Consider the following 66,435-nt stretch of genomic DNA (forward strand, 5'->3'; position numbering starts at 1 on the left):
CAGAAGGCGTCTTACTGTTGTGTCCGTTGCTCTACGAGTTTCTATTCTTGAATTCAATTTGCAACCTTAATAGGTTGTAACAACGCGACCTTCATAATGCATCACAATGCAAGTGAAAAATATGTGCATGAACATTTTATTTCATTGGTATCAAATAAAATTGATATGCGGCACATAAAATCTACTGCGAGGTAAAAAATTTGCATCTATCTGATTTCTGCACATAAAATATAATGGAGATTTTATTTCAGTGTAGAACATGTCAGCGGCAGGCAAAGTGGCAGGAAAAACGAGCCTACCTGGAAATTACGCATGTTTCAAGATTATGATTAGTTTATCTGTATAATTGTGTTTAAGTTCACAACTTACCACTTCATTGTGTGTCTTCATTGGTGAACACATTGTATACAAAAAGTAAAACAAACTAACTACGTTTGTTTGCAATCGTTGACTGCGTCGTACAGCTGCTTTAAATTACTATAAAATTATCCCCAACTATTTTTCACCCATAAATGGGGTTTTAAACACCCATTTCTGAACTGCAGTTGCTTTACTGTAATGAATATTGATTTACCCTTTTTACATTTCTGAATTTACCCGCTTTCTGACAGATATTGATCCTATTCCGAAATGAGCATTTTTTTACCCATTAAAGGGTAACCGCAAACGACCGTGTATGCCTCTGCAAACTACACGAAACCCCATTCCCACTTTTGCTATTCACCTTAGGCAAAAATGACATATGCATGCGTGACGTCTGATTTGATTATTGTTTGTTTGCGCATCTTTCTACCAAAATACCAAACAAAAGCATGCAGGACAAGAAAATTTTCCTTTTTCTGCCTAAAATCTGTTAGAGTTACTGAAGATTATCAATCTTTTTAAACGATTCTTTCCGGCGCAAGATTGTAAAATGAATTTTAAACAGTGTGAAATATGCTTTTCAAACGGTGCCGCGCTATACATTGATATTTTCGGGGAAGTGAATTCGAATAAAAACGTCTCCGCCATAATCGAGAAACATCTTTGGCTAGAGGTATGTAAAAATTGAAATTGAAATAATCCAAAAATTTTAAGTATACTATTTCTATGGATAGTTCAAACCGTCAAATGACCAACAAGTGATCTGTAACGAATGCTGGAATTCGTTGTATGAATTCAACAACTTTTACGAAACGGTTAAGGAAATACACAGCAATAAAGACTCGGCAGCTAAACGGGACATTTTTGGGGGAGATCCGTTCGGGGATGGTCCTTTTGCGGATAACGATAATGGTCTGGATCAGAAGACACAAGACACGGAACTTCTGGTTGAGGTAAAAGATGAACCTCCAGAAAATCAGGAGAAAAATTCTTTGCATGTTCTTACTACTGGTGAGAAGGATGCTGGCGAAGCAATTTCAAAAGCCATCACAACGAGAAGGTCAACCAGACTGAAACGGAAATGTGCCTCTGGACCACCTGATGAAAAGGTCGATCCAGTAACAGATAGACTTAAAAGACCAAATACAAGAGCTATTTACAATGAGGATACATCTTCGGAAGACGATAAGTTGGGATTTTCGGCTTCGGACGAATCCGACGATGATGAGAATCACATAGAACTGAATAGTACTTTGAAGGATCTTAAAACCCACAGTTTCAGTGAATCTGAGAATGATACAAAGGCTGAAGACGGAGATACTAAGAACTCGAAAGGGCGTCGAGCGAAACGGAAGAAGGACAGTAAACTGTTCGAGCACATTGACGAGTTCATCTGCTATGTATGTCCAGAGCGAGTAGAATTCGAAAGGTTTTATCATGCCACAATGCACTACAAGGAGCACCACAAAGAGCCAGCTTACATTAAGTGTAAAGTTTGCGATAAGCGTTGTTACACTCCCGGGAACTTCATCAGTCACGTCGCAGTACATACTGATCCGGATAAATACAGGTGAGCAGGTGCAAGCAGGCGTATTGATAGAATAACTGCTTTGGCTGGTTTTGGCCTGTTTTGGGCTGGTGAATCATCAATATTAACTTCCTTTTAGAGATTGTTTCAATTGGCTAAGAATTAACACTTGCCTATTCCAGTTGGCGGGTATTTCTCCTTACAAGTGACCACTAATTTATGATGCTGGAGCTCCATGCTTACCGTGCATGAGGTGAACAGAAGACGCATACTGTATGCGGCATACATTACCCTTTGCCTTAGACCCTTTTCTGCCCGGAATCACATCATACGGTATCACTTCGGGGTAGGCTTACCAGATGGTATCCTTTGGGAGGACATGTCCTACTTTTTGACCATGTGTCCTCCCTTTGGGCTAAAAATGTCCTCCTTTTCAAATGAATCGTATATTCAATTTCATACCCATTAATTTTTTGATTACTTATTCTCGACCTTATTGGAAGGAATTCAATTTTGATCAAGGGTTGAGTTAAGTCAAGAAAAACTTCAAAGCCAAGATTTAAATTCGGGAGAGATAGATGTAGAGCTATTGCATTAGCATCAATCAACTATCAATCAATGTAAATCATTACCAAATTCTTTGATTAATGTTTTTTTTACAAAGTATAATAACCTTTAAACAAATTTTCTACTATTTTTTGTATTACAGTTAGTTACAGAGAGACGGAACCCAAAGGGATGCTTTAGGACCAAAATATCGAAAGACAAAACGTCGAAACCCAAAACGTCGAAAGAACAAAACATCGAAAGCATTCATTTTTAAACACCGATTTGGAAATGTTTTTCAGATAACTTTTCTCACATTGTGGTCGATTTGGCACATAGTGAATTATTTATTCTTCCGGAAGAAATCTTGTTTTCTTCCAATTTTCTCCTTTCAACGTTTTGTTCTTTCGACGTTTTGTCCTTTCGGCGTTTTGGCATTCGACGTTTTGTCTTACGACTTTTTGTCACCCAACCCAGAATCGAGTATGGAAAGTATTTTTGGTTTCCTTTGGTGATAACATTTCATTAGTCTTTAAAATCCTTCTTGAACTCTTATTTGTGATCTTGTTGTACATGTTCAGTCAATATCGTTCCTTTTTATGCTATATAGGGTTGAGATGGTTTTGGAGCTTCAATAAATTAATTCATGACTTGCAATGAATGTATTTTAATTATCTTATGTTGGGGTAAAGTTATCAATCAAGCTAACGCCCACTCTTGTAACTTAGGAAAAAATGATATGAAAAAATGAGTCACTCAAGTCCATTCATTTAATTATCTATTCAACAAAGAACTGAAAGTGGTTGGTTTGGTTTGACTTTATTAACGAGATTTTTAGCCCTGGGCTAGTTCATCTCGGGACCAACGGCTTTACTTCCCTTCCGAAGGAAGTCGTCACTATAACTTTTTATGTCATAAGTGACTATGTCGGAGATGGGATTCGATCCCAGGTCCTCGGCGTGAGAGGCGAGTGTTCTAACCACTACACCAGGTCCGTCCCCATAGAACAGAAAGTGATAAAAATCCGTTTTATATGATTCCTATGGATTCGATTTTTCGTTGGACCCGTTGGCGAAAGCTAGCGGTGGTAATCCTTCTTGGACACTGTCTTGGGATAAAACCGCTTAGGAGGTCTTGTCTGAGCGGTTCCACGCCAAATCGGTAAACGATGAAACTCGACTACCTTGGATTCAAATGGAATTTTGCACATAGTTTCGATATAATAGAATAAGTTTTTTTCCACTGGTGGAGAGACCATTTAAAATCAAGAGTAACTTCTGATAAGGGCGTAAGTATTTTTACCATCACCATTTAAAAAAAAAGTACCTCGGAAACCGTTTGTTATAGAGAAAAAGTGTCTGAGGAGGGATGGTAGACAATCAAATAGGCACTGATATACACTGAAAAAAAATAATACTTATATTCTCATGAAAAAAATCGAAATTAAACCTTAAAACACAAATTGTAAAAAATAGGTATCTTCGATTTTTTTCAAATTTTTTCTGTAAAATTTCAATGTAAAACCAGATGTTTTAGGCACAGTTTCAACATGGTGCAATCTAAAATAAAAAAAAGTTTTTCTAAGAGCAACTTTTGGTGCATTCCTGAAAATTCAATTTCTGGCCGTAGAAAAGACGTTTTGATGCTGTAATATGATTCTTCTTATATCAATATCATAAAACTTAAGAAAATACGCCCGTTTCTTACATTATTCCAGATGCTCCATCAACAATCTCTTCCCACATTAATATCCCATCTACTTTTTCTTTGACATTTGACGGTTGGATGAACTGTTCGAAAAATACAGATTGTTGGAATATTGTTGAGAATTAATATAAGTATTACCACAGACAAACAGACGTAACACTGGATAAATTTCCATCGCCCACGAATTTAACGATCAGTTTAAAATACCAGTGGATGAATTTGTGTCATATTTTAGTGAAAAATTAGAAAAATTAGTAACTCATAATTACATTAAAAAGCAACAATCTTCATTTCTTAAAGATAGAAAAGCAACATTGCAAGAAAACGAAGTTGTCGTCATATGTGACTTTTCTGAAAATTACACATTTGTTCTTCAGGATGAGGCTCAAAGCCATTACTGGAACAACGATCAAGCAACAATACATCCATTTGTTGTTTATTTTAATGATGGAGGAATAGTAAAGAATTTGAGCTTTGTTGTTGTGTCTGAAGTCATGAGTCACGATACAGTAGCAGTGCATGTTTTTATATCTAAACTAATAACATCTTTGAAACAACGAATGCATATCAAACGAATGTATTTATGTCAGATGCGGCTGCATCCCAATATAAAAAAAAAAAAAAATTGCGACCTTATGTCAATTTAAATCAAAGTACGATATTGACGTAGAATGGCATTTTTTTGCCACTGCACATGGTAAAGGGCCATGTGATGCCATTGGTGGCACATTGAAAAGGATGGCTACTAGAGCTAGTCTGGCAAGACAGCATGAGCATCCAATCACTAATGCAAAAGCTTTGTATGAGCGGGCTAGTAAGCGGAGAGAAGAATACCTGACAAAATTGTCATTTTGTTTTGTGTCACAGGAAGATTACGAACAAGGATCAGATGAACTAAGTAACATACATCAACAAGCAAAGCTAATTCCAGGAACACAGAAATTCCATTGCTTTGAACCCATTTCCGAAAACAAAATCGCAGCAAAACTGTATTCAAGTGATGAGGCAGTAAGCTATTATAATGTTTATAGAAAAGTAAAAACATAATCAAATAAGTTGACATTTAAAATCTGTTCTATACCAATATATATTAAAACAAATGAAAATATTAAAATTATGTACAATAATCGTGAGAATAAATAAATAAGGTTAAGAAGTTTAAAGGCGTCTTTCCTTCTTCCCCTCCTTAACATCATTCATATCATCTTCCATCGTAATACCACAGACAAACAGAAGTAACACCTAGAACATTTTTCACAAAATTCTCTCGACCACAAATACTACCACCATCTAGTGAGCTTATTGAACGAAATAACTTTTTGTGCCACATGTCCAACAGGTGGCGGTAGTGTGAAATGTCAAACACGAAGGAAAGCGACGCGCGCGCCTCTGGTTGTGAACTTGACAACTGTTGTATTTTAAACTGATCGTTAAATTCGTGGGCGATGGAAATTTATCCAGTGTTACGTCTGTTTGTCTGTAGTAATACTTATATTAATTCTCAACAATATTGCAACAATCATCCTGTATCTTTCGAACAGTTCATCCAACCGTCTAAATGTCAAAGAAAAAGTAGATGGGATATTAATGTGGGAAGAGATTAACGTAACATCACAGACAAACAGACGTCACACTCTCATCGCTGTCCATCGACCAACTTTTTAACGATCGATTCAAATATTGGGTAGGTGGTCGACCACCCGCAGCGCTCGCGTCGTTTTTGTTCGTGTTTGACGTTTACACACTACCGCCACCTGTTGGTCCATCGGCCAACTACAGTGTTTTTAGCATTGGGCGTACATGATTTAGCGACTATGATTTTGATCGAGATTTGTTCTAAGTGTTACGTCTGTTTCTCTGTGGTAACATTGTTGATGGAGCATCTGGAATAATGTAAGAAACGGGCGTATTTTCTTAAGTTTTATGATATATCAATTCAATCCCAAATATCTTGAAGCGGTAACTTATAGGAAGATCATTGATATTAGAATTTTGAATTGTTTTTGGATAAAGAATCATATTGCAGCATCAAAACGCCTTTTCTATAACCAGAAATTGTATTTTCAGAAATACACCAAAAGTTGCCCTTAGAAAAAAAATTTTATTTTAAATTGCACCATGTTGAAACTGCCCTTAAAACATGGGATATTAATGTGGAATAAGAGATAAACGTAACATTGTTGGTGGAGCATCTGGAGTAACTTATGAAACGGGCGTATTTTCTTAAGTTTTATGATATTGATATAATTGAATCCTAAATATCTAGAAAACGGCTAGTTTTAGGGAGATCATTGTTATAAGCATTTTGAATTGTTTTTGGATGAAGAATCATATTACAGCATCAAAACGTTTTCTCTACGGCCAGAAATTGAATTTTCAGAAATGCACCAAAAGTTGCTCTTAGAAAAACTTTATTATTTTAGATTGCACCATGTTGAAACTGTGCTTAAAACATCTGGTTTTACATTGAAATTTTACAGAAAAAAATTTGAAAAAAATCGAAGATACCTATTTTTTGCAATTTGTGTTTTAAGGTTTAATTTCGATTTTTTTCATGAAAATAAAAGTATTTTTTTTTCAGTGTATATTTTTTTTTTGATTGTCTACCATCCCTCCTCAGACACTATTTCTCTATAACAAACGGTTTCCGAGGTACAATTTTTTTCTAAATGGTGGTGCCAAAAATACATACGCCCTTATCAGAAGTTACTCTCGATTCTAAACGATCCCCAATTATATGAGATAATTTTCGTCTCATATCCTACTTAATACATCTGCGCAATTTCATCCAAATCGGAATGGTACATGTCAGATTTCAGCATTTTATGGACGATTTCGCGTGGAACCGCTCTGTCTTTTGTTGTTCATTCACTAAACATGGTTGCAACTAGAAATCCTTTATAAGATTTCTATAGGTATATTCTATATTCTATAAAGGATCACTAGTTGCAACTACAAACAAAAGGAAGGGTGAATTTAATTAGCATTGAGTGTTGCAAGTCACCCCGAACAAGGGCTTTTAAAAAATTTCACATTTTTTATAATGTTTAATATGATAAAATATTTCAATACAATTTTCTGTCATCTCATTCAGTAGGAGGGTCGGGCATTAAAAGTTCAAAAAGGAATTTAGATTTTTAGATGACGTTTAAATCATGGTTTCGCCTGGTTGAAGTTGAAAAGTGTTGCAAGTCACCCCGTTTGGCGGTATATTCTATATTCTATAAAGGATCACTAGTTGCAACTACAAACAAAAGGAAGGGTGAATCTCTGAATTCACAACTTCCTTCCAAAAAAGTGGGATTTGAAACTGTCATTAAACGTGACAAGAATGGAAGAAAAGACGTTTCTCCGGAATGCGAGCTTTCTTCTGAGGGTGAAATGAACAATGTTGATAATTGCATCGAAATGAGCAAGTGAGGAAGCAAAGAGTGCCGCCTATCGTGGTCTGTTGTTCCGAATTTGGGGGATTTAGCAGGAGATCTTGAACTCCATTAGGGGAAACAAGGCGTCATTCCAAATCGCAAAGAAAGGTGACTGTCGCGTTTTGCCGGAAACTCTTAAAGATCGCGAAATTCTTCTCAAACTTCTTGAAGAGAAGAAGCACAACTTTTTTTTTACTTATGACGACAAAACTGAACGTTTGTTCAAAGTCGTCTTGAAAGGTCTCTCAAGTGACTATAAGTCACCTGAAGAGATCAAAAATTAAATTATTGATTTACTTGGATTTTTCCCAGTCCAAGTATAATCATTATGAAAAAGAGAACCCAATCTGGCATTGTTCGGAAAGGGCTTTCTCAAGAATATTATTTAGTTCACTTTAACAAAAAAGATCTAAGATGAAAATAATATTAAAGCTTTAGAAAAAGCAAAACTTATGTTCGATGACCGTGTGACATGGGAAAATTTCCAGAAACCTGGAGGAAATTACCAGAACCCCACTCAGTGTCGTCGGTGCCAAAAGTGGGGTCACGGAACAAAAAATTGTCGCATGGATGCTAAATACATGATTTGCGGAGGTTCTTCTCACGCCTGTTGAAGTAGAGTAGTGACAGCCCCCTGGTAACATTGAAGGTAAAACAGGAGTGGATGTTTGGTAGATGAGGACAGTTGTGAGAGTATGCGGGAGAGACGAAGTATAAATCAAGCGTGTGCTAGAATAAGGGCGTAAGTCGCATGATCGATTTCTCTTCATCGATTCTCTCTTCTAATAAAGGTGACAAGTAGTGGGTTTGTTAGCATGTTTTCACTTCAGAACGCTAGACAGCGATGCAATCTTGCGTCCTAAGGTGAAAAAATGCTGACAAACTCCCATCTTGTCACCTTTATTCGCAGAAGAGAGGATCGATGAAGAGAAATCGATCATGCGACTTACGCCCTTATTCTAGCACACGCTTGAAATGCAGATAAGTTGGATGATGTTTGTTTGTTATTGTTTTGTATAGGCCTTTTCATGTGACAGATCCGTCTATGCATTTGTTTACATCGGTGGAGGACCGGTGCTAACACGGGCCTGTCATTTTCATAGAAGAAATGTCAAATTGCTTCCCGATCAGCTGATTTGAGACGTCATTTGAATAGGCCTATTGTTAGTCCGTACCACGGTGTACTATATTTAAGAAGGTGATATATTACGAAAACTGACAGTTACTTGACGACGTCATTCCTATCCACCTCGAACAAATTTTCGAAAAAATTGATCTAGTGGTCCGGATGGTATATGGTACGATAGGAGTGACGTCACATGTTTTCAACCAAACTTGATGTTTACATCAGTCAAGAGCCTGCCTTGTTAATTTTTTATGCCGTGGTCCGTACTACTCCGCTGACGAGAATAAACGTAGTTCGAGAAACGCAATCAACCAATGTTTTCTTCGCCTATCACACGGATTCCGGGACGAGTGTTATTATTGTTCGGTCGAACGATTTGTATCGTGTCTACTGCGCCTTGGTTTCCAACAACGCCAAGGACGACTGTCCAGTGAAGGAAGATACCGATAAGTTAATAATATTAATAATAATATTATGCGCCAATTGCAAGGGCAATTGTAACGTTGGGACGTTTTTTTCTTTTTAAGCAAAATAATTTTGCTTTGAATTCGTTGATTTTAAGATAATATTTTGAGTTTTAGTTTAAATTGAATTAACAGGAAAACGGGTTGACGTTTTTCTCTTTTTAAGTAAAATTATAGTTTGAATTGTTAAAAAACATTTGTAAAATTAAATAACTATTTGTAAATATCGACGAAAAGTATCTTGGATTTAGTTTTGAATGCTCATTTTGACTTTGCCTCATGGGAACTTGCAATAGAAACTGCATGTAATTGGTTTGTGTCTAGGCTAAATGTATGCCATAAAAAGACGTAGTGAGTGCAGTAATGGCTCCTGAATATATGTAACTCATTTACACCATCTTGACGAACCTGAAGAAGCGCTAAGATCGCCATCGAAAGAGTCGTTGGCGCGATTTATAGACAAAAAGGGGATTGTTCAATGTAGATTTCTTTAAGCAAAAAAGACTTAAGCTCGGTCATTTCGTTCTTAACAAGGCTGGAGTATAGAAGTTATCGCGGTTTTTAAGTTTCGAGTTAGATTTTTCTGTGCCCTTCGTTAACGTACCGAAGGTAGTTTGTGTAAAGAGGTGAATTTTAAGTGAAGTGTCTAAAACGGTTTTTTGTTTTTTGTAGTAAATTGTACGTGTTTCCGGTCGTTTTGACCGTGGCCCCACGTTGGGCGCCAAATGTAACCGTTCAAATTCCACGAGGTTTGCGTAAACTCGGTGGCTTAGGCGCCACTCCCGGAAACCGAGAGACCACCGGTCGTTTTCAACTTTTCCCGACTACTTTGAGACTTTTTCCTCAGGGGACTCGTGAACGGCTTTACTATCTTCTCTCTCACCTTGACGAACCTTCTAACTTCACGCCCAAAAGTTTACCTTCGACCCACAAAAAGTTTTACCCCAAGACCTTAAACTCGTTCAACCCGATCGTAACCTAAATGGAGTTTGGAAGTCTGAAATGCCAACCTACCAGAAAACGAAAAACTAAATATCTGTAAAAGGGTGAATTCTTCGATTTGCCCAAAACGGAAAATCAATCGGCTTTCAAAACTTCAACTACTCTTTATTGACGGAAACTCATTCGGGTTGGACCTATTTATTGACGGGTATTAAGGGAAACTATCATGGCCATGAAAAAGGTTTCCACGTACCTGCGCAGGTTTTTCGGTGACTCGATGACGGTTGACGTATCCGGCGGTTGCCGGCGAAGGACGGTGATCGTTTGATCGCTCCTCGGAGCAATGGCGGGAACGTTGCTTGTCCGCTGACGCTGCTGTAATGGCGGCAGCGACGAAGGGTCTGAGCTCGGGGAGTATGGCCGAATTAACGTTGCGGAGGAGGTGGAGGCTGGACGGAAGGCTTCCGATTTGGTCTTCTTCGAGAGCTGCAACGACGGATTGTCGTGCTTCCCGGGATTTGACCGCCTCTTCAGGGACAAGGCCAACCAAATACCACTAAAAGAAAGTTCGCGAAATTATACAGCGTTCCGCACACCGAAAGGACTTTTTAGGTTCAAGGTTGTGCCATTTGGTCTCAAAAATGCACCTTTTACAATGACGAGATTAATGAATCGAGCAATTGGTTTTGACTTAGAGCCAAAAGTATTTATTTATCTCGACGATATTATAATAATTAGTGAAACTTTTGAGGAACATTTATATCTCCTGAAGGAAGTCGCTGCTAGGCTCAGGAAGGCAGGACTGACAATTTCAGTAGAGAAAAGTCGATTTTGCAGGAAACAGGTTCGGTATCTGGGGTATTTGCTTACTGAAAACGGTCTAAGTATTGAGAGTTCCAAATTGGAACCAATTTTGAACTACCCTAGACCAAAAACTGTAAGGGAAGTCCGGAGATTAATGGGACTTATGGGATTTTACCAAAAATTTATCCCACGATACAGTCACCTTACTGCACCAATAACCGATTTATTGAAGAAGTCGAAGAAGTTCAGATGGTCGGATGAAGCAGAAGAGGCACTGACGCAATTAAAAGCAGTCCTCACTTCAGCGCCAGTTTTAGGAAACCCGGATTATACACGTCCATTCATTATAGAAACGGACGCATCGCAGCTAGCAGTTGGCGCAGCTTTATTACAGGAATTTGACGAAGGAAAACGGATTATAGGTTATTTTAGCAAGAAACTATCTAGCACACAACGCAAGTATTCAGCAACTGAACGAGAGTGCTTAGGAGTACTTCTAGCAGTGGAGAACTTCAGACACTACATTGAAGGTTCCACATTTACCGTCATAACCGATGCTAAAAGTATCACATGGCTATTCTCGCTCTCAGCTGCCAACGCTAATTCAAGGTTATTGCGTTGGGCACTGAAGCTTCAATCATATGATTTCACACTACAATATCGGAAAGGCAAGGACAACATTCTAGCCGATTGTTTGTCCAGGATAGAAACAGTTACCTGTGTAGACCAAGAATATGAGAAACTTGTGGACCAAATCACAAAGGATCCGATTAACTTTAAGCAGTTTATGGTCAAAGGAGATCGCATCTATAAGTACGTGGTTGATACTAACAAGTTCACCGATCGACGCTATGAGTGGAAATATTATCCACCCACGCAAGAGCGGGATGGATTAATGCGTACCATACATGAACCAGCGCATCTTGGGTACGACAAGACGCTAAATTCTCTAAAAGAGAAGTTTTATTGGCCTCGAATGGCCACAGACACAAAAGAGTTTTGTAGGTCTTGCTTACCGTGCAAAACGTCAAAAGCAACGAACGTTAACCCTACCCCACCCATGGGATCACAGAAAAAGTTTTGCGATCATCCTTGGCAACTAATTACATTGGATTATGTTGGACCATTTCCGCCGTCTGGAAAGGGCAGAAGCACCTGTCTGTTAGTTTTGACAGATGTGTTCACAAAATTCGTTTTGGTGCAACCTTTTCGTCAAGCAACAGCATCGACTTTGGTGCAATTTTTGGAGCAGGCAGTATTTTTGTTGTTCGGTGTACCGGAAATGATTTTGACCGACAATGGTACCCAATTCACTTCCAAGGAATTCGCTAATTTATTACAGCACTATGGAGTGAAGCACTGGTTGACTCCATCGTATCACCCTCAGGTGAACAACACCGAAAGAGTTAACAGGGTAATCACTACTGCCATAAGGGCAACCATAAAAGGCAATCATCGAAACTGGTCGGATAATTTGCAGCAAATTGCTAATGCGATTCGTACATCGGTTCACGAATCTACAAAATATACTCCGTATTTTTTAACATTCGGGAGAAATCAGGTATCGAATGGTAAGGAGTATGAAAGAATGCGAACAACAAACACTAAAGATGTTACAAGCAATTTAACCAATACTGATAGGGAAAAACTTTACCAACAGGTTCGGAAGAACTTAGCAGAGGCGTATCAAAAGCAAAGCAAATACTATAATTTAAGGTCAAACACTAAAGCTCCATCGTATCAAGTAGGAGAGAAGGTACTTAAGCGTAATACGCTGCTTTCGGACAAAGCCAAAGGCTATTGTGCCAAATTAGGGGCAAAATTTGTACCAGCAATTATAAAGAAAGTATTAGGAGATAGTTATGAATTGGAAGACCTAAACGGTAATCCATTTGGCATATTTCATGCCAATTTTCTTAAGAAATTTTAGAATTGATAGCTAATCAAGCTATGACATAATCCCGGAGGAAAATGTACCAAGTGAAACTTTCGTTCCACACAAAAAACACATCAATGATGGCAATTAGCGAAAAGAACTAAAGCTAGAGTTAGTTTACATAAATTTCCTAGCCTTACAATAATTCAAATCTACTTACTGACTATGTAAATGTTAAATCTATATTAGTAATAAAAGAGGGATAGTTCGAAAGTTATAAGTTTAAAAAAAGCACTCACCAGTTTTTTTTCCGGTTGTCATCATTCGACATTCGGGTCGCCGGGATGATTTTATTGCGCCGTAGTGTTTCCGCTTCCGCGTCCGGTACGGACAGGAGTGTGAGAGTGGGAACACGGAGTGGTACGTCGCGACGTCCACTCCCACACTACCTGGGTACATTCCCGGGGAAGAAGTTCCGCACTTCCGTTCTCGTCGCGCGTTGAGGTTATGGTTGGAGATCCGTCGGACATCAGCTCCGTCGTGGATGCGTTGGACATCAGCTCCGTCGTCGCGTTGATGCTGGTGGCTCAATTGCTGGGTGACGTCCCGCTATCCTGGGAACGCTCCTGGGTGGACACATGGTGCCTTCTTCAGTGGAAGATGTCACCCGCGTGGTGACTGCTTTCGCGTTTTTTACGAGCGCAAACGTCTGCGCCGATTTTTTTTCCCTCGCTGACGATCTGTGAAAGAGACCACAAAGCAATTAATTACTTACATAAGAGAGAGAAATACTGAATACTCCCCCCGTTTTCGAGAATTTCGGCTTGAATTTCACTTTTTTCACTGCACTCGCGCCGCGTTACATTCACTCGAGTCGGATTGGAAGTAAACATTGAATCGCAGTCTTTCCGTTCCGTTTTTTATGCGTTCCGACAGGTGACAGATGATAGTGCGATGTTTTCGCATGTCGCGCGTTGACAGTGCGATGAATTTGTTAACCTGTCAGTTCGATTTTGCTGCATGGGTCGATGTTCAGTTTGATGGAAATAGAGTTGTGCGATTCTTTTAGTAGCAAATTCTGGTGTCGGAAAGAGATCCGAATTTTGAATTTGTTTAAGTTTTCGGTTTTGTTTAGGAGAAACAGGTGTTAGGTCAGACAATGGTTTCTGATGAATCCTGTTGATTCTATTTTGAGCAGTTTGATTGCAAAAGTGTCAAATAATGATTTGATGAGGCAATCGACTGTGATTTTTCGTAATGATTAGCAATGTTGACGAACGTGGTTCGTTGTGCTGATCGTTAGTTTCGTCGTGGTAACACAAACTCTATTACCATCTACTGAAAATTGAACCGTCGTATTGAGTTTTGGTTTAGATTGTTTCAACTGCAGAAGATGTTTTACTTTTGGTATTTGAAGATTATGTATTTTATGAGTTATGAAAATTTGATCAGTCTTCCTGATCAAATTTTCATAAAACCAGGTGGTGTGATGTAACGTTGGGACGTTTTTTTCTTTTTAAGCAAAATAATTTTGCTTTGAATTCGTTGATTTTAAGATAATATTTTGAGTTTTAGTTTAAATTGAATTAACAGGAAAACGGGTTGACGTTTTTCTCTTTTTAAGTAAAATTATAGTTTGAATTGTTAAAAAACATTTGTAAAATTAAATAACTATTTGTAAATATCGACGAAAAGTATCTTGGATTTAGTTTTGAATGCTCATTTTGACTTTGCCTCATGGGAACTTGCAATAGAAACTGCATGTAATTGGTTTGTGTCTAGGCTAAATGTATGCCATAAAAAGACGTAGTGAGTGCAGTAATGGCTCCTGAATATATGTAACTCATTTACACCATCTTGACGAACCTGAAGAAGCGCTAAGATCGCCATCGAAAGAGTCGTTGGCGCGATTTATAGACAAAAAGGGGATTGTTCAATGTAGATTTCTTTAAGCAAAAAAGACTTAAGCTCGGTCATTTCGTTCTTAACAAGGCTGGAGTATAGAAGTTATCGCGGTTTTTAAGTTTCGAGTTAGATTTTTCTGTGCCCTTCGTTAACGTACCGAAGGTAGTTTGTGTAAAGAGGTGAATTTTAAGTGAAGTGTCTAAAACGGTTTTTTGTTTTTTGTAGTAAATTGTACGTGTTTCCGGTCGTTTTGACCGTGGTCCCGCGAATCTTCTATTCGTGCTTGAGATTATTCGTACAAAAAGGTAATTTTTAGATTTTAAATTTGTGTTTTGACAAAATATTAATTTGTGCCATTCGCGTTGGACTTTCCAGCGCTTAGGCGCTTTTTGTATTACGGGCTGGTTTGAGAGTTTCGACAAGTGGAGTCAGTTTGGGGTTTACCCGTGGCGTCTTCGGCGCCATCATCGTCAAGCATTCGAGCTCGGGATCCACTAAGGCCCGCCGTAAAGGTAGCTAAACGGAGGGAGGTGAAGTTCGTCAACCCTTCGAACGAAGTTCTCCGACGGTCGCCAAAAACCGTCGTTAGTTCACCTTACGCTACAACCCCGGTGAACGGAGTCCGAGAGCGCGATCCCCGTACGTCGCCAATTATCGTACGCCGGATCGGACCAAATCTGAAGGTGAGGGGTTTCATTTCATCGCGTGCGGTCAGAGCCCCCAAGGCAAAGCCGTGCGTCGGTACGTTGGCCTTGACCCTGAAGAGGCGGTCAAATCCCGGGAAGCACGACAATCCGTCGTTGCGGCTCTCGAAGAAGACCAAATCGGAAGCCTTCCGTCCAGCCTCCACCTCCTCCGCAACGTTAATTCGGCCATACTCCCCGAGCTCAGACCCTTCGTCGCTGCCGCCATTACAGCAGCGTCAGCGGACAAGCAACGTTCCCGCCATTGCTCCGAGGAGCGATCAAACGATCACCGTCCTTCGCCGGCAACCGCCGGATACGTCAACCGTCATCGAGTCACCGAAAAACCTGCGCAGGTACGTGGAAACCTTTTTCATGGCCATGATAGTTTCCCTTAATACCCGTCAATAAATAGGTCCAACCCGAATGAGTTTCCGTCAATAAAGAGTAGTTGAAGTTTTGAAAGCCGATTGATTTTCCGTTTTGGGCAATTCGAAGAATTCACCCTTTTACAGATATTTAGTTTTTCGTTTTCTGGTAGGTTGGCATTTCAGACTTCCAAACTCCATTTAGGTTACGATCGGGTTGAACGAGTTTAAGGTCTTGGGGTAAAACTTTTTGTGGGTCGAAGGTAAACTTTTGGGCGTGAAGTTAGAAGGTTCGTCAAGGTGAGAGAGAAGATAGTAAAGCCGTTCACGAGTCCCCTGAGGAAAAAGTCTCAAAGTAGTCGGGCAAAGTTGAAAACGACCGGTGGTCTCTCGGTTTCCGGGAGTGGCGCCTAAGCCACCGAGTTTACGCAAACCTCGTGGAATTTGAACGGTTACACAATCATAAGTCCAATTTTTGGGCTTGCCCTTCGCGTGGGCGAGTCGTCGAGGCTCGTGCCAGGCAGATGAAAGATAATATCCGTTACGATAACGGTCGTTTCCAGAATTTGCCTGGTAGATTATCAAACAATGCTATTTTTTCAGTAAACGATCGCTTGATTAGGAATCATACCCATCAGGAAGATTGTAATCATTTTTTTTTCTCTGTTCGGATGCGCCACTGCGACCAGTATTTAGATCTATTGTGGCATTACCCGTATCCTTAGTGTATAGTGCATGTCGCATTACTCCATTTCCATTGATAGGTAATGAAGCATCGATTTCTGTACAGTTTTTGTTTTGATTCCTCAGAAATTGATAAAAATCGACTATGATAAAAAGGTCCCGCTATTTACACCCTTCATAGAAATTTACATCTCAGCGAAGGCGCGCCCCTTAGCAAACATAATCGATTAAATTTCTGAGGAACCAAATCGGTACTACTGATATTTGACCATGCAACGGAACTCTAGTCACATCCTTGTTTCGCTTTTAGTTTAGTCCCAGAAAAATACTAGAAAAAAAGGGGCTTTATGCTAGCAGCAAAACCGAATCAAGCTAGAAAATTTGTTTAGTAATCAGAATTCACGTGAGTCCTTGAATTACCAGTACTTACAGTCCTTGTTGAGTTAATACTCATGATTGTTATCCTGGCTTCAAGTGTAGTCTCGGGACTGACCAACTCCGAGTCTTTAACCATCTGCTAGGTAAAATAGATTAATTTTCAGAAACTGTTGCCAGTAACAAGGACTTTGTACCGCGAATCCTTGAATTACCAGAACATATTACCCTAGCCCGACAAACAAGATGAGACTAGAGTTCAAATGGGTAGATCTTACCCCGCAACGCACCACGAAAAGGTGATCTACCCGCGTTACGGGTAAATTGTAATCATGCTCATTCACAAACTAATTTTAATCCGTCGGGTAGCCGGTCGAATCTTTTAATTTGAACCCACTTCAAGTGATATGTCCCTCTGATTTTATTTTTATAATTGAACAATTGAAGCAAATGATTGATGCAATGTTCAAAGCCACCACTATGACTGAAGCAGTCCAAGTTGGTGTAAAATTTACTAATCAAATTGTATTGGATTACGTTTTTCTAATAGATCCAATAAATAATAATTTAAATATTTTAAATTGGAATGCTAGTTCTTTGAATGGTAAAGAGGACGAGCTGTTTAATTTTCTTACAGCTAATAACGTGCATATAGCAGTTATTACTGAAACGTATTTAAAACCTGAATCTAAACTCAAAAGAGATCCTAACTTTTTTGTTTATCGTAATGATCGACTTGATGGGGCATGAGGGGGAGTTGCAATCATCATTCATAGGCGTATAAAACATCAACTGTTTTCATCATTTGAAACTAAAGTTTTTGAAACTTTAGGTGTTTCAGTTGAAACACAACTTGGTAAATATACTTTCATAGCTGCCTATTTGCCTTTTCAATGCTCTGGACAGCAAGTTAATTTGCTCCAAACTGACTTGCGAAAATTGACTCGCAACAAGTTCAATTTTTTTGTCATTGGTGATTTTAATGCCAAACATCGGTCATGGAATAATTCTCAAAGTAATACCAACGGCAGAATTTTATTTGATGAGTGCTCTTCAGGATATTTCTCAATTCAATACCCTGATAGCCCTACATGTTTTCCTCTTCTAGAAATCCATATACGATTGATTTGGTCTTAACCGACTCTAGTCATCTTTGTAGCCAACTGATTACTCATGCTGATTCTGATCATGTCCCTGTTACATTTCAAATATCCCATGAAGCAGTTCTCAATCCTATCAGCTCCACTTTCAATTATTTTCGAGCCGACTGGAATATATATGAAACATGTATTGACTCTAATCTTAATGTTAAAATTCCTTTATAAACAGAACTTGATATTGACAATGCTCTTGAAACTATAACAAATTCCATTTTTGAAGCCAAGAGCATTGCAATTCCAAAATGTGAAGTAAAAATTGAATCCGTGTTTATAATCTTAAACTCTTGATCCGTCTTAAAAATGTGAGGAGAAGGCAATTTAAATGCACTCGCGATCCTGCTATGAAAATGATATGGCAGGATTTGCAGAAAGAAATCAAGAAACGTTTTGCACAATTAAGAAACAAAAAAATTGAAAATAAGATTTCTCAATTGGAACCTGGCTCTAAGCCCTTTTGGAAATTATCTAAAATTTTTAAAAAAACCTCAGAAGTCAATACCGGCATTGAAAGAGGAAAACAAATTATTACTAACTAATTGCGAAAAAGCTCAAAAACTTGCTATGCAGTTTGAAAGCGCGCCCAATTTTAATTTAGGACTTACTAGTCCAATTGGAAATCAAGTTACTCAGGACTTTGAAAATATTCTAAATCAAGAGAACGTTTTCGAAAATGCCTGGGAGACTGATTTGGAAGAAGTGAGAACTATTATTAAAAAAATCAAAAATATGAAAGCTCCTGGCGATGATGGAATTTCCTACATCCTCATCAAGAAACTTCCAGAAAGTAGCTTATCATTTTTAGTTGATAAATTTAACAGATGTTTTCAATTAGCATATTTTCCTGACAAATGGAAAAATGCTAATGTTGTTCCAATTTTAAAACCAGACAAAAATCCTGCAGAAGCTTCTAGCTATCGTCCAATCAGTTTGCTTTCCTCCATCAGTAAACTTTTTGAAAAGGTCATTTTGAACAGAATGATGGCCCACATCAACGAAAATTCAATTTTTGCCAATGAACAGTTTGGATTCCGCCATGGACATTCGATCACTCATCAACTCTTACGTGTAACAAATTTGATCCATTCCAACAAATCTGAAGGCTATTCTACTGGTCTTGCTCTTCTAGGCATAGAAAAAGCATTCGACAGTGTTTGGCATGAAGGTTTGATTGTAAAATTAAAAAACTTTAATTTTCAAACATACATTGTTAGAATAATTCAAAGTTATCTGTCAAATCGTACACTTCAGCTTAATTATCAGAACTCCAGATCTCAAAGACTTCCTGTAAGAGCTGATGTTCCCCAAGGCAGCATTTTGGGACCAATATTATATAATATTTTCACATCTGACTTACCTGAGTTACCTCAGGGATGTCAAAAATCCTTGTTTGCGGATGACACAGGCCTCTCCACCAAAGGACGAAGCCTGCGTGTCATCTGTAGTCGATTGCAAAAAAGTTTGGATATTTTTTCTTTATACTTACAAAAATTGAAGATTTCTTCTAATGCTTCCAAAACTTAACTAATAATATTCCCACATAAACCAAAAGCTCTTTGTTTGAAACCTTCAAGTAGACATGCTGTCACGATGAGAGGGGTTCCAATAAATTGGTCAGATGAAGTTAAGTATCTAGGGCTCATGCTAGATAAGAATTTAACTTTCAAAAATCACATTGAGGGCATTCAAGCCAAATGTAACAAATATGCAAAATGTCTCTATCCCCTTATTAATAGAAAATCAAAACTTTCTCTTAAGAACAAGCTTTTGATATTCAAACACATTTTCAGGCCAGCCATGTTGTACCAATATGGACTAGTTGTTGTAATACCAGGAAGAAAGCTCTGCAGAGAATTCAAAATAAAATTTTGAAAACGATTCTGAAGCTTTCTCCTTGGTATAGTACTAATGAGTTACATAGAATATCCAATGTTGAAACATTGGAACAAATGTCAAATAAAATAATTAATAGTTTCAGGCAAAAATCGTTACAATCTTCTATTGCTACGATTAATGCGTTATATGTTTAGGTTAAGTTAGGTTAAGTATATTCAAAGCGTTTTTTTCTCTCTTATAAGCAGGTGAAATCAACTCACCTGTAAAAAATCTGAACTGCTACAGCAAATGAAATGTAATATGCAGGGTTCTGAATTTTCGTATCAGTGATGCGAAATCTACGATTTTTCGCACGTAAGGAGAATGCTTTTTTCGCTTCCTCACGTGAACATCTTTTATCGCTCCCTTTTTCCCTGGAGCTACGATGGTGGATAACCGAAAATCACTCCACTCCGGGGATAATATACTTTTCACTCCATCATATTTTCGCTCACCAACTGCTCCCGAGAATTATCACTATGTGGATAAACAAAAACTAGTGCCTGCGACGGGATTCGAACTTGAACATTGCTAAAAACAACCGCGATGCATGCACGCTAACCATACCACCACACCAAATTGACGAAAGGAGTGGTTAATTTGGTGCATAAAAGCAACTGCTGCTTGTGGATCGGAGAAAGAGAAAACAAACTTCTCACAGCTGCGGAAATGTGCAATTATCTATTTTCGCTTTGTTTTGTGGATGGATAAAATCGCAAGGCAGCTAATCGCTGAAAATTGCTGTGAGGGATAAATCCATTATCGTGAGAGTGAGTGAGAATTCGGAAGCCTGGTAATATGTTGTTAACAAAATGTTAATACAATCTTAAATTTGTTTTACCAAATTAGGATGATAGTGTTGTCTAATAACACAGAACACCTAGATATAAGAAATGAATGTAATGTTTGGAATGATACTAATAAGGAAATAAAAAAAAACGAAATTTGCAGCAAGGCCAGTAAACGTCAAAATCCCATACAAAATCAAAACAATGCAGAGGCCTGTAGTCTATGGTTTATTATGATCTGGGGGGTGCGAGCTGGATATCAACAAGCAGCCAGGCTGCTGTCAAGCTAAATTTTTCATGAAAATGATCCGAGTATGCCTAGGAGTATGCGGTCACTACTTAGTCACGCTAAAAACTGTTACTTATTCCTATTTTTGAAAAGACGTTATACTTGGTCTTATTTATGCATAAGTTTATCAAAAGTCTGGTAAAATATATTTCTTACTCAAGCGATCACATCTGCACTGGCTCATGCGCCGTCTCATGAGAAAATCTCAATATGACAGTGCATTTGAGCCTCGCAGGCGAAGGAAGGTTTCAGAAGCAAGAAAAAGGGAATAAAACTACACTCAGAAACACGGATGACTAAATTTTAGTAATTTATGACTATTTTCATCCTGCAGGGAATTTTATTCCTATTAGTCAATTCACCTGGGTTGAAGCATCGCTAAGCTTCAACCCAGTCGAAATGACAGTTAGGCTAAAAAATCACAGCAGAATGAAAGAGTGGCAGATAGAAAATAGTCATTAATGCATAAACTTTAGTAATTCTGTGACTATTTTTATTTCTGAGTGTACGAATTAAACTGCCCGTAGGCAGTTTGAAAGGACTGACGTGGTTCAACGCGGTTGAGGTTCTAGCATTTGAATTGAAAAGCTTGCGCTGGCCACCGAAAAAGCATAGGCATAGACCGAAGTCGTATGCTTCCGTGGAGTTATTGTACTAGGCAAACATAACTGCATAAAAGTACTCCTAGTAAGCGCATCTGACGAGCCTCACGAGATGTCTCATGAGACTCGCTCACTAAGATATATTTTGTACGTATCCGCATCTCGTGTCTTACATAATTTGTGAGCTGTAATCATTATGAAAAAGAAAACCCAATCTGACATTCTTCGGAAAGGGTTTTCTCAAGAATATTATTTAGTTCACTTTAACAGTATCGTAATCCGGGATAACATTGATCATTTTCGTTTTCTTCCTTCTTTCTTTTTGGCGTTACGTCCCCACTGGGACAGAGCCTGCGCTTCTCAGCTTAGTGTTCTTATGATCACTTAAACAGTTATTAACTGAGAGCTTACTATGTCAATGACCATTTTTGCATGCGTATATCGTGTGGCAGGTACGATGATACTTTATGCCCTGCGAAGTCGAGAAAATTTCCAATCCGAAAAGATCCTCGACCGGTGGGATTCGAACCCATGACCCTCAGCTTGGTCTTGCTGAATAGCTGCGCGTTTACCGCTACGGCTATCTGGGCCCCAATAATTAAAAATTTTCTTTGAAAATGCATATGTTGCTAGTTTTATTTTTTTAAAACAAGTACTCACACCCAATGCTCGTGTCTTTATACTGTATTTTGTTTTCTTAAAGTTTAAAGCATGTTAAAAAAAATGTTTTAAGTGATTTTTTTATTTAGCTGATGTGGGGTAACATTGATCACCTAGGAAGACAACGTACGTTAATATTGAAAATATCATTACTTACTAAAATCATGGTCCCTGAATTTGAATATGAAGGCCAAACTCCTACAAGTCATTTACTTTTTGAGTTATTTCAAAATTAAAAACTCCTTGAATTGTGGAATACGCCTAAAGGTAGGCAACTTCCTTAGGAAATTCTGCATTCTTTATAGTAATTTGTGAAATATGCTTAATTGACCATATTTGTAAAAGTTTTGACAACGTAATCGTTTTCAGCGATGTTATTTTTAGTAACAACAGCATTTCTCTTGCTCATATCGTTTTCGGAACTCATGTGAGACATGATTCTTTGATCGTGTCATCCATAATCATAAAAATCATTATTTGCAAATGTTGAAAAATTTACGCAACTAAATTTTTGCAATAACCTTAATGTTTATTAGCTCATGAATAGAAGGAAGGGAATCAGCATTCATGCATTGAAAATATTTCATCAATAAGTGTTGATATGAACTTTTTACAAGGATGTTGCCCCGCTGATCAATGTTACCCCGGATTACGGTAATCTAAATAATATTGAAGTTTCAGAAAGAGCAAAACTTATGTTCGATGTCCGTGTGACATGAGAACCATTCCAAAAACCTGGAGGAAATATGAAATATTTTCCTGGAAAAATGCCAAGGTTGTACCAATTTTAAAACTGGACAAAAATCCTGTAGAAGCTTCTAGCTTCGTCCTTTAGCTTTAATTTTCCAACATACATTGTTAGAATAATCCAAAGTTATCTGTCAAATCGTACACTTCAGGTTAATTATCAGAACTCCAGATCTGAAAGACTTCCTGTAAGAGCTGGTGTTCCCCAAGGCAGCATTTTGGGACCAATATTATACAATATTTTCACATCTGACTTACCTGAGTTACCTCAGGGATGTCAAAAATCCTTGTTTGCGGATGACACAGGCCTCTCCGCCAAAGGACGAAGCCTGCGTGTCATCTGTAGTCGATTGCAAAAAAGTTTGGATATTTTTTCTTCATACTTGCAAAAATGGAAGATTTCTCCTAATGCTTCCAAAACTCAACTAATAATATTCCCACATAAACCAAAAGCTCTTTATTTGAAACCTTCAAGTATAAATGTTGTCACGTTGAGAGGGGTTCCAGTAAATTGGTCAGATCTAGGGCATGCTAACAGGGCCAAATGTAACAAATATGTAAAATGTAACAACTACCGAAAAGCTAAACATTACATATACTTTGCAATTGGATTAGATGGACAAATTGATGTGAAGATTTGCGAAAAAGTTACACGTCTTCTCAGTGAGAATCGAACTCACGACTCCCCGATCTCTAGTTGGGGCGCGTTACCACTACGCCATGAGAGGACTCATGAACGCAGAAGTTAACCTGAATTCGATTTCAGCTCAATAATCACTTGGTCCTTTTTCGCAAAGTGCACCTCTTTCGGAAGAATTAGATGCCCATCCAAACACAACGCTTTCTATATATATCCAATGCCTAGCCCGAGAGCGCATTGTTTTTTTAGGTATAGGAATAGCACACTACACTAGCCAGCAACTGCGCAGGCTGAGGTTTCTATTGTGTGGGGGTCCTATAACACTTCCCCGAATACCATTACCCCGAATACCATCTCCCCGAAAACCAGTACCCCGAATGCAACGTTACCCCGAATGACACATTACCCCGAAAACCATTACCCTGAATGGTAAATTACCCCGAAAACCAGTTCCCCTAATACGACACTTCCCCGAAAATCAGTGATGCACTTCAAGAAATTCTTCAAGGAAGCTCGCGAATTTGAGCCTGAAAATTTTCGGCTTAGTAACTACTATTATTCCTAATTAGTGATTTTTTATTCTTTCAACCATCGGCTGTTCTTTCGAGGTTGTATAATGGCAGTGTAAAAATTTTAATCAATGATTTTCTCTTCATTGAGTTATAGGCTGTTCTTTCGAGTTGTACCGTTTGAGTTGAAGTTTGAGCGATAGCGGTAAAAAAATCGACTGACAAAATTGTCTTGAGCGAAATTCAAAGTTGACAGTGACTTCAAAAAATAAATGAAAATAAGCCCCTGCATTACTTGTCTGTATTACATCTTGTCAGTATTACAAATTCCAACAAGAGATTTGTCCTTCTTTTAGTTATCGGCTATTCTTTCGGAAGTTGCACTAGCAAAGTGATTGTTGGCATCATAATTATTGACGCTTTCAACAGTGATTTTTTCTTCTTTTATCATAGGCTGTTCTTTAGCGATGTACTTTTGAAATAGTGGTCAGTTTAATATCAGTTAACATTTTTATCTGACATTTTTCAAACCATAACCAAACCCAATGACATTTTAGAATATGTTGAACTCGCATTGTCTCCAGCAATATAAAAATACAGTCATCTCTCCCTTACTCGATATTGAAGGGACCATCGAGTTAGGGAGGTATCGAGTTACAGAACACAAAACCAGTGCAACTGCGATCCAAGGGACCATCGAGTTAGCCATGAAAACCAACTTTTACTATGGACCTATGCACGGATTCATTATTTGACGTTTGAGCGGTGCCAAATTCACTAGTTTCCATGGTAATTTAAATAACACGGCACCGCTAAAACGTCAAATAGTGAACTCGTGCATTCATCCATGGTTCTCTAACTCGATATCGAGATACGGAATATCGAGTAAGGGAGAGTTAACTGTATAATTATGCATTACCAAATAATATAACGCTTTTGAAAGAGGGCGGGAAAGGTCTCTAATATTAACATGGCAGCATTATCATCAGTTCGAAAAATGATTTATTGCTGTGAACACAATCATTCTCACAAAATCAAGTACACGCCTGTGAGTAAAATTTGGGTTCTCACTTGGCTCATGAAGAATAGCTGTTGATTAAAAGAATAATAAATCTTTGATAACATGAAGAACATGGATTCAAATGAAAATCAAAAATCTATGAAATAGGTATATGGGATTCATTTGTCGGATCTTCAATTTTTCGTGCCAAGAAAATTCGGGGTTATGGTCCATTCGGGGAAATGGTATTCGGGGTAACGGACTATTCGGGGTAATGTTTTTCGGGGTATTGGTTTTCGGGGCACTTTATCATTCGGGGTATTGACTTTCGGGGTGATGGTTTTCGGGGTAATGGTATTCGGGGAAATGTTATAGGATCAAAGGACCACGCGATTATTGAGCTGAAATCGAATTCAGGTTAACTTCTGCGTTCATGAGTCCTCTCATGGCGTAGTGGTAACGCGCCCCAACTAGAGATCGGGGAGTCGTGAGTTCGATTCTCACTGAGAAGACGTGTAACTTTTTCGCAAATCTTCACATCAATTTGTCCATCTAATCCAATTGCAAATTATATGTAATGTTTAGCTTTTCGGTAGTTGTTAAACTTCCACTCGGCTGGTTAGCCGTAAACCACGATTTATAATTAAAAACAAGTATGTAAAATGTATTTATCCCCTTATTAATAGAAAATCAAAACTTTGTCTTGAGAACAAACTTTTGATAAGCAAACAAATTTTCAGGCCAGCTATCCTGTATGCTGTAGCAATATGAACTAGCTGTTGTAATACCAGAAAGAAAGCTCTTCAGCGGATACAAAATAAAATTTTTTAAATGATTCTGAAGCCTCCGCGCCTTACATAGAATATCCAATGTAGAAACATTGGAACAAATGTCAAATAAAATAATTAATAATTTCAGGCAAAAATCGTTGCAATCTTCTATTGCCACGATTAATGCGTTATATATTTAGTTTAAGTTAGGTTAAGTAAATTGAAAGCGTTTTTTTCTCTTATACACAGGTGAAATCAACTCACCAATAAACATTCTGAACTGCTTCGGCAAATGAAATGTAGGTGATATGTTGTTAACAAAATATTGATAAATGCATAATTTAATTTTACCAAATTAGGATGATAGTGTTTTCTAACACAGAACACCTAGATATCAGAAATGAATGTAATGTTTGGAATGACACTAATGAATAATGAAAAAAGGAACTGAATATAGTCAACTCCATAAACTTTATATGAGTAAGGGAAGCCGTGAAATCCGAGAAATTTGGTCTTCAACGAGTTTACAAAATCCGTCGATTGTTTTTTATTTGGGGAATCGCAGTAAAATTCAGATTTTGCTTATTCCTTTCGGATCAAAGCAGCACAATTGTGTTGGATATATATTTTTTAAATTACATTGTTATCTTCTGATACCTGATACTACTATTTACAGGTGCAATATTTGCGGCAAGCAAAACGATCAACAGGTAGCCCTTGCTAAGCACATGCGAATACACCGTCGAGAAATGGAGGAAAAGCTGTTCATCACATGTAGACTATGTCCTCGGCGATTCGCAACCGAGAAGAAACGCGATCGCCATGAGAAGCATCATAATCGCAAGCCAATGGAGAAGCCGCCGCGAATCGTAGGTAGGGATGAGGACATACTGGAGTTCTACAAGCGAATTAGCTGCGAAATTTGCGACCAGCAACGTATGGTTGATGTCCGCGTTCCAGATGTGGAGTACGAAAACCTGCAAGATTTGAAGAAACATATGCGGGATGCTCACAACGACAAAGGATACTTGAAATGCCACATATGCGAAAAAAAGTGTAACATCCGATCGATGTTGCTGATACACAAAGATTTCCATGTAAATCCGGAGAAATACAGGTGGGAAAGAGTTGGATATGATTGAATAAATGGAGTTATTCAGAACATTCATAAATCTATCTACAGGTGCGATATATGCGGTAACGTCTATCAGAATTTGCCGAAGCACAAGGAAGGGACACACGCAACACCCGGTGAGGCGTCATTCTGCTGCGAACATTGTGGCAAAGCTTTGACGAGCGAGAAAAGCTTGAAGTCTCACATGGAGAGAAAGCATGCCGTTAAAGACGTAACCTGTGATATCTGCAATAAACCGTATATTAAGTCGACATTTCACATTCCACTACATATTCTCACTGCTTCTTTTCAACCGTAGATTCAGCAAAACCACTTTGGAGAGCCACAAGAGGGTAGTTCACGAAAGTGCGTCATATATGTGTACGCATTGCCCTCGAATGTTCAAAAGTAAATTTTCCCTCAACCGGCACCAGGAAGAACACGAGGACAAAGTGCGAGAACGAGTGAAATGCCAGATATGTGGTGTTACATTCAAGCACAAATATATTTTGACGAAGCATATCGATTCCGTGCATACGACGGAGGCCCCGGTGGCTTGCGATGTCTGTGGTAATTATTGCTTGATCTTATCTGATATGACATTGGTGATAAATTTACTTCTTCTATCGTAGGCAAAAAGTTCAAATCCAAACATCATTTGTGGAGTCATAAATCGGATACTTGCAACAATCGTAGGTTCGATTGTACTATTTGTGGACGAGTTTTCAAGGTATGTTGTATAAATTTAGTTTGTTTGATCTGAGGTGATCCATTTTTGTCGGAAGCGAAATTTTTGCGCTTGTATTTTCACAAATATAAGTATCTTTGAAAGATCTACTAGAGTAACTACTAGAAATATCGATGAAAATCTAGAATTGGTGGGAAAATCTCTGGAGGAAATCAACAGCCATGTTGATGAAGAATTTGTCATAGCAATCTCTATGAAAATACCGGGTTAGATAGATTGAATCATAAATCACTGAAAAGAGAATGCAAATAGTGACTTTACAGACCATTTTCGTAAAAAAAAAAAACATTAGAGACCTTCTATCGAAAATAGAGACATTTTAGAGACTTGTATTAAAATAAAGACCAAGTCTCTAAAAGGAGACCTTTTTTCCTTTCTTCCTTTGTTATTGAAATTTCTAGCGCAAGGCTGGTTCATCTGATACAAAGAGACCTGTTACCAGCCCTGCAATTTTTTTTCGATAAAAAAGAAGGTATCGTACCCTATAATAGTAGTTCTTCCAAGATGATCCCCAAGGGTTCAATCCAAAGTTCCTAAACGATTTCTCAGTTATTTCTACAGCCATTTTAATATGAATTCTTTCGCGAATTCATTTACGGATTAGCTCAGGAATTGCTTTAAAAACTCTTCCAAAGATTATTACTGTGAATCTCTTAATTTTTTTTTTGGGGATTCCACAAATTTGATCAATGATTGGTGGGGATTGCTCATCAAACCTTCCGGTCCGCCTCATAGTTACGTACTATTTGGTGCTGGGTGTAGTTCTTGTTTTTCCAGCTGTATTGAAAAGCATGAGCCATAGTCTTTGGCATACAATCGGATCTATCTTTAGCAGAAAAGAACCGAAATGTCTATCGACGACCGGTGATTGCTAGCAGATATAGTGGAGAGCTTGTCTTGAAACGTTCATCGCTTCAAGCTAGTTGAAAAACTGAATACACTGATTGCCTGTCGATCAGAGCCGAACTAGGCATAGATCGTATACATACATCTGAATCTACATGTCTCCGATGGGTCCTATAACACTTCCCCGAATATCATTACCCCGAAAACCATCTCCCCGAAGGCCAGTACCCCGAAAGCCATTACCCCGAATGCAACGTTACCCCGAATGACACATTACCCCGAAAATCATTACCCCGAATGGTAAATTACCCCGAAAACCAGTTCCCCGAATACGACACTTCCCCGAAAATCAGTGATGCACTTCAAGAAATTCTTCAAGGAAGCTCGCGAATTTGAGCCTGAAAGTTTTCGGCTTAATAACTACTACTATTCCTATTAGTGATTTTTTATTCTTTCAATCATCGACTGTTCTTTCGAGGTTGTATAATGGCAGTGTAAAAATGTTAATCAATGATTTTCTCTTCATTGAGTTATAGGCTGTTCTTTCGAGTTGTACCGTTTGAGTTGAAGGTTGAGCGATAGCGGTAAAGAAAATCGACTGACATAATTGTCTTGAGCGAAACTCAAAGTTGACAGTGACTTCAAAAAATTAATGAAAATAAGCCCCTGCATTACTTGTCTGTATTACATCTTGTCAGTATTACAATTTCCAGCAAGAGATTTGTCCTTCTTTTAGTTATCGGCTATTCTTTCGGAAGTTGCACTAGCAAAGTGATTGTTGGCATCATAATTATTGACGCTTTCAACAGTGATTTTTTTTTCTTCTTTTATCATAGGCTGTTCTTTAGCGATGTACTTTTGAAATAGTGGTCAGTTTAATATTAGTTAACATTTTCATCTGACATTTTTCAAACCATAGTCTAATGACATTTTAGAATATGTTAAACTCGCATTGCTTCCAGCAATATAAAAATATAATTATGCATTACCAAATAACATAATGCTTTTGAAAGAGGGCGGGAAAGGTCTCTAATATTAACATGTCAGCATTATCATCAGTTCGAAAAATGATTTATTGCTGTGAACACAATCATTCTCACAAAATCAAGTACACGCCTGTAAGTAAAATTTGGGTTCTCACTTGGCTCATGAAGAATAGCTGTTGATTAAAAGAATAATAAATCTTTGATAACATGAAGAACATGGATTCAAATGAAAATCAAAATTCTATGAAATAGGTATATGGGATTCATTTGTCGGATCTTCAATTTTCAATTTTTCGTGTCAAGAAAATTCGGGGTTATGATCCATTCGGGGAAATGGTATTCGGGGTAACGGACTATTCGGGGTAATGGTTTTCGGGGTATTGGTTTTCGGGGTACTTGACCATTCGGGGTATTGACTTTCGGGGTGATGGTTTTCGGGGTAATGGTATTCGGGGAAATGTTATAGGATCCTCCGATGTATTACATCGTTCCAGGTGGGAGTTATCTGATATGTGAATATGGTACCATAACAGAATTTTCCATCTGAACGAAGTGATAAATCATAATATTCCGCAAACTGTATCACACATCTACAGAATGTATTGCGTGAAGTTAAGACACAGCAGAGTATTGGGTACATAGGACCAAGTCCCTGCCGGGTGGCGCGAAACTGATGAGCGATAGACAATAGAATCAACAACACTGCCATAAGGGATAGTAAGCATGTGACTATTGTCGAAACTATGATTAGGAGGCAAATCAACATCCCAAGATCAAATTTTTGTTACAACTAAATGTAGGTATTATTAAATTAGGCTGTAGAAAATGATAAATATCTGATCACTTAGGAACCTTGCAACAGGTAATAAATGCTCGTAGTCTGTTTTCTTCGAATACACATGTATAAATTGTTAAAATTGCCGAATCATACGCGGAATTTATTAAACGGATCATGAAATTAGGACTGAAATCATAATGATGATAGATTATCAACTTCCTTTCGTCTTGCTATTTGTTACCGTTAGAATCACCAAACTGATTGGTTTCCCACTACTTACACCAATACAACAGCACGAAAACTGAAGTATTATAATCGCGCGTTGGAACTTTCAATATCCATATATTACATCAATAGTGAATTCTTGTATGTAGCCAGTATAAATAACAGAATCATCAACTTGAACATTCTTTAACTGAAAACAGGATGCGTGTTTTATCAAACATGCTCAATCTGCACCTAAAATCTTGGATCCAAATAGTTTTCTAAATAAAATTGTGTCTAAATAAAACGTGTAGGCCAACAAAACATAATTGAGTAGGAGTTTACAAGTTACTTAGCACATGAAAAGCAGTTTAAATTAATCTATTACTATATCAACACTAATGCTCACATTTTTATATTCTCATTTCATCATGGTCCTCATTGCTCGAGCGGAGACGAACACCCTACGATAAGGAAACGTAACAGATGAGAAACTATCGATACATTTATCAATTATAAAACCCCGTTTTAATGTTAACACTTTGTTTCTGTTTTTTCTGTTTTTTTCGTTTCAGCAATCAAATAACCGAACCAACTCTACTATCTTTTCATTTCTTCTTCGTTATACTTATAGTCCTTCTGGCACTGAACCGAGTGGTGCGCCTTCCGCTTTCTTACTGGTACTGTTTTTCCTGTACATTTGGCATAGTGTCGGAGGTGGTGTACTGTATTTGCTATACAACGCGCTACTTTCGATATTGTGCTTGGCGTGTGGGGAAGCAGTACTAGTGTTGAAGCGGAGGGCGCCATTCGGTTTAGTGCCAGAGGGACTATATCTATTTAATGTATCTGAAGCTTGTGGGACCGCTTTAATTCCGGCGCCTGCTTGTGGAAGATCCCGGTGTGCTAAACGGTATAGGACATGTTAACGGGGGAGGCTTGGTAGGTCCTCACCCAGCCCGTGTCTAGATGGGCGGATAATTGTCTGCCAGGGTGTGGATTGAGCAATTACAATTCCACAAATTTGATCAATGATTAACCCCTCTACCGGCAGCTTCATTTTTTACCGCAGGAAAAAAATTCAAATCGCGATAACTTTTTTGTTTCTCGGTATTTTTGCACCATTTTTTCACAAGTTCTCAAAAAACTCTTTTAGTTTGAGGATCCGTGTCGATATTGATAATTGGTCATCTGGATCCAGAGATATTCCAAAATTCCTTGGGGGACCGACGCTTAATCATAACCCACTCATATATCTTAGGCTACAGATTTTTTAACGTATTCAGATGTTCTTTCTTTGAAACAATACATTAATGAGAGCATGTTGTGAAAAAATGAAGCAATTTGGAGCAGCCGTCTTTCAGAAATGAGCATTTCCCGGGTAGAGGAGAATAGCAAAAGAATAACAAAATTTACTATTAAAATAGAATGTTTGAATAGCAAAATTTGTTCTTTGTTTGTTTGAAATAAAAGATAAAATAACAAAAATAATAACTAAGTTTGTATGGCATGAAAACTAAAAAATAACATATTTTGCCATTGTAATAACAAAATAATAGCAAAAATATAGGCAACCGTAAATAACAAAATATGTTATTATTTAGATATTGATAACAAAATAATAACTAAATAAGCTATTCACAAGTAGATCAAAATAATGGTAATTTTAGTTCTTTGACTTTAACATCTTAATTTAGCATGATTGAAAAATAAACTTTTTGCTTTCCTGCTAAAAAACTTTTCTTTTCGAATCTTCAATGAATATCATACGAATAGTAAAATGAGCTTTTATGGTAAAATTTGATATTGGTTTGTTTTCATGAATTATTTTAATAAAGTTTTCAAATACAGTCATCTCTCCCTTACTCGATATTGAAGGGACCATCGAGTTAAGGAGGTATCGACTTACAGAACACAAAAGCAGTGCAACTGCGTTCCAAGGGACCATCGAGTTAGCCATGAAAACTAACTTTTACTATGGTTCTCTAACTCGATATCGAGATACGGAATATCGAGTAAGGGAGAGTTCTTCTTCTTCTTTCTGGCGTTACGTCCCCACTGGGACAGAGCCTGCTTCTCAGCTTAGTGTTCTTATGAGCACTTCCACAGTTATTAACTGAGAGCTTACTATGCCAATGACCATTTTTGCATGTGTATATCGTGTGGCAGGTACGATGATACTTTATGCCCTGGGAATCGAGAAAATTTCCTTTACGAAAAGATCCTCGACCAGTGGGATTCGAACCCACGACCCTCAGCATGGTCATGCTGAATAGCTGCGCGTTTACCGCTACGGCTATCTGGGCCCAGTTAACTGTATCAAAATAATGACATATTTTACTGTGATGGCGATGTTTGTTATTCTTTAGATATTTAATGTTTTTTAGTATTTTTTGCACAAATAACAAATTTTACCATGGTAGTATATTTTGTTATTAGTTAGCTATTACATGACATTCAAGAATAACATATCAATGATAAATTTTGCTATGATTGTATGTTTTGCTATTGATGAGATATTTTATGTCATACATTAATAACATAATAATGGTTAAAGTAGATATGATTGCATAATTTGTTCTTATTTTACCATTATTTTGTTATTCACCTCTACCCGGGTTATGTTGCTGGTACCAAGCTGACCAAATAAAGATCTTGAAAACTTCAAAAAACCTCATATCGTAATTTTCAGATATCTCTAAGAATTCTTAACCAATTTGTATGATTTTTTCAGAGTAGCTCCTTATTACATGGCATTGTATAGCCCACATTTTACTTTTTCGATAAGTTGACGTAAAACAAAATGGCCGCCTAAGACATTTTGTATGGAAAATGTCGGTCCCCCAAGGAACATTGGAATATCTTTAAAACCAGATCACCACTCATCAATATCGACACGGATCCTCAAACTAGAAGAGTTTTTTGAGAACTTGTGAAAAAATGGTGCAAAAATACCGAGAAACAAAAAAGTTATCGCGATTTGAATTTTTTTCTTGCGGTAAAAAATGAAGCTGCCGGTAGAGGGGTTAATCATTAAGTTTTTCTAGAACGAATTTAAGGCACGAATTTTTCCTGTAGTTCTTCTAAACAATTCCATGGATTCAATATAGCATTTGTGGTTTCATATTTGTGCTTATCCTGCGCGGCATATGAAGTGGGGCGAGTCGATAATTGTCGGCACCTCACTCGAAGTTAGAGCGGTTTAAGTTGTCTCACCTAACACGCCGAGCAGAATAAGCACGACTAGCAAATACTACAACAATTATTTCTACACAGGATTCTCCAGGGACTCTATGTAATGTTTACAAGGAATGCTTCTAAAAAATCCTGCAGGTCTTTATCCAGGTATTCAATTGTTTTTTTGTTCTTTAACTTTTTTAGAAGATCATCTAAAGAAACCTCCCACACTTTTTGTCAGGAAAATCCTCGCAAGTGCTCATTAAAAGTTTCTGCAGAAGTTTCATCAGATATTACTATAGGAGTTGTTTTAGCGATATGTTCCAGATTTGTCAGGAATTTCTTTAACACTTCAGTCGTCGCGCTGTTGTATTTCGTACAACAATGGTGAAACAACCTCGCTTATCATACAACACATCAGCGTGGTGGTTCTGACGGCGGCAAACCGCGCGACGACTGAAAGGTTGATAGGATTATATTCAACCCTTGGTTCAACCTAAAAAATGTCTTCACGATTCCCTGAAAAAAAACTGGATAAATTCTTTGAGAACTTCCTGGGGAAATTTCTCAACAAAAAAAAACTCAAGAAATCATAGAAGGAATCTCTGGAGTAATTTCTAAAATTATTCTTAGATATATTCTTGGTTGACATCTTGCAAAATTGAATGACAATTCTAGAGGAAATCCTCAGAAATCAGTGGTGGCATCTCTGAAGAAAATATGGTTTGAGTTCTAGAAAATGTTCTAAACGGATATTTTGGATGAAATCCTGGCGAAATCGATTGAAGAATCACAGTATGAACTCCAAGATTTTATTGGGACATTTATGAAACAATCTTTGGAAGCACTCCTGGTGAAATTCATGGTGAAGTGTATGGAGTAATTTCTGGGGTATCCTTAAAAATCCAGGTTGTTTTTTAAAGGTATTTTGAACTAGTTTCATGGACTAATTGTTTGATTGTGTATTTACGACACTTTACACCTGAGTGCATTCGTGTCGTACAGTTTTTCTTTCAAGAGGTTGTTAAAGAATAAAAACAATCAAATACCCGCATTAGCTTCTGATAAAATTACTGGAAAAAATCTTCAAAAAAATGCAAACAGTACGACGAAAAACATGAAATTTCCAAAAAAAATATATTCATGTCTGCTTTGGATTATTTTTTATCCATAGACCATTTTTAGTTTCTGTACGGTAATGGTGTGATGTGAAAAGTGATATAATGGAAAGTATACCTAAAGTGTATTACGAAAGTTGATGAGTGATAATCGGTGATAAACGTGATAGTGTCGAAAGTAAAAGTGACGATAGTGAGTGATGAAATGAAATGGGGAATGAGGACTTTTTAATAAAACTATTTCGTTCTTCACTTAAACCACTCTAGTAGCATTTCAGGCCTTATCATAGTTTGATAGTAGTCTAAACTACTAGACTGCAAAACTACGGTAAGGGCTGATTGCTGCTAGGGTACACAGTGACCATTTGAGCAACATTGCTTAGGAACGTCTGTGTGATGAACGCAATAGAGGCTTATAAAAGCAAATGCTGGGAAGGAGCTTAGGGCAGATTAAGAGTGCCAGTACTATCCCTATCGCTACCGACAAAAAAAAACTTCAATAACTTTTGAACTAAAATAGATATCATCAATATTTTTGCATGAAAATTTACGTTTTGTTAAGTTCTAAAAGTCGTTTATGGACCGCTTTGACGAGAAATCTGAAATAAAAAAAGATACGGCTCTAAAACTATTTTGAAGATTTTCATTGTATGTATTTCTTTATTATTTTGCATTTTGAGCATGAAAATAAAATTTTAGACAAAATTGATCTTCTACAAAATTGTTTCTAAAAATGTAAGCTTTCATACTGTGTCATTTATAACTAGGGTGGTCCACAATATCACATAAATATCAACTCTAGTTTTTTAATATTAGTTTATCGTCAAAGTCATCTATGAACGACTTTTAGAACTCAACAAAACTCAACAAAATTTTTATTCAAAAAGATTGTTGGTATCTATTTTAGTTCAAAAATCATTAAAGTTTTTGTGATAAAAAATATTTGTTTTTCAAGACATTTTATTAGAGTTACAAATATTACACATCTGTAAATTTTTGATAAAACATACAATTTCATTTTGTCTTTTGAATGCCGTCAAAAGATATTTTTATGATAATAAATTTTCGAGCTGTTTAGTAGAATACCTATAAGTAGATGAAAATACCGAATTTAGACTATACCATTTAATTCCTCTAGAGTTTGTATCCTTTGACAGATACGCGTATTTCGACCTCAACTGTAAGGCCGTCTTCAGTGTCGTGTACTAGACTCGACTTCGGATTTTTCAACTACTTATATTTTTTATGTTTGCTCCAATCAGAGATATTCACAATCAAAGTAGGCATGTTTTCGAGAGAAAAACAACAATAACTCCCAAACAGCAGGAGATAGCGAGTTTCTTTACTCACCAAATTACGCATTTTCAAAGCTCTAAAAGTGTTTCATAGACTACTTTGATGTGAAATTTGAATTGAAAACTCTAGAGCCAGAAAACCAGTTTTGTTTGGACCACCCAATGTCACCGTAGGAAAAAAAGCTCTAAATCGGTCAATTTATTTATTATTTATTATATATTATTTCAATTTAAGAGATACAAAAAACTTTTTTTGGCAAAGTTGCTTGAAATTGAATGATCTACAACTTTGCTGAACCATGTATAGGGTCAGTGTTCCCTTAGTGGACAGTCCCCTATAGTCGCACTAGTGGCTTTTTACGGCCGTTTTGTTATGAATCTTTTCAAAATATTTTGTGACATGAAGGTCAGGAGCTATTTATCTAAGTACCATTGATACACAGCTTGATTATGTTCAAAAAATGATCGAAATAATTAGTTTTGCTTAAAATTTGAGCTCCCTTGCGCCTATAGTTAACCTATTGTTCCTATAGTAGCACTACTGAGAGAAACTATTTTTTATTATACGAAATAATTAATGAATTAAGTACTTTTTTTACATCAAACGAAAGCTTTTGATCCACACTTTCAAGGAAAAATATAAAAGCTTTGTAAAAATACGGTTTTGATTAGTATTTTGCCAACGCCGTGATGCTAGTGCTACTATAGGAACAGAAATTAGAAATAGTGCTACTATAGGCACATGTATTCCTATAGTGGCACAAGCGATAATAAATGCAAACATATGAGTTTTCGCAGTTTTCATATTTTTCCCACAAAACCAAAATAAAAAGCTTTCAGATGATGTAAAAATAATGACGCTAGCGTTATTTTTCGATTTTATACGAATATTTGTTCTTAGCTATGCGGCTATTGGTACATCGACCCTAATATAATTTCTACAAATAAGAAAGTTAGTTACACAATTTCTATGAAAATGTGGTCCACCCTAATTTTCAATAATACAAACAACTTTGTAAAGGACTGTTTTCGTCTAATGTTTCATTCTAAAGGCCGGTTTGCTACTGACAAGAAAGGAATCGCCTATCTCGATGCGTGGAAAATTTCTCCCAAGAGATGGTGAAGAAAATCACTTTTTTCTGATCGCAGTACGCAGTTGAAAAGAAATGTCACTTCAAAGGGGGCTCTGTGTAGGAAATTTCTTGACCCTTTCAGTCAAGGAATTTCTTTACTTTTCTTGAGCGAAACAGCATACTTAGCTTAAAGGCCGGTTTGCTACTGACAAGAAAAGGAATTGCCTATCTCGATGCGTGGAAAATTTCTCCCAAGAAATGGTCAAGAAAATCACTTTTTTCTGATCGCAGTACGCAGTTGAGAAGAAATGTCACTTCAAAGGGGGCTCTCTGTAGGAAATTTCTTAACCTTTTCAGTCAAGGAATTTCTTTACTTTTCTTGAGCGAAACAGCATACTTAGCTTAAAGCTCAAAATGCATCTTTCAGCGTAAAACTGATTCCTGGACCATAGTGCAATGGTATTTATGCATATTTATTTTAGTATTTTAGTATATTGAGCTTAATTTTATTTAGCAAGCGTTCGTCGAAAATAGGTTAAAACAAAATCTGTGCTCCACTTGAGAAAGAAAGGTTTAAACATTTCTAATCTGAATTTCATTCTTTGTTTTAGGTGAAAGTACGTCTAACGGAGCACATGACCACCCATACTGGAAAAAGTCTCTACCAGTGCACTTTCTGTCCCATGACGTTCAGTTTCCAGTCCATTCTCTACACGCACAGAAAGAAGGCCCACTATGACCAGTGGCTAGAACTACAGGCTAAGCGCGAAGAAGGTATCAAGTTTAAGGTTCAAGAAGCTCCGGCTTAATGGTTTTTTATAGAAGAATCCTTGAAAATCATATATTTGAAGCTTATGTATTCTGAGATATCACCATGTTTCCAGTGCTTTCCCAGCTGGGGCAGCAGTACCTTCATGATCCATGGGGTTGAATAGATCATTAAAATAACCAAAACGGCCGCTATGGAAAGCATAGATAGCGCCACCGTAGCCTTGTGTGTTTGACAGAACAGCAATGCTGTCACATTGTTAACCCTCTAAAACCCAAATTTTTATTTTCGATTCAAGTATTATTTTTCGTTATCTAAAATCGTTCTAAACACGTTTTGGGCATTTATTTATTTTTATTCGCAAATTTTTAAATTTTGGTTTTTGATTTTTATAATTTTTATTTTTGAACATCCCTAGCTTTTTTCATTTTTTTTGAAGCCTTTTCTAGTTGTTGATTTTTTTTTTTTTGTTCTTTATTAAGGTGATTTTTAGCGCATACGGCTAGTTCATCACCATTTGTCAGAAAAGCGCCAGAAAGGCTGCTTTCAATAAGGAGTTTTACAGGCTTTCAAGCAGCATATCAAAATACAAATAAACTATCACAAAATTTGAAAAACACGTTTACGGTGAGATAAAATTAGTCGCCAGCAACAGGTTCAAACTAAACATAATTGTTTCACACTAAACCGGGAATGGAGGGGAGGCAAGAACAAGGTAGAGCTCTCCCGGAGGAAGGTCGAAACCCTCCACCGGCAGAGATACCCCGACTGCGGGAAAAAGTAGAGGTAAGGTTATATTTGGGAGTATAGTCCTGAATCTTTCAGGAAACAGATGACAGTGTTGAGTGTTGTCGTATCGTTGCATAGGTTTTCCCGAATGCTCCCCGTTAGTCCATGGTTTCTACGATGAAATTCGTACTGAGGGCAGACGCATAGGAAATGTTCCACCTTGTTGTGTGTATTGCAAGTGGTGCAAATTCTGTGGAAAGGCAAGCCTTCCATGTTGTGCGATAAACGGGTGTATCCAGTCCGCAGTCGGGAGATGATCCGCTGTTCTTTTAATGAAATAACGTCGGTCCATGGTTGGGTATCTTGTTTGATCTTGCGTAAATGACAAGTGCTCTGCTGGGACCATTCGGTTGCCCACTGCGCGTTGACGGACTTGGTTATCCATCTTTTGATGTCCTGAAGAGGAACCTTGTTTGTATACCTTGTTGACGCGTATCCTGCACCAGCGAGGCGATCAGCAGCTGTGTTTCCAGGTACACCACAATGTCCAGGGATCCACGCAAAGGTGGTGTCAGGTGGGGCAAACCGTAAAATACCTTGAAGCCATGTATGGGCGGGGGACTCGGACTGAAGAGCTGATACTACACTAGCTGAGTCAGTAAGTATTAGGATGGGTTGTTCAGCAGGAGTAGTAGCCGCGATAAAAACGGCTGCGGCTTCGGCGGAAAAGATGGAACATAGTGGGGCGAGACTAAGGCTTCTCGAAACGTCAAGTCCATAGATGCCGATTCCCACGCCACGGTTCGATAGGAAGCCATCAGTGTATCTGTGGAGGTGGTTTGGGTAGTTATTACGGAGCCATTCAATGACAGACGCTCGAAGTGTGATGGAGTTGTCACCTGCACGAAAACGGTCCTTGATTGTACTATCGATTTTTGGTTTTCCTGACTGCCAACTCTTGTCTCCGTACCAATGAATCTTGGCCACTGGAGGGAGATCCACGTTGGCTACCGTACGAAGGATTCTGCACCCCTCGGAGAGGAGGAAGATCCTTTCATTTCCGGAGGTTTTCTCGGCGAAAGCAGCGGCCTTCTTGCAGATAGTTGCGGATATAACATGGCGGAAAGGAAGTATACCAGCTTCAGTACATGCGGCGTCCGCCGGAGTACACGATAACTGTCCCGAGATGATGCGAACGTAGGTATTGTACACTGGCGCGAGGGTTTGGAGGAGCCTTCCAGTAGCGATACACGTTAATTCCAGACCGTAGACTAGACGGCTGTCGATTATTGCGTGAGCAACTCGAAAACGTATGGCCCGATTGTTAGATCGATGTGGACGAGAGATTGTACGCACTAGGTTTAACCGAGCACGACAATTTGTTTTCACAGACTCAAAATGTTGTTTGAATGTAAGCCCTCTATCTATTATGATTCCAAGGGTTTTGACGGTCTTTTTCAGCGGAATGGGTTGACCTTGAATGGTGATGGGGGAACCGGTAATTCGATGTCCAGTGTTGCAAATATGACAGCGAATGCTTTTGGGTGCCGACAGAGTAAACCCCACCGACGAGGTCCATTTGACGACGGCGTTGACTGCAGCTTGAGCTTTTATTCTGGTGCGAACGGGTGTGCGGCCTGAAATTACCAGCAAGATATCATCCGCGTATACGAAAATGTAAATCCCACTTGGGAGATTTCGGAAAACACCATTCATCGCCACAAGAAAAAGGGTGACTGCAATAACGGATCCTTGGGGTACGCCGGTTTCTTCGGCGAAAAGCTTGGATGTGCTGTCACCAATCAGTACACGGAAAGTGCGATTGGATAAAAAGTTTTTGATGAAGTGGATAACGTGCCCGGACATCCCCCATTCTACTAGCTGTTTGAGTACCAGAGGAGTCCAGGTGCGGTTGAAGGCTTTGGAAAGGTCCAAGGAGATCAGCTCAGTGTGCAGCCCTTCGGAATGTGCGTTATGAAGGATATCACCCAGAGAAGCAAAGTAGCTGTTAGTCCCGTATCCAGCCCTAAAGGCGTGTTGTCGGCGGTCAAGATGGCCTGCAGCCTCCAGTTGTTGTTTGAGCCGTCTATTGACCATTCGTTCCATAATCTTAGAGAGACAGCTAGTGAGCGCAATCGGCCGGAAGCTTGATGGTCCACGAGTTGGATTGTTGGCTTTGGGTATAGGGACGACGAGGCTTTCTTGCCATTCGGCTGGAAAAGTGTCGGACAGCCAAATTTGGTTGAGAATTTCCAGGAGTTTGATTTTTCCGGAGAACGGCAGATTTTTTAGCAGCGGATATCCAATGCCATCAGATCCAGTTGATTTGCCTTTACTGCGGCCAAGAGCGAATTTTAATTCTTGGAGTGAGAAGGGTTCGTTGATGGCTGCACCTCTTAAATCGTATGGAACGGGGAAATTGAGAACAGAGTCTATCGATGGATTGTAACGGCGCTTAAAGAGGTCGTCGTAGCTATCAATAGCCGAGAGACTTGAGAAATATTGCCCAAGGGTATCGGCGACTGCAACGGGATCGGTGACTAATTTATCCGGCAATTGTATTGATAGTGGAGCTAAGTTTCTTTTGCCACTCAGTGCGTTTACCCGGTTCCAAAGTTCCGCGGAAGTTTGTGAGGCGTTCATACCTTCCAGAAACTCTTCCCAACTAGTGCGTTTAGCGTTCCTGATAGTTTGTCTGCACTGGATGTGCAACATTCGATAGCGATTAAGCATGTTTTCTTTCTCAGGGTGGCCTTGTGGCAGCCGCTTTGCAGCACGAAGCGCTTTTCTTCTAGCTTTCACAGCTTTTTGCGTGTCATCCGTCCACCAACGAAGCGCTTTTCGTCCGGGCTTGTTACTCGATCTGGGTACTGCAGCCTCAGCTGCTTTGTGGATGAGTTCGTTAAAGTCCGGGATACTGGTGGGATCGGTAGCCCGAAGTGCTTCACGAACAGAAGCATTATATATCTCCCAGTCAGCACGTTCATACAACCATCTAGGACGACGAGTAGTGATCGGAGAGCTAGCAGCTATGGTGATCTGTATCGGATGATGATCACTTCCGTGAAGATCAGTAATGGTGTGCCACTGGAGCTTAGGCAGAGTTGAGCGACTAACTGCGGTGACGTCGATGGCGCTAGAGTAGTGACCATTGTAGAAAGTGTCGGAGCCATCGTTGAGTACTACTAAGTCGAGTTCTTCGAAAAGATCGAGGAGAGTAGTCCCTCTACGGTCTGCACGATTTCCTCCCCAAGCAGGGTGATGAGCGTTCATATCCCCCAGGCATATCACGGGCCCGGGAGCGGCTTCTAACAGGCTTTTGACTTGTTCGTGGAGATTCGGGAGCGCCCCACATGGAAAATATACGTTTATTACGGATATGTTCAGCTGATTTTGCAGTCGAACACCCACGGCAGGGACTACGCTTCTGAGATGTAGGAATTCAAATGGGATGGTACGTAGGACCCCAATGGCGACTGAGTGTCGAAAATTGTTTCCTTTTTTGATTGTCCATTCGTATTGACCTCGCAGGGTCCGATTTAATTGCTCTGCAGTGACTTTGTTAACTTCTTGGAGGGCCAGACACCAGGGCGGACTGGTCTGCGTGAGAAGTTCGAGGTCACCCAAGTTGTTTAGGAAACCATTGATGTTCCATTGAAGGATGAAGTTGGTGGGCATTGGAAGAGACGGTGTGGGAAAATTGGTGTTGCCGGTGAAAGAAGAAGACACGTTACTCTGTGTACAAAAACGGTTGGCCTCACTGGTTTGCGTACTAGAAGCTGGGGGACTTGATGAATGAGCCGAACAAGACAGAGCCAGACCAGTGGCAGGTGGAGTTCGTCCACCCACCAAGGGCAAGGATGTCCCGACGGTAGGAAAAAAGGTGTTTATTTCGTCCGTTATTGTACTATGCTCGGGTAAAGTTGGCTGATGGTTCTTGACTCCCACGCTGTCCTTCGGGGGACAGGGGTTGCCCCCTTTGTGCGTCCCGAGATCTGACGGCATAACGGTCTTGATTCCCTCGACGTCCTGAGGGGAATAGGTGTTCTCACCCTTGTCCGTCCCTCCTTCAGCTTCCCCCCGGCAATGAGGGTTGCCCGCCAATACCGGTGTGGGAAGAACGTCCGCATTGTCGGTGCCCCAGCTACCAGGGGCTATCGCTGGATCTTCGTCCGTCGAGTGTCGGAGTCGACCCGGCTGTTCCGATTGGGTCCGGGCTTTCGGTCTGCCGGCGCCCCGACTGCTCGAGGCGCTGTTTTTCTTCAGATTTTCTTCATCTAACTTACTGTACGAGTGCAGGAGTCGACCCGAAGGTTCCGGTAGGGGTTTAGCTTCCGGTCCAACGGCGCCCCGACTACTCGAGGTAGAGTCTAGACAATTGTCTTCGTTGGTTGGTTGTGGAGTCATGTTGAGGGTGGAGGGTGTTTCGCCTGGTTGATGGTGTTTTGATGGGAAGGCTATTTAGAGTTTTTGCTAACGTTTTTCCGAGTAAGAGAGGACTGCCTTTGTACCTTCGACGCGTTCACGCTGTCCTGCAGCTTATCGGGAGAATTTGCTTTACTGTAAGGTCGTTTAGGAGTGAGAGGATGGCTTTTTGTAAGGCTTGACGTTTCCTTCTTGCGGATCATGGGAGAAACAGGGGGTCTTGGTGTTCCCATGTGTTTGGAAGAGCTCGGAATGTTGTCGAGAGGATGAGAATCGTCGCTATAAATGTCTAGCGGATCATCATTAGGCTGTTGTTTCTCGGGTGTGAGGGTTTTGGAAAGAGCGCTTTCGATTGGGGTTGCAAACTCGATAACAGAATCTTCTTGCGTGAGCGCGTTGTGTGCAATGCTGGTAGACGTATTAATAGAGCTTTTTAAGTGTTGTACTTCTTTTTGCATTTCTATGTTGGCTGCTATCAAATTCTTAATAACTCGATTAAACATCGCTTCTTGTTTATCTAACATTGCTTGGAAGCTGGAGGGGATACAATCGACTGCTGGGGGATTTCCGTCCAGGTTTGAAGTTGATGTATTTTGGCCATTAAGAGCGCTCTCAAGCTGTTCAATGCGTCGGTCGCGCATTTTTTACCATCTCCATAAGCTCGTCGATCTTCTGATTGAGGTTTAGAAAGTCACTGCTAGTTCCTGTTGCTGTTATTTTTGCGTACGTTTTTGGATCATTTGACTCCTCGTAGATACGCCTAGCTTCGGGGTAGGGCACATCTTGATCGATTTTGATACGCTGGATGTCGTTTTCTTTTCTATAAGCAGGACAGGACCGCTCTCTGATTGCGTGCTGGGTAGTATCACATTTACTGCAGTATTTCGCTTTGGTGCAGGGCTTATCGGCGATAAAAGGGTGATCTCCAGAGCATGTACCACAGATTCCCTTTTCAATTTTACAGCGTGACTTCGTATGCCCGAAAGCCCAGCAATTAAAACACTGCATGGGCGACGGGTAATAGGGACGTGTTCTACAGCGAATGTAGCCGAAGTCTAAAAACTCCGGTCTGTTGGTTCCCCTCAAAGAGATAATAAGGGTCGATGTGTTGATCCGAGTTTCACCGGATTTTCGGGTGATTCGCCTCACTTCCTTTACTCCTTGGTCTTTAAGTTCCTCTGCGATTTTTTGCTCTGATTCATCGACCACATCACGACAACTGACCACACAACGCGTTGTGTTCAGTGCAGGGTGCTCGATAATCTCAATGGGAGTACCGTCAGAGAGTTTGGTCATCATTAGCAGCTTTTCGAAGTGGCGGACATTCCTCACCTTTAGCGCGTAGCTGTTTCCGTTGGCCTCAGGATAGGCTCCTTCAATGTTTGCACCAAGATGAGCTTGTATAGACTTTCGAATCATGAAAGGTGCGTGTGGCAGAACATTTTTATTCACGCCTTGAAGTCGGAGGACGTGTAGATCTCCGTACATCCCATCTCTGTCCATGAAGGCTGGCAGTGTAGCTCGTGAAAAGCTACCAGCGACTCGTCTTGAAATCGCACCATCCAGTTGGGGAGCCTCCCCCCAAGGTGGGAGACCCCCCGGCCCCGTTACCATAAAGGCAATTCACTAATTGTTCACTAAATAAACTGCTGTAACAATTTCGCAATAGCAGTTTCACTGTTCACTCGGTTTCTTCTCAGCTCTTCTGCCACTAAAGCTTTCTTCAAAAACGCGTCTGTGGTACGATGTCAGGAAAGGTTGCGAACGCCTGTCGAATAACAGCTTCACAATATCACAACCAGATGGCTAAAGCCACAACTCAAGCTTTCACTTCTACTACACACCACCACAGTACACAAATCGAGCTTGCTTTATTTGTACCCTCGCGTTTCAACCTCCCCTTTGGGGAGGGATCGTAATAGTCTCACAAAATCACTCCCACGACCCGGATTACGACCTCACAATTGCACTGTGAGCAGAGAGATGGATTTGTTCGCCACCAATAATCTTTCACGTGTTGAAATTTGGCAGCACCACTATCTTCGAAAGCGAGAAAATCGCCACAGATTAAAAACCACACTACCCCCTTGCCCAGAAGTTGCTTTGGGACAAAGGGGCTTGGAATAAAACTGAATGTCAATCGCTTGTTAAACCGCGCGAAAACGAACAAATGGTATAGAAAAAAAACAGGAACATAGCCGCGATTGATTACGGTTATTCCGTATGTACGAAGAGACGAATATAACAACGGAAAACAAAGTAAAAACAATTTAAAACTGTTTGTTGATCGACCGGTTTTGGTTAATAAAAGGATAAACAACTTCACAGTTGGAGATAGCGATCAACGCAGCTACATTCAACCATAGCAAGTTGCAAACTGAAGTTGTTGATTTTTGGCAATAATAAAAATTTCAATTGTTACGGTATTTTGAAAAATATTAAATTTTTAATTTTTTTTCTGAGCGTATTTTATTTTCCGTGTAACTAACGGAAAAACAGGTTTGACATGATTTTAATACCACCAGGCTCTTCGTTTGTGATAGGTTAATCGTAGAAAAATATAAAAGGTACGATTTTTTATATTACACGTTAAATGAAGCCCAGGCATTTGTAGGTTATATAAGAATGCAATTTTTCAAACAATTTCTAAAAATACAAAAAAGTTTCAAAAGTCATAAAAAACTTTTCTTATCTGCGTGTTATGAGTCAAGGTATAATTCAAAAATAAAATCATTTTGATTTCCGAGCTACGAAAAAATACACAAAATTCCAAAGTGTACCCCGTTTAAAGGCGGGGTTGGGTATTAGAGGGTTAAATCAATAGAAATAATAAACCATAGAAGACTAATGTCGCTGGTGTCCCCTTTGTTCTCGCTCAGAAACATGCTGGGTACATAAGTGTCAAACTGCATACATTTTCGCGTTGACATTTATAGCCCCGCCTATCTCCGCCAGCAAAAGATGTTCCGACAGCGACGCCAGCGACATTCTTCTTCTATGGTTTATTACTTCTATTGTTAAATCCCATATACAGTGGCGATTCTACCCCATTACCCCGAATGCCATTTCCCCGAATCCCATCACCCCGAATTCCATTACCCCGAATGTACCATTACCCCGAATTCCATCACCCCGAATGCTTTTTCCCCGAATTCACAATTATCTGGACATGATGATATTGATGACATTTTCCCATGATTTTGGAATTCGGGGTAATGCCATTCGGGGTGATGGGTCTTTCGGGGTTTTGGAATTCGGGGTAATGGCGTTCGGGTTAATGGCATTCGGAGTAATGGGATTCAGGGTAATGGGGTAGAATCACAGTGGCGCCTTTGTTTTGTTGCGGTGAGCACTGACAAAAACTAGTGATTCTTTATAGAGAGATAAGCGGAAGTAAAATGGAATGATTTGGCAACAGAGCAGCAGTGCTGATTATGCTAGGCGTCGAGAATAATATTGTAACACGGACATGACTTCCTCATTGCTAAAAAGTGTATTTTGTTTCGTTATAGATCTTTGAGATAAATATCCAAACTAATAAACAGCCGAAAAAATAGTTGTTGAAAATCGCATTGACAAAAATTTAACAAAGAAAAATATTTCATTATTTTGCTTCATGCAAAATTACTTTCACCGAAATAATTTTAAGCGCATTACATTACTCTTCAAGAAAAGTTCAAAACAAACATAACGCATGTTCGTTTGGCTCTGAGAGAGACTCGCGAGGAGGAAAAATATCAACGTCATATGCAGCCAGATTCCCCGCTCACGAAACGTCAATGCAGCCCACCGTTTTTATGGCTGAAAAAGTGAAAAGTATTGTGTTCAAAGTAAACTGTTATTAAAAACCTCAGTCAGCGGAGCAGTTTTTTCCAAAGTTGCTGATAAATCTAAGCAGAAGATTAATTATTTCTAATGTCTACTACGTTTGCTGCCATGAAATTTCACTCAAACGGCTATTTATGATTCGATGTGATGCAAACTCAATCTTTTTTTGCTGAGAGGTTCATGTGAGGGTTTGAACGGCTTGCGCATAATTGGTATAAACACAAAGTTGAATAAGAAAAAAACTCAGCTATCACAGAAAAAGAAGACCGTCTTCGCGAGTCTCGTCTCAGGTTTGGCTCACACTTTGACAGCTCTCGCTGCTCGATTGGCTCACACACACGCTGACAGAAATGTCAGCTTCCGCGAATCTCTCTTATAAAGGATTACTAACAAAAACTACCTTCAATGATCCATTTAAACGGGATTTTGACTTATACTGCTCTTGAGCTGCATTGGGATGTATTATTACCATTATATACAGATAGCGGTATTGGCAAATGTATTTTTTTAAATACGTAATAGTCATAACGCAACTCAAATCAGTTGCGTAATAATTATTACGCAACGCTTTTTCATTACACTTCTGTTTTGAGTTGGGTAATGGGTCATAACACAACAATTTTCATAAAATGTGAAATCATGGTGAATGCATCCCGATGTTATTTCTGATACCCTCAAGTGGTCTTCTACAAAATTGTAAAATAGTAGTTTGCGCATCAAGTTGCAGAATGATGATTTTTACAGCGAGTCTTCTTTTTCTACTCGTTGACATTACGTCCTCACTGGGACAGAGCCTTCTTCTCAGCTTAGTGTTCTTATGAGCACTTCCACAGTTGTTAACTGAGAGCTTGCTTTGCCAAAGTTGACATTTTCGCATTCGTATGTCGTGTGACAGGTACGATGATACTCTATGCCAAGGGAAGTCAAGGAAATTTCCATTACGAAAAGATCCTAGACCGACCGGGATTCGAACCCAGACACCTTCAGCATGGCTTTGCTTTGTAGCCGCGGACTCTAACCACTCGGCTAAGGAAGTCCCCTAAGCAAGAGTCGTACAGGGTATAAAGTAAAAGTATCCGAAATCATATCGAGAGACGCTTTCTAATATGTATTTTACAATTTCTGAAGATGATTTTGTAGTGATTCATTACACAACTAAAAACAGTGGTGTAATTAGAAAGCCACAGACAAACAGACGTAACACCTAGAACAAATTTCTTCAAAATCCTCCGCCCAATTTACACCATCATAATCTGGTGGACATGTTGCACGAAAAGGTGTAGATGGTCATAAAAGGCCGAGGGCATAGTTACGCCGCGCGTCAAGCGATGCGCAACGCGACGCGTTTGCATCTGAACAGTTCTGGCAGGCGTCAATGGAAAACGCATGGTGCAGCGCGTATACACACGCTTAGATCAGATTACCCATAAATAAGTAGTTGATTCCCCCATTTATGAGTTATTGATACAAAACATATAATATAGGTAAAATTTACCAATAAAAATTGGTAATGTTTACTCATATTATTGGTAAAGGTGGTTTACCCAAATATGGGTAGCTGTCTTTACCCATATTTGGTTGAAAAATTAGGCATAAACAAAAATCAACACGACGGGCGACACTCGGACAAGGTCGTTTAAAACCTATCAAAGGAAAATCTCTTAAAAAATATCAAAACGGATGTTTTCTAGGTAAGTAAAAATTTCATTTTATTATATTGTTTAAACAAAATCATACAAAGAGCACTATTTTCTGTTTCAGTTCACGTTATTTGGAATATGTGCTGACTGAGGTGCTGGCTCCAAAATATCATGGTCCAGCCGTTGGCATTCAAGTCAATCTCTTCCCAACTCGGAAATTCCAACCAGTAACTAACTTAAAAAAAAACCACGGATGGTCTCAAGGATCCACCATCCGCCACTCAATTCCAACGGCCTTTTGCAACCGGAAGATGTCTAATCATGTGCAACACGACTTGTGCCCATCTAATCGGAAGAAGCCGCTCTGGATGATTGTGTTATGTGTTTTACATTGTTCAATTTCAACAGCACTGTGGTTGGCTGTGCTTAAAATAAACTTGTTTATATTGTGATATTAAAATAACTTGTTTTTATTATGATTGGAATTCACTGTTAAAATTATTGAGTTTGTCAAAAAGAGAAAAAAAGTACTCATATATGAGTATTTTTCCTATATTTCTTCTCTTGATCAAATACCCATAAATGGGTTTTGTAAGTTTACCAATTTATGTGTAGAGCCTTGTTTACCCATAAAATGAGTGTGTGCACTTTTCAGCGATTATGGGTAAACTTTACCCATATTTGGGTAGACTGATCTTAGCGTGCATGACAAAGTGTACGCGATGCGATGCGCGTGCAGTCGCGTCGAACCATTCCGTGAAGTGGTTTGACGCGCGTCCGATGCTGTTTCATTTTGTTTATGATGGTGATCGTTGCAAAAACTTTAAGTTTATAGTTTTTGTTAGCTAAAAAGCTTATCGTGAAGTATGTGTATATAAGCAGGACCATCGTGTACAATTTCTGGAGATAGGTTTCAGCGGATTTTGATACTATTGCAGGTCACATGATGTAAAAATCATGGGACACCAAGTGGCGCATCAGCTACAAGTTTTATGGGACAGACCCCCCTGTTGTTAGTTGATAGGTCATACTCGGCACTATTTTTTTTTATTTCCGTACAAAAATCTTACCATGGGAGAATAATCAAAATAGTCGTAAGTACGTGAATTATGACCGGCCTGAATTCTATTTTTATTTAGTTAAAATGTTGTTAATGATAAAAAATGTTGAGCTAGCTTGCCAAGACATTCATTTCTTTGACTTTTCTGGCGGATATTCGATTATGTAGCTGTGTAATGTAATGTAATCCGCTTGAAATTATTTCGGTAAAAGTAATTTTGTATGAAGCAAAAAAAATGAAATATTTTTCTTTTTTAAATTTTTGTCAATGCGATTTTCAGTTGTTGATTTTGTCGGCTGTTTATTAGCTTGGATATGTTACTCAAAGATCTAAAACTAAACAAAATACACTTTTTAGCAATGCGGAAGTCATGTCCGTGTTACAATATTATTTTTGCTATTACGTTGCATATAAGCCTACTTTATATCAAGGTAATGCACAACATAATGGCCTACTTTTCCTAACAACGAAAACAATGCTGAAAAGTGCTACTTTTCAGCACTCATTTCGGTGCTGAAAAGTAGCACTTTTCGGTTCTGTTTTGAAAGTCACCAACTCTGCGTCTCTCCATACTCATCATATTCCACTAAACAGCTCGAAGATTGATCATCTCTGTGAGGATGTTCATACGCCTGTATATGAAGTTTTTGACCATGGCCATGCATGCTACTGCTTCTGCAACAATTGGGCGATTGGTATCCGAGTAAAGAGAGATCAGAGATCCATTCTGATTTAGAAGCAGGTCACCCACTCGGAAAATATCCGGAGCCTAACTTCACGCTTCTTCACGGTTCGTGCAGGCAGTTTGGAACATGAGGAATATCTTTATAAAAGTCGAAAATTGCTTGCGGCGTCTAGCCTGGTCCCTCGTCGAAATCAGATAAATAGAATCTCGATTGAAGCTTGAAAATTTGTGACTGTCATACTTGAGATCAAGCTGCTGTGTCACAGCCTACATGATTGAAAACTACTGAGTCTATGCGTCGCATGGAAGGCCATGTGGATACTCTTGAAATAGGATTGTGCTTATAGAAATAATTCAATACAACGGCATTTTTCGTAATAGCAAAAAATGTTGTATGCAACTCGTTGCAAAACTCGATTTTTTCAGCACTCGTTGTATTTATCCAACTCGGCGAGCCTCGTTGGATAAATGTACAACTCGTGCTGAAAAAATCATCATTTTGCATCTTGTTGCATAAATAACTATCTCGACGCCGAGCAAAATCAACACTGCTGGTCTGTTGCCAAATCATTCCATTTTACTTCCGCTTATCTCTCTATAAAGGATCACTATTCAAAACGCGTCACTATGTCATACCTCGCGTCACACAACGCCTATCTGGAAATCTTACAAAAACGCGTCACGCACTGCTTGACGCATCGCGTTACTATGCCATCGGCCATAGTGTGAAACGTCAAACGCGAAGAAAAACGATACGCGCGCCTCTGGTAGTTTTTTTTTTTTGACTTTCACCCTTATTCTTGTTTACGTACGAATGCGCTTTCGATCGAAAACCCTTTCGCATTCTCGTTTACGCCAGCAAAATCAAATGGGCAATGGATTCGAACGAATAGGATTCGATCGAAAGTTGGATCCGCCGTAAACAAGAATAAGGGTGTTTATTTATGTGAATTTTAACACATAGACAAAAAAAACTGAGCCTCTGGTAGTGAGATTTGTAACATAGCGAATTTGAAATGATCGTTGAATGAGCTCGATGGAAATTTCGTCAATGGTACGTCTGTTTGTCTGTGAGGAAGCGTTGACTCAAGATATAGAGCGCTGCATATGACGAGCCTAACCTCACTTATTTGACAGCTGCTGGTCCTGTTGTTTACGTTTCGAACTTAAGCTGTGATGTTAAAGTCACCAAAATAGCTTTGGTGAGCGAATTTGACGGATAGCGCCGACAATTTTTGTCGCATAGGATTCATCGAATGTAGCGCGGTTGTTGCACCATGGCCAGATTCATTTCCCGAGCGCGTGCACGGAAAGAAATAACAATTGTGATTTAAAAAAAACAGTAACGGAAAATCAACTGATGATCATTGTCGTTCTACTATTATCAAACATTTTAATAAAAATAAAATGCTTTTAGAAGTGCGCAGCAATGCTAAATCGGTCTGATGTATTCTGCGCAGTTCATATGTATTTTCCACACGTTCTCCTATAATTGTTTTTAATCCACTTCGATACCGTCAATCCGCCCCCAAACTGGATGGCGTACACTCAGCTTAAGGTGATTATAAAACGAAGCCAAACAAGGGCACAAGACTGGAGAATCTGACAACAGTTTGCGTTGAAAACCAATCAATCTGCTTGCTTGCTGGTGGTGACTAATGGGATAAATTTTCAACGGTGAGAGCTGTTTGTTTCTCAAGTCTTGTGCTTTTGAAAATTTGAGGTGTGGCTTTGTTCTATAATCACCTTAACGCAATTTATAATTAAGTATTGAGTTGTAAATATTAGTATATATTAGTTGTGTTGCTAGAGGACATCTTGAAAATTCACTGAGATTCTTTCAGAAACCCTTCTGAAATTATTATATGTAGTTATTTCTTTGATCGCTCTGATTTTTCCAATAACCTCCTTGGGACTTCCTATTGGACTATCCCAGAAACCCATCTTGGGTTATTATGGAAATCCTTTCAGGATTCTGCTGTAAAATTCTGGAATTCTGCCGAAAATGATTTAATGATTGCTTTCCAGTGTAATGGAATCTATTTTAAAAATCTGGGTTCGGGGATTCTCACAAAATTTCTCGGGATTTCTTCTGGAAATCCAATCGAAATTATTATTTAAATTCTGATATTTTCCTCGTAATTCTTCAGTATTTCTTCCGTGAAACTCTTTGAAAGTTCTTCAAAATCCCTTTGAGATTCTTTCCGAAAAATGTTCTTACAGATTTATTGCTATTGATTTTATTGTTTCTGCCTGAGATAATTTTGTATATCCAGAATTATTCCGAAAATTCCTTCGTGATTCTTTAGAATTTTTTTCTAAGATTTTTTGAGAAAAAAAAACTCTGTGATTCTTCTGGAAATTCATAAGGAAGTGTTTTTGATTTTTATCGTGATTTATCATTGATTTTCCTTGAAAATTTTCTTAAATCCTTGGCAGAATTTTCTAAAAATCCCTCTTGACTTCAAATGGAAATCCTCCAAGAAAACTACCGGACAGTCACTGGGACTTTAAAAAAATACCTATGAGATTCTTTGATTACTGATTTCTTTTTCTGAAAGTGACTTTTAAATGGTTCTGGAAATTCCATTTGAAATTATTCCGTAAATCTTTCTGGAGCTCTTCTGGACATCGTAATTATTCTGGAAAATATTCATGAAATCGTCTGGATGTCTGTGACTTTTCATTGAATCTTCAGTGGTTCTTGCGAAATAACTTCTGGGATTCTTTTGGATATCACTGTAAAAAAACATTCAAAATCCATTCGAAATTCTCCTGAGATTGTTTCAGGAATTTACGAGAATCCTTAAAATAATTCCTTTAGAAATCTCCCTGATAATATTTTAGATTTCTCTGTGGTTCTTCTGTAAATCGACCTGGGATTCTTCCGGAAATCCTCCTTTAATTCCAAAGCAATTTCCAGAAGAATTTTCAGAAGGATATTTTTAAGAATCCTGTATATTTTTCCCTAACAATCTCAATGTATTTAAACAAAATACCAGGACAATTTACGGTTTAATCCCACAAAAACTTCCGGTGGAATTCTTGAATGCTTATCATTCAAGCATAATTCCAGTCGTATTTCCGGATGAATTTCGGCAGGTTTTACGGAAGAATCCCAGCAGAATTTCTTGAAAAATACCAGTAAAATTTCTGGAAGAATCTTTGAAAGATGTTTTGAAGTCCTCCAGCAGGATAACAGAAAGAAATCTGGGGGTATTGTAGAAGAATTTCCGAAAGAATCCTAGAGAGATAGTCGAAATAATAACAGTTTTCTTGAAAAATTCAGGAAACTCCCAGAGTCTAGAGGTAATTCGGGAAGAATTACTGCAAGAATCCTTAACAGAAGGATTTGAAGGATCCTCAGAAAGATTTTCGAAAGTATCCCAGAAGGCTTCCCGAAAGAATGCTAGAAAGATATCTGGAAGATTTCCTACAGGATTTTTGGAAGAGTCCCAGACAAATTTCAAGAATATGGACGTAAAAATCTCAGTAACATTTCTAGAATAATTTCAGAAAGATTTTCGGAAGCATCCTCGAAAGTATTCTAAAGGGATTCCGAAAGCATCTCAGGTGATTTCCGGAAGAATACCAGAGGTATTCTCATAATAATCCCAGAAGTATTTCCGGAAAAAGGCCAGAGTTATTATCGGAGGAATTCTCGACGAATTTGTAGTAGAGTCGTAGTACATTTTTTGGCAAAATCCTCTAAAAATATCCAGAAGAATTGCATCAGGATTTTTGTTAGAATCTTCCATTGAATTTCCGAAAGAATCTTCGAGAATTTCGATTCGAATTTGATTTCCAGGATTTCAAAAGTAATCCTTAAGGAGATAAACGCAAACTACATACAGATTTATGCAAATATTCCAATAAGATGTCCAGAAGAATCACAAAGGATATCCGAAAGAATCTCAGATATAGTACCGGAATGCTAACGATGTTTTTTAGATGAGTTCAAGAGCGATATCTGTAAGTATTCTGTGATTTCCAGAAGAACTTAGAGAAAAATCAGAAATAATCTTTAGATTTCCAGAACAATCCCAGAGAGGTTTTGAAGGATTCATAAGTGATTTAAGGAAGAATCCCAGGAGGGAAATTCCATAGAATTCTGGAGTAATTTCTGGACCAATGTCTTTTTATATGCTGTATCAATATTTACAAGTAATTATAATAAACAAGTATTTATGGAACAATAACAATTTTAATTTATCGCCATAATTGAACGACAATTTTAATTAGAATGTGCATCCACCACATCATCCCTCTCAGAAGGATTGTGATTCTATTTTTTTTTGCGGTGATTCAGAATTGTAATCACATACTAGTTTAATTGTATGTGGTGTCATTCAATATTTAAAATAAGATTCGTTAAGCCGAACATGTTGATCCTTCGACATGAACCAACGAGCATTGCTTGAAATAATGAGATTTTTTCGATTACTTTGATTACTGATTTCTTTTTCTGAGGATCTTCTAAAAGTTACTCTCAAATGATTCCGAAAATCCCGTTTGAAATTATTCCATGAATCTTTCTGCAGTTCATCTGGACATCGGAATTATTCTGGAAAATATTCATGAAATCTTCTGGATGTCTGTGAATATCCTTTAAATCTTTCAGGGATTATGGCGAAATATCTTCTGGGATTCTTTTGAATATCACTGTAATTTGGATTTAGAATTCTCATGGGATTATTTCAGATATTAACGATAATCCTTCATACAGAAGTGATGTTTCTGTGAATCGCCTTGGAATTCTTCTGGAAATCCTTCTATAATCCCAAAACAATTCTCAGAAAATTTTTCAGAAGGATATTTTTAAGAATCTCAATGGAATTTCTGAAAAATACCAGAACGATTTACGGTTGAATCTCACGAAAACTTCCGGTGGAATTCTTGAATGATATCCGGAAGAATGACAGTCGTATTTTTGGATGAATCTTAGCAGGTTTTACAGCACAATCCCAGCAAAATTTATTGAAAAATTTAGAATAGAAAGATATCCGAAAAAAAAAACTCCAACAGGATTTTTGTAAGAGTCCCAGCAGTATTTCAAAGATATTGGCGTAAAAATCTCAGTGGAATTTCTTGAAGAATTTCAGAAAGATTTCCGAAAGCATCTCAAGTCATTTTTGGAAGAATACCAGAGGCATTCTCATAAGAATACCAGAAGTATTTCCGGATAAAAATCTAGAGTTATTTTCGGAGGAATTCTCGAAGAATTTCTAGTAGAGTCGTACATTTTTTGATAAAATCCTCTTTAAACATCCAAATGGATTGCATCAGGATTTATGGTAAAATCTTCCATAGTATTTCGAAAACAATTTTCAAGAATTTCAAAGAATTTAATTTCCTGGATTTCAAAAGTAATCCTTAAGGAGATACACGCAAAATCACATACAGAGTTCTGCAAAAAAATCCAAAAAGATGTCCAGAATAATCGCAATGGGATATCCGAAAGAATCTCAGAAGTAATACCGGAATGGTAACGTTTTTTTTTTTGGATGAATCCCAAAGCGATATCTGGAAGAAAATTCAGAAATAATCTCAAGATTTTCAGCAGAACAATCCCAGAGAGGATTTGAAGGATTCATGAATGATTTAAGGAAGAATCCCGGGAGACGCTCCCAAAGAATTCTAGAGTACTTTCTGGAACATTTTTTTTTCATATGATTTATATATAAAAATACTTTGATTCAAATATATTTCTTGTGTAGCATTAAGTTTAACTACAGACATAGCTCGTAACATCAATAATAAATTTAATTTATAAATCTTTTAAGCACATCCAAATTGAATAACAGTTCAAAGAGTAAAATACCATTCGCATGAGTTTTTGAGGATCATATGGTCGGTGTTTAGACAGACCAGACTAGATGAATTTTGGAGCTCTAAGGATACGTAAAGAACTCCATCAATTTTAAATCTTCCATATTATTTTGATACAAATGTATCATCAAATAGATAAGTTCCATTATTACAGTAAATATCTATAATATTTTGATGTTTCACATGTTTGGGGTACATTTTTCTTACTCGATTGAAAAAAACACTTGGTTCAGTCTGTCTGAACACCGACCATATCTATGTTTGCTATTTGATATTTAAATACTTGAATTGTGCTGTATCAATATTTACAGGTAATTATAATAAATAAGTATGTATAGAACAATAACAATTTTAATTTATCCCCATAATTGAACGACAATATTAATTAGAATGAGCCTCCCCCACAGCATCCCTTTCAGGAGAATTTTGATTCCCAATATTTTTTTTTTGCGGTGGTTCAGAATTGAAAATATCAAAAGTCTATTGTAATCACATCCTTTTTGTTCAATTGCATGTGGTGTTATTCGATATTTAAAATAAGATTCGTTAAGCCGAACATGTTGATCCTTCCACAAGAACCAACAACAAGCATTGCTTATGTTAAGAGATTTTATCGTAATGCACAACCAGCCTAAACGTTCATCCCCTTTTGTATATGTACTAATTATAATTTCAAATTTATTTTAATTAAATTAGTTGTGTTGTCTACTATTGTACACGGCAATATGTTTCAAAATAAGTGGAGCTGCTTTTAAAACAAACTTTAACATCGATCAACCAAACCATAGAATATCCAATAGCGAAAAAATAATAATAATAACCGATCATTGCAAATCGAGCCGAACTGGCGCTCTTTCCGTGCGCACGCGCTCTGTCCGTGCGCACGCGCTTTCTGCAGAGCTATCAAACAGACTTTTGTGCCTTCCTTCTTTCGCTCTCCTTCAACTCAACAACTCAGCACGATCCACCTCGCGGTGGATTGGTGAGCTGTCTGGTTGTTGCAGATGAACACTTATCGTGTAGCGTGACATCATCATTGACAGTAAGCTTGCAACTCACCAGACAAACGATAGGTGTAATTAACAACTGGACTATGAGCTGTGATGTTAAAGTCACCAAAATAGCTTTGGTGAGCGAATTTGACGGATAGCGCCGACAATTTTTGTCGCATAGGATTCATCGATTGTAGCGCGGTTGTTGCACCATGGCCAGATTCATTTCCCGAGCGCGTGCACGGAAAGAAATAACAATTGTGATTTAAAAAAAACAGTAGCGGAAAATCAACTGATGATCATTGTCGTTCTACTATTATCAAACATTTTAATAAAAATAAAATGCTTTTAGAAGTGCGCAGCAATGCTAAATCGGTCTGATGTATTCTGCGCAGTTCATATGTATTTTCCCCACGTTCTCCTATAATTGTTTTTAATCCACTTCGATACCGTCAATCCGCCCCCAAACTGGATGGCGTACACTCAGATCAACGCAATTTATAATTAAGTATTGAGTTGTATATATTAGTATATATTAGTTGTGGTGCTAGAGGACAATCCACTGAAGGATGAATTTCTGAAATTATTATATGTAGTTATTTCTTTGATCGCTCTGATTTTTCCAATAACCTCCTTGGGACTTCCTATTGGACTATCCCAGAAACCCATCTTGGGTTATTATGGAAATCCTTTCAGGATTCTGCTGTAAAATTCTGGAATTCTGCCGTAAAATTCTGGAATTCTACCGAAAATGATTTAATGATTGCTTTCCAGTGTAATGGAATCTATTTTAAAAATCTGGGTTCGGGGATTCTCACAAAATTTCTCGGGATTTCTTCTGGAAATCCAATCGAAATTATTATTTAAATTCTGATATTTTCTCGTAATTCTTCAGTATTTCTTCCGTGAAACTCTTTGAAAGTTCTTCAAAATCCCTTTGAGATTCTTTCCGAAAAATGTCTTAGATTATACCTATTATTCTAGAATACTCTCGGAAAGACGCCTGAGACTATAATCAAATAAATCTATTATTCAACTTCACTTTCTTCCGTGCAAATTCTTGGGATTCTTTCGGAAATTCCTCTGGAATTCTTTTGTAAATCCCAATGGAATTCTCCCAGAAATCCCTGTGGAATACTTCCGAAAATCCTGCTAAGAATCTTGCAGATGACGGGGATTTTTTTAAATCTTTATTTATGGAAATCATCCGAAAATTCCTCTGTAATTGTTTGTAAATCCTCCTTATATTCTTACAGATTTATTGCTATTGATTTTATTGTTTCTGCCTGAGATAATTTTGTATATCCAGAATTATTCCGAAAATTCCTTCGTGATTCTTTAGAATTTTTTTCTAAGATTTTTTGAGAAAAAAAAACTCTGTGATTCTTCTGGAAATTCATAAGGAAGTGTTTTTGAATTTTTTTCGTGATTTATCATTGATTTTCCTTGAAAATTTTCTTAAATCCTTGGCAGAATTTTCTGAAAATCCCTCTTGACTTCAAATGGAAATCCTCCAAGAAAACTACCGGACAGTCACTGGGACTTTAAAAAATACCTATGAGATTCTTTGATTACTGATTTCTTTTTCTGAGCATCTTTTGAAAGTGACTTTTAAATGGTTCTGGAAATTCCATTTGAAATTATTCCGTAAATCTTTCTGGAGCTCTTCCGGACATCGTAATTATTCTGGAAAATATTCATGAAATCGTCTGGATGTCTGTGACTTTTCATTGAATCTTCAGGGGTTCTTGCGAAATAACTTCTGGGATTCTTTTGGATATCACTGTAAAAAAACATTCAAAATCCATTCGAAATTCTCCTGAGATTGTTTCAGGAATTTACGAGAATCCTTAAAATAATTCCTTTAGAAATCTCCCTGATAATATTGTAGTGATTTTTCTGTGGTTCTTCTGTAAATCGACCTGGGATTCTTCCGGAAATCCTCCTTTAATTCCAAAGCAATTTCCAGAAGAATTTTCAGAAGGATATTTTTAAGAATCCTGTATATTTTTCCCTAAGAATCTCAATGTATTTAAACAAAATACCAGGACAATTTACGGTTGAATCCCACAAAAACTTCCGGTGGAATTCTTGAATGCTTATCATTCAAGCAGAATTCCAGTCGTATTTCCGGATGAATTTCGGCAGGTTTTACGGAAGAATCCCAGCAGAATTTCTTGAAAAATTCCAGTAAAATTTCTGGAAGAATCGTTGAAAGATGTTTTGAAGTCCTCCAGCAGGATAACAGAAAGAAATCTGGGGGTATTGTAGAAGAATTTCCGAAAAAATCCTAGAGAGATAGTCGAAATAATAACAGTTTTCTTGAAAAATTCAGGAAACTCCCAGAGTCTAGAGGTAATTCGGGAAGAATTTCTGCAAGAATCCTTAACAGAAGGATTTGAAGGATCCTCAGAAAGATATTTGAAAGTATCCCAGAAGGCTTCCCGAAAGAATGCTAGAAAGATATCTGGAAGATTTCCTACAGGATTTTTGGAAGAGTCCCAGACAAATTTCAAGAATATGGACGTAAAAATCTCAGTGGCATTTCTAGAATAATTTCAGAAAGATTTTCGGAAGCATCCTTGAAAGTATTCTAAAGGGATTCCGAAAGCATCTCAGGTGATTTCCGGAAGAATACCAGAGGTATTCTCATAATAATCCCAGAAGTATTTCCGGAAAAAGGCCAGAGTTATTTTCGGAGGAATTCTCGACGAATTTGTAGTAGAGTCGTAGTACATTTTTTGGCAAAATCCTCTAAAAATATCCAGAAGAATTGCATCAGGATTTTTGTTAGAATCTTCCATTGAATTTCCGAAAGAATCTTCGAGAATTTCCAGGATTTCAAAAGTAATCCTTAAGGAGATAAACGCAAACTCACATACAGATTTATGCAAATATTCCAATAAGATGTCCAGAAGAATCACAAAGGATATCCGAAAGAATCTCAGATATAGTACCGGAATGCTAACGATGTTTTTTAGATGAGTTCAAAAGCGATATCTGTAAGTATTCTGTGATTTCCAGAAGAACTTAGAGAAAAATCAGAAATAATCTTTAGATTTCCAGAACAATCGCAGAGAGGTTTTGAAGGATTCATAAGTGATTTAAGGAAGAATCCCAGGAGGGAAATTCCATAGAATTCTGGAGTAATTTCTGGACCAATGTCTTTTTATATGCTGTATCAATATTTACAAGTAATTATAATAAACAAGTATTTATGGAACAATAACAATTTTAATTTATCGCCATAATTGAACGACAATTTTAATTAGAATGTGCATCCACCACATCATCCCTCTCAGAAGGATTGTGATTCTAAATTTTTTTTTGCGGTGATTCAGAATTGTAATCACATACTAGTTTAATTGTATGTGGTGTCATTCAATATTTAAAATAAGATTCGTTAAGCCGAACATGTTGATCCTTCGACATGAACCAACGAGCATTGCTTGAAATAATGAGATTTTTTCGATTACTTTGATTACTGATTTATTTTTCTGAGGATCTTCTGAAAGTTACTTTCAAATGATTCCGAAAATCCCGTTTGAAATTATTCCATGAATCTTTCTGCAGTTCATCTGGACATCGGAATTATTCTAGAAAATATTCATGAAATCTTCTGGATGTCTGTGAATATCCTTTAAATCTTTCAGGGATTCTGGCGAAATAACTTCTGGGATTCTTTTGAATATCACTGTAATTTGGATTTAGAATTCTCATGGGATTATTTCAGATATTAACGATAATCCTTCATACAGAAGTGATGTTTCTGTGAATCGCCTTGGAATTCTTCTGGAAATCCTTCTATAATCCCAAAACAATTCTCAGAAAATTTTTCAGAAGGATATTTTTAAGAATCTCAATGGAATTTCTGAAAAATACCAGAACGATTTACGGTTGAATCTCACGAAAACTTCCGGTGGAATTTTTGAATGATATCCGGAAGAATGACAGTCGTATTTTTGGATGAATCTTAGCAGGTTTTACAGCACAATCCCAGCAAAATTTTTTGAAAAATTTAGAATAGAAAGATATCCGAAAAAAAAAACTCCAACAGGATTTTTGTAAGAGTCCCAGGAGTATTTCAAAGATATTGGCGTAAAAATCTAAGTGGAATTTCTTGAAGAATTTCAGAAAGATTTCCGAAAGCATCTCAAGTCATTTTTGGAAGAATACCAGAGGCATTCTCATAAGAATACCAGAAGTATTTCCGGATAAAAATCTGGAGTTTTTTTCGGAGGAATTTTCGAAGAATTTCTAGTAGAGTCGTACATTTTTTGATAAAATCCTCTTTAAATATCCAAATGGATTGCATCAGGATTTATGGTAAAATCTTCCATAGTATTTCGAAAACAATTTTCAAGAATTTCAAAGAATTTAATTTCCTGGATTTCGAAAGTAATCCTTAAGGAGATACACGCAAAATCACATACAGAGTTCTGCAAAAAAATCCAAAAAGATGTCCAGAATAATCGCAATGGGATATCCGAAAGAATCTCAGAAGTAATACCGGAATGGTAACGTTTTTTTTGGATGAATCCCAGAGCGATATCTGGAAGAAAATTCAGAAATAATCTCAAGAGAGGATTTGAAGGATTCATGAATGATTTAAGGAAGAATCCCGGGAGACGCTCCCAAAGAATTCTAGAGTACTTTCTGGAACATTTTTTTTTCATATGATTTATGTATAAAAATACTTTGATTCAAATATATTTCTTGTGTAGCATTAAGTTTAACTACAGACATAGCTCGTAACATCAATAATAAATTAAATTTATAAATCTTTTAAACACATCCAAATTAAATAACAGTTCAAAGAGTAAAATACCATTCTCATGAGTTTTTGAGAATCATATGCTGCCCATAACTGCATATTTGTAACATTCGACAAAAGTAGGCATTGAGTAAATGGGATACCAAGTTTGCATTTTATCGCAGTATGGGAGGAAACATATATTTCAAAAAATCACTAAGAATTCAAAAGTGCTTATTTGAGGCTGAAATTTTGTACAACTCATATCGCATATAAGGTGCATAGTCAGAAAAAAAATTCTGATAGAAAATTCGTTGCTACTGCATTATGAGGCTCATGTATAATCTCAATGTGACTGTTATGCGGTTACAATTGCCAATGTGACAAAACAACTTGGTATTTTTTTCGAATTTTCTAGAACAATCTCACAGATTTCAGTAAGTTGATCAAAAGTATTTGCCATTTGATGACTCTCCCCGGTATTAACTCCATTTTGTCAAAAATGTCGAATGTGACTGTTTTGCAGTTATGGGCAGTATGGTCGGTGTGTAGACAGACCAGACTAGATGAATTTTGGAGCTCTAAGGATACGTAAAGAACTCCATCAATTTTAAATCTTCCATGTTATTTTGATACAAATGTATCATCAAATAGATAAGTTCCATTATTACAGTAAATATCTATAATATTTCGATGTTTCACATGTTTGGGGTACATTTTTCTTACTCGATTGAAAAAAACACTTGGTTCAGTCTGTCTGAACACCGACCATATCTATGTTTGCTATTTGATATTTAAATACTTGAATTGTGCTGTATCAATATTTACAGGTAATTATAATAAATAAGTATGTATAGAACAATAACAATTTTAATTTATCCCCATAATTGAACGACAATGTTAATTAGAATAAGCCTCCCCCATATCATCCCTCTCAGGAGAATTTTGATTCCCAATATTTTTTTTTTGCGGTGGTTCAGAATTGAAAATATCAAAAGTCTATTGTAATCACATCCTTTTTGTTCAATTGCATGTGGTGTTATTCGATATTTAAAATAAGATTCGTTAAGCCGAACATGTTGATCCTTCCACAAGAACCAACAACAAGCATTGCTTATGTTAAGAGATTTTATCGTAATGCACAACCAGCCTAAACGTTCTTCCCCTTTTGTATATGTACTAATTATAATTTCATTTTTTTTTAATTAAATTAGTTGTGTTGTCTACTATTGTACACGGCAATATGTTTCAAAATAAGTGGAACTGCTTTTAAAACAAACTTTAACATCGATCAACCAAACCATATAATATCCAATAGCGAAAAAATAATAATAATAAAAACCGATCATTGCCAATCGAGCCGAACTGGCGCTCTTTCCGTGCGCACGCGCTCTGTCCGTGCGCACGCGCTTTCTGCAGAGCTGTCAAAAAGACTTTTGTGCCTTCCTTCTTTCGCTCTCCTTCAACTCAACAACTCAGCACGATCCACCTCGCGGTGGATTGGTGAGCTGTCTGGTTGTTGCAGATGAACACTTATCGTGTAGCGTGACATCATCATTGACAGTAAGCTTGCAACTCACCAGACAAACGATAGGTGTAATTAACAACTGGACTTTAGTCGTTTTTTCCATCATTTTTTCATCTTCGCATTTCTATCACCAGCATGCTGATGGTGACGATTTTCCACGGTAGGAAGATAAAATAATACGATCCGTGGGTATCTGCAGTGGATTTGACCTCTCCTCGCAGCAAACTTTCACGAAATTAAGAATGATTCGAAAAAAGTACTAAGTCCAAACTGTAAACAACAGGACCAGTACCTGTCAAAATTGATGCGTGACGTCACAGTGCAGTGGAGTATACCAAATAGAAAAAGGAAGAGGGGGTTCAAACTGACTTAAGTCGGACTTCGTGGTTTGTGGTCAAGCTTTAGAAATTTTACTGCAAATACATGTTTCATCAACAATATATTTATTTAACAATCAGCATACAACATAAGATGATTTACGTAAATTACTAATTCACTTCGATTCCTCCTCGCTATTGATGTGTTTCGGAACTGCACCTTTGTCTGTTTCTAAGCTGATCACTCCACGCAGGCTTTCCTCATCGGTCGACTCGGAAATATCATCCAAATCGTCGTCAACTTCACCGATGTAGAACAAGGTGGCTCTTGGGATGACCCGTTCCTTGATGTAGTACCCGATCTCGAAATCCGTTTCTAAAAACTGTACGCTCAGGATGGGATCCGTCATAAACAAAGGCTTCGGGTTGAAAAAGTTGAAGAAGCTGTTGGTCACCATCTCGACCTTTTGACCGTCCTTGTCATCGACTGCTAGCTTAGTCAAATTGGCTCCCTCTTTCCAATCTATCTCATGTCCGACGGTATCGTAAATTTCAAAACCGTTGAACGAGAAAGGTTTCTCCGAGTTTGGGCAGCATTTCATTAGATATTTCTTCTCCAAAATGCGGTCGTTGAAGAAATCGTTGGGTTCAAACTCAAACTGAAGCACAAACGATGGCTGTGGTTCATTCTTGACCTGGACACGGACATCGATTAGCCGCTTAAGGGCTTCCTCGTCTGCCTCCCGAATCATTGCTTGCAGGACGGGTGTCATCTTGAAGACGGTCAACCAAAAGTCCGGCAACCCTTGCGCTTGATCTGCTGCGTCATCCGATGGCTCCGGAAGTCCCTCTAGCTTTGGAATGTAGGTACCGTTGACGATCTGGCGCCGTTTTTCATACATTTCTTCGTAGTGCTTCTGGAAGTCGACTTCGAGCAGGTGTACCTTTTGGTGAAATTCGGCTTCCTTCTCCAGTAGGTCAAGCTGGGCCTTTTTCAAGGTTTCGATCTTGATCCTCATATTCGGCGGCATGGAAGTAATCTTCTTGATCTGTTTGATTCTTAGATCCAGGTTGGAGATTTGCCGGATCAACGTCTCTTCTTCTTCGGATCGCAGAACGGGAGCTTTTGCTTCAGCGGTTGCTTCCATGGTGGCGTCTGACTATTGAATGATAAAAATTTTCACAGCTGCGCTGCCACTGGTTGCTGAGTTACTTTTTCTGCGGTTTCATGGTTGCTTAGCTTATGGACCTTAGGGAATCTCAAGTTTCATTCAAAATGTTCCTGTTTTTGAACCAATGCTTAAAAAATATGAATATGAAAAATATTCTCGGCCTAATTGTCTGATACTTTGCAATAAGAAGCACTTCAATATGACGCATATTGAGGCCAAATATGAACTCAGTAGCATTCAATAAACCCCACTGCCGAAGTGAATCAAAAGAGCCAAGAAAAGGATCCGGTTTCTAGTAGGTAATTCTTGGCAAGCATGAGTAGTGTTGCAAGTCATTTTGATATTGACAATTTGAGTGACAATTAGAAGTTCGGGAGTCAAAACTTCGGCGAAGTTCGGCGTCGGTATTCTAATTTAGTGCTTCGCTGACGCATAAGGAATGCCTTTGTCGGCGTAGCACTTCGGTAGAATGCCGACTCCGAACTTTTGTTGGTGATATTTAATTTCTCTCTTGAACTTTGGTCTAAAATTAATCTGAATGCACAATATGATAAAATAAGTCGATTCAAACTTCTGTCATCTCATTCTGTAGACCATTACAAGTTCAAAAAATAATTTAAAGGTGACGTTTAGATCATGGTTTTGATTGATTTAGGTTGAACAGTGTTGCATTAGAGTGATGCAAATTTTGAAATTTTGGCTCCCCTATGCTTAAACGATTTATGGTAAATAGCATCCTCCCAAAGTTTGAAGTGATTCGGAAGAAATTTGACTGTTCACACGTCATTCGAAGTTTATATGGAGAACGCCAACCTCTTGTGTTCAGCCCTCTATCTCGTCGTCATATTTTATGGAAAAGTGAACAAACTTTTCTCGTGTGAAATCCTTTCAGCTACAACTTTGCCGAAGACCACATTTCGATTGGACGTCAGGATAAATTGCTATTCATAATCATAAAGTGGGTTTGCATTTTGTATGCTTAAGGCTGGTTTGCTACTGACAAGAAAAGGAATCGCCTATCTCGATGCGTGGAAAATTTCTCCCAAGAAATGGTCAAGAAAATCACTTTTTTCTGATCGCAGTACGCGGTTGAGAAGAAATGTCACTTCAAAGGGGGCTCTCTGTAGGAAATTTCTTGACCCTTTCAGTCAAGGAATTTCTTTACTTTTCTTGAGCGAAACAGCATACTTAGCTTTAAGCAACTGCTCGGCAGGCGACAGTGGTGTCAAAGTAATCCGAGCTACTATGTTCAACAGCAAAAAAGCAGTGTTGCTCTGAAAGTAATTGAATGATCATCTCAGCATGATTTAGACTTTGTTATCAATGATAACAAATTATCCTTACGTCCAATCAAAATGTGGTCTTCGGCAAAGTTGTAGTCTGTGAAGAATTCACACACTTTTCCATAGATTATTATTACGAGCAGTTAGAGGACTGAACGCAAAAGGTTTGTCTTTACCCTAGTAATTTCCATATAAACTTCAAATGGCGTGTGCACAACCAAATTTATTCCAAATCACTTCAAATTTTAGGAGA

The 66,435-nt window shown here is 38.1% G+C and overlaps 2 protein-coding genes across 2 annotated transcripts; one reads left to right on the forward strand and one right to left on the reverse strand.

Annotated features, from left to right (window-relative positions):
- The first annotated feature begins 770 nt into the window (after positions 1–770).
- Positions 771–38,014, forward strand: LOC5577321 (transcription factor grauzone). The gene is made up of 7 exons (XM_001656347.2): positions 771–1,036; positions 1,098–1,933; positions 26,510–26,950; positions 27,017–27,205; positions 27,267–27,517; positions 27,580–27,677; positions 37,784–38,014. The coding sequence occupies exons 1-7, from the start codon at positions 914–916 to the stop codon at positions 37,979–37,981; spliced, it is 2,136 nt and encodes a 711-aa protein (XP_001656397.1). The 5' UTR covers positions 771–913; the 3' UTR covers positions 37,982–38,014.
- A 25,816-nt stretch (positions 38,015–63,830) lies between these two features.
- On the reverse strand, positions 63,831–64,905 carry LOC5577323 (nucleosome assembly protein 1-like 1). Its single transcript, XM_001656348.2, has one exon. It carries the CDS (start codon positions 64,873–64,875, stop codon positions 63,904–63,906), a length of 972 nt encoding a protein of 323 aa, XP_001656398.1. The 5' UTR covers positions 64,876–64,905; the 3' UTR covers positions 63,831–63,903.
- Between the last annotated feature and the right edge of the window lie 1,530 nt (positions 64,906–66,435).

This window comes from Aedes aegypti, chromosome 3 (assembly GCF_002204515.2).
Source record: "Aedes aegypti strain LVP_AGWG chromosome 3, AaegL5.0 Primary Assembly, whole genome shotgun sequence".
Classification (NCBI taxonomy): Eukaryota; Metazoa; Arthropoda; class Insecta; order Diptera; family Culicidae; genus Aedes; species Aedes aegypti.

What these genes read in the sequence shown, in the direction of transcription:
- LOC5577321 (XM_001656347.2), top strand. Translation starts at nt 914, where the DNA reads ATGAATTTTAAACAGTGTGAAATATGCTTTTCAAACGGTGCCGCGCTA. An exon ending in TGTGATATCTGCAATAAACC is followed by an intron (nt 27,206 to 27,266) that starts GTATATTAAGTC and finishes TTTCAACCGTAG; the next exon opens with ATTCAGCAAAACCACTTTGG. An exon ending in GGTGGCTTGCGATGTCTGTG is followed by an intron (nt 27,518 to 27,579) that starts GTAATTATTGCT and finishes CTTCTATCGTAG; the next exon opens with GCAAAAAGTTCAAATCCAAA.
- LOC5577323 (XM_001656348.2), bottom strand. Translation starts at nt 64,875, where the DNA reads ATGGAAGCAACCGCTGAAGCAAAAGCTCCCGTTCTGCGATCCGAAGAA.